At 37.3% G+C, this 72,089-nt stretch overlaps 1 protein-coding gene across 1 annotated transcript; it reads right to left on the bottom strand.

Moving 5' to 3' along the window:
• Positions 1-37,461: 37,461 nt before the first annotated feature.
• LOC141631889 (protein FAR-RED IMPAIRED RESPONSE 1-like) lies at positions 37,462-45,316 on the bottom strand. The gene is made up of 9 exons (XM_074444502.1): positions 45,308-45,316; positions 44,877-44,948; positions 44,469-44,606; positions 44,259-44,367; positions 42,243-42,348; positions 39,385-39,539; positions 38,838-39,265; positions 38,558-38,771; positions 37,462-38,429 (listed from the first exon to the last, which is right to left on the bottom strand). Exons 1-9 carry the CDS (start codon positions 45,314-45,316, stop codon positions 37,462-37,464), a joined length of 2,199 nt encoding a protein of 732 aa, XP_074300603.1.
• Between the last annotated feature and the right edge of the window lie 26,773 nt (positions 45,317-72,089).

The raw sequence follows: 72,089 nt of genomic DNA, 5'->3' as shown, positions 1-72,089 counted from the left end.
TCCGCTACTTCAATCGCTTCAACCAGTATTACTCACCGGAAATCAAAGAGGACTGCAAGAAGGACAAAGAAATGTCGACCCATTGCACCGTCACAACACCATGGGCGACCACTACGAGGGATCCCACATTGAAGACACCACTGCTCTACCGTCGCCGACAATTCGTAGCAGATTCCGCAGCGATAGTGACCAGTGAGTGTGATGAAGTTGGTCGCTCCGGTGCTGTTTGATTGACGGCGAAATCTTCGTTGTGTGTGCTGGTGGTCGCCCTTAACAACTGCTGGTGGTAGGTTTGGAGAATTTTCGGTTTTGTAAAATTAAGATTGACATTCAATTAACAATAGGATATGCGTGGTGTTTAATTTGTGGTGTTGTTCTTGAAAAATCCTTCCTCAATTATTTGGTTATAACTAAGGGTGCATTTTAGTTTTTTACTGTACTGAATTGTCAGCGCACCCCACGACGGCATCTTCGATTATTGTAGTTATGACCTCCTAGGCGGCTATTGAGTTCAATTTGTTAACGTGATGGACAAAATGGGGCATTAGATGCATTAATTATAATATCGGATATATTTAAATTCTTATCAAGTATAGAATTCAGTTAAAAGTGTACGTAGAGTAGAAAAAAGTGTGTCTATATATTCTAAAAGTGTATATAGAATTCCGATAAAAAAATGTACCTAGGATAAAAAAAAAAGTGTATATAAAATTCTGGTAAAAAGTGTACCTACGATAGTCAAAAGTGTATCTGAGATTTGGTAAAAAAAGTGTATCTACATTATTAAAAAGTGTATATAGAATTCTAGTAAAAAGTGTACCTACGATAGTCGAAAGTGTATCTGAGATTTGGTTAAAAAAAAAAAAGTATCTACATTATTAAAAAGTGTATATAGAATTCTGGTAAAAAGTGTACCTACGATAGTCAAAAGTGTATCTGAGATTTGGTAAAAAAAAAAAAAAAAAAAAAAAAAAAAAAAAAAAGTGTACCTTGTATATATATATATATATTCTCATGAATATAGTGCGTTCTCACCGTTCTCACTGAGTGATCGTTCTCACCGGATCCTAAATCTATATATATGTATATAGATTTGGGATCCTATGAGAACCATGAGAACCACTTACAGCCCTTAGATCACTCATAATTGACGGTCAGATAAACAAAACTTTGTAACTAATGTCCCCCCTAAACCCTTCCATCATTTTCATTTTCCAAATTCCCATTTGTCACTCATCTCCCTTTCTCTCTCTTCGACTATCGCGTTCTAGATCCTTCCTCCACTTTCGATCGTCATAAACATTCTGATCTAGTTCATCGACGATCAAAATCTTCGACGCTTTTTCCAGCAACAGATCCTGGTAATTCAACGAGGTAAACTTCCGATATTCATGATTAATTTTTTGCGAAATTAGGGTTTCTGTCTTTCTGTCTTTGTATTTTTTTAATTTGTCGATTATATTAGTTGAATTTAAGCCTTCATTAATGTGTTACAGTCGGAATGATGAATTATGTTTGTCAAATTAGGGTTTTCGTGAATTAGATTGGGGAAACTTGAAAATGAGGGTTGGGGAAGTTAAGAAACTACGTGCATAAGTTGAAATCATGAAATTAGGGACTGAACTTCCAAAATTAGGGTTTCTGTCTTTCTGTCTTTGTAATTTTTATATTTGTCGATTATAGTAGTTGAATTTAAGCCTTCATTAATGTGTTACAGTCGGAATGATGAATTATGTTTGTCAAATTAGGGTTTTCGTGAATTAGATTGGGGAAACTTGGAAATGAGGGTTAGGGAAGTTAAGAAACTACGTACATTAGTTGAAATCATGAAATTAGGGACTGAACTTCCAAAATTTTTGCTAATTAGGCTAATTCATTGTCCTTATATGGCAGATTCGTAGTCTTGTTGTTCACATTTTTGCTAATTAACCTAATTACGCAATAATCAAACCCTGATTCCCCATGTTGTTGTTGATGTTTGTTGTTGATTTTCTACTGAAATTGTTTAAATATCAAGTTCAAACAATGCATACTAAGTAGCATATACTGAGTCAAGTAAAGTTTTACATATTTCCTCCATTTAAAAGTATTCCCTCTTTTCAATTCTGCATATAGAAAAAAATAATGGAAAATTGGTGCAAAGGTTGGGTAGTCAAACGCGAGGAAGTAGAACGAGAACTTTTTATCCAACATTATGTCAAAGAGAAAACAGACTCTCTGAGTTACCTTGGTCAAGTTACCAAAATGGATTTCAATTATCGTCGCAATCAATCAAGATATGATGTCTTAACTGATCCAGATCTTGTGTCAAAAATCTTCAATCAACTTGATAAATGCTCGGATAGGGCAAGCATGGCCAATGTCTGTAAATTGTGGGCTAAACTCTTTCTTTTCTTCCCGTATTCACCTGGTGTTCTGGTACCTTACTTGCAAACTTTACGATTTAATGATATTAATGGCGTGAGGATAGTGCGTAGTCGTGGTAGACTAATTTCCAAAAGATGCAAGTGTTTTATGACGGGTAATATGGCAGCCAAATTCGTCATGCATGTTCACCAAGGAAGAAATGTTTTTCAGAACACCCATCTTAATCCACTTAATGATAGTCAAATTAAACAAGTTGATGAGATGTTGCGTGATATGCCATCTTTGTCACATGAAGAAGCGAAAGCAATAGCAACACCCTTACTAGCTCCTCGAAGGTTCTCTTATGTTGAAGTCGTTGATTTGACGTAGGTCTATCATAAGTTTGTACAACTTTCTGGCCAACATACTGTATTTGTACTTAGGGCACTTAGGGTATTGAATGTTAAGGTTTAAATGTTCCTTTTTGTCAGGCTTTACTAATAATTATGTAATTAGTTTTGGCATTTTGGATTATAGAAGTTGTTATGCAATGTTGGTTTGACACACATACACACACACACACACACACACACACACACACACACACACACACACACACACACACACACACACACACACACACACACACACACACACACACACACACACACACACACACACACACACACACACACACACATATATATATATATATATATATAGAGAGTTGGGATCTTGTGAGTTTGGTTTCTTATGGTGAGTTGTGAGTTTGTGCTTTGATATCTCAGACATTAGATTATATTAGAGATGAATGGCCAAGATCTAATCTTACCTGTCATATAAAATCACTGTCATTTACTTATTTTCTCTTTTTTCTAGTGCTACTCTTTTTTTTACTTTAATTTTTTTTATCGACTTTTTTTTACCTCGTGTTATTATGCTTCTCTTTTTACAACTTTGATTTTTTTCTCTTATATTTTTCTCTAATTTTCTCATTATGTTACCTTTTTTTCTTTTTCTTTTTTTACCAGATTTTTTTACTCTTATTTTTTTACCTCGTGTTATTATGCTGTTATTGTGCTTTTTTTTACTTTGATTTTTTTTACGACTTTGATTTTTTTTCTCTTTTTTTAGCACATGTTATTGTGCTGTTATTGTTATTCCGCTGTTATTGTGATGTTATTCTGCTGTCACTTTGATTTTTTTTTACGACTTTGATTTTTTTTTTCTTTTTTTTACCACGTGTTATTGTGCTGTTATTTTACTGTTATTCTGCTGTTATTCTGATGTTATTCCGATGTCACTTTGATTTTTTTACTATGATTTTTTTACTACTTTGATCTTTTTACTCTTTTTTTTACTGCATGTTATTTGCTGTTATTCTGGTGTTATTGTGATGTTATTCCGGTGCCACTTTGATTTTTTTTTACGACTTTGATTTTTTTCCTTTTTTTTACCACGTGTTATTGTGTTGTTATTCTACTGTTATTCTGCTGTTATTGTGATGTTATTCCGGTGTCACTTTGATTTTTTTACTACTTTGATTTTTTCTGCAACTTTGATTTTTTACTCTTTTTTTACTGCATGTTATTGTGATGTTATTCTGGTGTTATTGTGATGTTATTCCGGTGCCACTTTGATTTGTTTTACGACTTTGATTTTTTTTTCCTTTTTTTTTACCACGTGTTATTGTGCTGTTATTCTACTGTTATTCTGGTGTTATTGTGATGTTATTCCGGTGTTACTTTGATTTTTTTACTACTTTGATTTTTTTGCTACTTTAATTTTTTTATTCTTTTTTTTTACTGCATGTTATTGTGCTGTTATTCTGGTGCCACTTTGATTTTTTTTACTACTTTTGATTTTTTTACTCTTTTTTACCACGTGTTATTGTGCTGTTATTCTGGTGGTATTGTTATTCTGGTGTTATTGTGATGTTATTTCGGTGTCACTTTGATTTTTTTTACTCTTTTTTCCCGTGTTATTGTGATAATATTGTAGTTTTATTGTTATGTTATTCTTCGTGAAGTGATTAGATGGTAGTATAGAAGTACAAATAGGAAAGAGGTTCTTGTCATACTATGTAGGATTCACATCTATACGACTATACTGCATACTTATTTCTTAGACACGACAAGGTCAATAGTTTGTTCCACCGTAGGTACTTCTTTCCACCATTCCTTATCCACTATTGTTTTTTTTTGTGCGCTTATTTTGTTTGTTGTGCAGTAGTTGTCAGTTTTGAATTATCGTTGGCTTTGTTTCACAATTCACATGTTTAATATGAAGTGTTTAGAATGGCATTTCATTGTTTAACCATTCTCTGTCTCGAAGTAGTATACAAAAAATAAAGAACTCACTTCATCACAATTCACAAGTTATGAACTAACAGAAAACTAGTAACGCAATCTAAGAGTGAATGAAATAATAGAGCAAACTAGCATAAAATAGAGCGGCCGAGACTAAAGGGATAGACTCAAGGATTGCCTTTTAAAATCCTGCTATTTTCACGACAATTTCAGCTTTTGTAATGATGATTTTTAGGCAAGACGTGTCTCACATAAACTACTAGCCACTGCATAAGTTAGGTGAGAAGCAGATAGATAACTATCATTCACAAGTTGGTCAAAACTGCACACTACAGGAACTAGTGCAGCTAGTTTTGGTCTCACCAATTCTAATTTACTCGACCCATTGCTCTCTTCTCTTACTTAACAAGCCTAGAAATTAGTTGTAAAAAAAGGTCTTGAGGGAAAATGCAACACAAATTTTGCATTACATTTTAACTTCCTCCAGAACTCAACACAAGAGAACCAAAAAGACAAGTGTACTGATATAAAAACTTCACATCTCGTCATCATCGCACAGCAGCAGCTCTCGTTTTGATAAGCTCACCAATCAGACATCAACCTGCAATCGCCATCATCACCTGCGCCTGCGCCAACCGCCATCAACATCTCGTTAAACTCAGGCGAAACCCGTCATCATCAAGTTCATTTCCAGCAGCCCATAATTGCCCCTTTATGCACCAATTATCAATTATGAATCCGACTCAATTCCACCAACAGTTGTCATCAATTCGACAACCACTTACGCAACTTTGCTCATCCTTGTATAGTGCAAAAATTTCATCTGAGAGTCAAGAGAAACAAGTCCAGAATACCAATTACATGAATATATTCTTTCTTACCTTTCTTACTCCTCTTAACAAGCCTTCAATCAGATGTCAGAACTCACAGTACAGAATACCAAATAGATGAATATATTCTTTCTTGGTATTTAACACAATAATAGAGCAGCATGTTCTACACTAATAAGAAAAGACGTAAAGAAAAAGTGGCAACATTAGGTGAGGCAGACTCTCTAATTGTATTGACTACGTAAAATCAAAGGAGGAACTATTTTACTCTGACTCCACGGCAAGTGTCTAACCCGATGTATTAGTAAAATTGTAATATAGATCCAATAAAGTGAATCATGACAGTACAAGGAACTACTCCGTAGCAAACTACAGAGATGTATAATTATTGAGTTCAGTTAACAAATAAATGATTAAGAGCATTAGTTTAATGAGGATAAAATAATAGCAAAGAATGTCATAATCATAAAAAAAAATTGAAGTTGGAATGTCATGAATAAATAAAGACGGTTCAAATATTCGGCAGATGAGATAAGAAGGATGGGACGTCGTCTTCGACCTCATCTTCAATTTAATAATCATATGTATAATTGTCGCCATCGTATTGAAGACGAATCCTTCTTCTTCATCTCTACCGCTGCCTCCGCCGCCATGAACGATATTGATGACTGCATTGATGGTGGAATTGACAGGTTTATTTTAAGGATATTATAATGTGTGCTCACGACGTCGTTATGTCGAAAACCTCCACCGCAAATGTCGTCATTGACGGAAGCGTCAACGTTGGTGTTATTGTGACGGTGATGCAGGTCGAATCTGGTGAAGGTGAGTAAGTGACAGCCGAAGAATTTTAATTATGAATATTATATTTGTTGACTAGTTCAACGTTATATAATGACGTTGAATAAAATCAGCCGTTGGTTTTCATTGATCTAGTGGCTGAGATTTTTCAAACTCACAACTCACCGTAAGAACCAAACTCACGAGATCCTACCCCTCTCTCTCTCTCTCTCTCTCTCTCTCTCTCTCTCTATATATATATATATATATATATATATATATATATATATATATATATATATATATATATATATATATATATATATATATATATATATATATATATATTTTATATTTTTGGTTTGACTTTCACAGCCAATGTTCTTTCATTTTCCAATTTTACTTAGTTTTGATCTGTATTCATCAACTAGTGTTATGCTCTTCACCATTGTTTTGCAACATAATTTACTGTGAAATGTTGCAATCTGTCTTCATTATAAACATGTGATTTGTACAACAGTTTGTCTTTCAACTGTCTTTACAATATCCTTCAAATCATTGATAGATATGGGGCGAAAGAGTGTTGCAGCTTAGAAAAAAGTTCTACTAAAAGGAGGTCGTTCAGTCAAAGGTTATTTCTCACCAAAATCGAAAGCTACAACAACTGATGTTGTTGACCCAAGCAATTTGAGTAAGAAAATCAGTTTACTCTTGCACATTCATGAAAAAAAAAAATTCCTTATCAGTGCATGAAATAGCGTTGCACATGCATGAAAGAAAAATATATGTACATTAAACAACCCTACACATGCATGAACTAATCAACATTAATTTTCACAGCCTCACAAAATGCAACCTCACCTCAGAATGAGAAATAAGGGAAAGGGTTGAGGGTTGGATTAGGCGGGCCTAATCCAACCCTCAACCCTTTCCCATCCCGTTTTAGGATACCCGGCAACATATGTTTATTAAACAACCGTATACATGCATGACAAAGCAGAGTATGTGCATTAAAGAGTCTTCTACATTTCTGAAAAATAAGGGAAAGAGTTGAGGGTTGGATTAGGCGGATCCGGGGTAGCGGTCCACCTAATCCAACCCTCAACCCTTTCCCGTCCCGTTTTAGGATACCCGGCCCTCTACTTTAAATCCCGTCCCCAAAAAAAGGGGTCACTCATCCTCTCTAGGGTGTCTTTTGGTCTCGTGGCCGATAAAGTGAGAAGGGAAAGGGTTGAGGGTTGGATTAGGCGAATCCGCGGTAGCGGTCCACCTAATCCAACTCTCAACCCTTTGCCGTCCCATTTTAGGATAGCCGGCCCTCTACTTTTAATCCCGTCCCCAAAAAAAGGGTTCACTCAACCCCTCTAGGGTGTCTTTTGGTCTCGCGGCCGATAAAGTGAGAAGGGAAAGGGTTCAGGGTTGGATTAGGCGGATCCGCGGTAGCGGTCCGCCTAATCCAACCCTCAACCCTTTCCCATCCCGTTTTAGGATACCCGGCAACATATGTTTATTAAACAAATGTGTATATGCATGACAAAGCAGAGTATGTGCATTAAACATTCTTCTACATGTATGAAAAGTAAGGGAAAGGGTTGAGGGTTGGATTAGGCGGATCCGCGGTAGCGGTCCGCCTAATCCAACCCTTAACCCTTTCTCGTACCGTTTTAGGATACCCGGCCCTCTAAATTTAATTCCGTCCCCAAAAAAAGGTTCACTCGACCCCTCTAGGGTGTCTTTATTAAAACAACCTTGTACCTGAATGAGAAAGCATAGTATGTGCATTAAATAGTCTTCTACATGTATGAAAAATAAGCGAAAGGGTTGAGGGTTGGATTAGGTGGACCCGCGGTAGCGGTCCGCCTAATCCAATCCTCAGCCCTTTCCCGTACCGTTTTAGGATACCCGGCAACATATGTTTATTAAACAACCTTGTATATGTATGACAAAGCACTATATGTGCATTAAAATTTTACATTAGTTGCTAGGTTATTTGATACAACTTCTGTTGATACATTAATGCTAAAATTTCCCATTTTAGGTGAACTGCTGAAACATTAATGCATTAAAAACTTCTTCATATCACCTAATTGATGTTGTTTAACATTTGACAGATGATGGGGATGTCTTATCAGAAACAGTTGACAACGAAGCTTCTAAACCAGAAACAGCTGACAAGGAAGCTACTAAAACAGAAACAGTTGTTCCGCGTCGAGTGAGTCCTCGTACTAAAAGACCAGTTGATGAGGATGTCTTACCGAAAGATGTTCAACCATCTACCAAAAAAAGGAGAGTGTCCACTGCTACTGATAAGAAAGATGCTAGCAGCAATGCTAGTAGGAAAGGAACTCCACATAGGAAGCGTGGTAAAGATTATTATATGCTGGTAACTAGGATGAGTCCTTCTTTGATAATTAATTTTATCAACTCGAACCCGTCTGAGAAGCAAATTGAAGCTATTCATAGCATGGGTTTTGGAGAGTTGTTAAAACTTCAATCGGAAGAAATCCATGCCCATTTGGCTAGATGGATTGTGGAGTCTTTCAATCCATTCACTTGTTCGTTGATGAATGGGGATTTGACTATCACAGATGAGGATGTCTACCTTGTCACGGGAATTCCTATGGGGCCATTAGATATCAATCCAGTTGGGAGGTACTGTAAAGAAGAGGGTTATTTAGAGGCTGTCCGGAGATTTAAGGAGCAATTTAGTACCACAGGTATTACCAAGAAGGTTTTACTAGAGAAGATGATTGAGCAGCGGGATGCTGGAGATGATTTCAAGAGGAATTTTCTCGTATATATTGTTTCTGTTCTGTTGATGGGGGTAGCTAGTGATTATCCCAGCACTCGTATATTAAGCTGCCTATTCGATCTGTCCAATGTACCTAAATATAATTGGTGCAAGTTTGTACGAGTCAACATAATTAAAAATGTCATTTCCTGGAAAAAGGCAGCAGCTAAAGACCCTGGTACGTCCTTTAAGGGACCAATTCTCATTTTCTGTCTTATCTACTTGGATAGAGTCATTTTCAAGATAAGAACGGTCATTCGATCTTTCCCTTTGCTAGCCAATTGGTCTGACGAACGTATCAGAGAGAGGGTGAAGATGAAAAAACATGAGGCAAATGGTTTTGGAGAGGGGCGTGTAGAAGACAAATTTGTTTATAAAGCACCCGTGTCTGAAACTGACAAACGGGTTGATGATATAGTGACGATAAAGGGAAAGGAAAAGGTTGAGGGTGCTGGAGTGACGACAAAGGGAAAGGGAAAGGGAAAGGTTGAGGATACTAAAGAAGGAGGTCCCGTTGATAAGAAAACAACAGATTGTTTCAAGTTTTTAGCAGGGACTGTTATTACTCTTGAACACAGTTATGGTGCATTCTCAAAGGCAATCATGCAAGCAACTTTTGTGGTTCCTGGTATGGAAGCTGTTACCAAAATGTCGACTTTGGCAGATTCGTTATTTGAAGGGTTTTCACTTTCACAGCTAATTAAAGAAGAATATGAGATAGAAGAAGAGGAGAGAAAGGACAAGGCGAAAGATGACCATGAAATAGAGGAAGAGGAGAGAAATGATGAAGGTAAAGTGGAGGATAAATTTGAGAAGGACAAGGAGAAAGATACCCATGAAATGGAGGAAGAGGAGAGAAAGGATGAGGGTAAAGTGGAGGAGGGGAAGAAGTATGTGGATTATATGGACTCTGATGAGTTTTACAACGATCCCAACATCTTGGCTGATTTAGAGGGGATTCTGGATAGTGCATATAACCGTGTTGGTGAGGCATTTAAAGAACACCAAGTTACGAAGGAAAAAATGGACAAGGAACTCATGGAGGGACCATCTTTCAGTCTCTTTCAGGGTGTGGATGCGTTATATACATCTCAAGAGTTCCGCGAAGCACAGAGGTCTGGTGATATGTGTCATATGGATGTTTCCCATGCGAGCACGTCAACTGCACCTTTCATTCCATCCCCTGCCTGTGCAACCACGTCAGCTACACCTTCAATCCCATCCCCTCCCCTTGGAAGCACTTCCGCTGCACCTTCTATTCATTCCCCTCCCCATGCAAGCACATCAGCTGCACCTTCCAATCTATCCCATGCATCACCAATACTTATCTTGTCACAACTGTCATTGAATGAATCTCCAATTATGCCTTCTTCTCCGCTGGTAGAACTGTCCCCAATCGTCCCCTCCCAGACTCGGAAGTGTAAGAGAAAAGTTGAGTTACCTGACGTTTTTCGTTCACCTTTTTTCATAAGAAATGTGAACGTGATGGATGCCTTAAGTCAGTCTGAAAAATGGATGGGTGACTATGCATTCTGATGTGATCATTATTTGCGCACATTTAGTCCCCTAATTGAGCCTATTTTGCATACTATTATAACATTCTATGGCCATTTTATCTGTCAAAACCTTCCTATTTGCTTTTCTATCGCATTTCATATGATTTGTAGAAAAGGAGATAATAAGGCGGAAATACCCGTCTTTCGTGCATATTTGGAAACTTTTTGATGATATTGGATGGACTTGTATGAAGAGGAGGCAAGAATGATGGCCAAGTATGTAGGAATAAAGAGTTTATAGAAGGCTCATAAGGGTTAAAAGCAAGGATGATGAGAAGGAAGCCATTTATGAAGAAATTGCTCGGAACCTAAACCAAGAGTTGCTCCTTTGTCTCTGAAAGTATTCTACATGAAACGGCGTCGAAAAAACAAGTGATCTAGGCTTTTGAATCACTCCAATAGGAGTCCGGATGAGAAAATGACGTCTGTTTTACAATCCGAGCTCAAACAAAGAAGTTGTTCGCCAATCCGCGCGTCCCGAGACTGAAGACGCTCGTCTTCCCCAGAAGACGCCCGTCTTCACCCCAAGACGCCCGGGCAGCAGCTCCAGAAGACGCCCGTCTTCTCCCAAAGACGCCCGGGCACAGAACACAGAATCCGCCCGTCCCGTGCTAAAGACGCCCGGATTCCAAGGCAGCACAATTTCGTCTTCTTCAAGCCTCAATGAAAGATGCTCATCCTTCAAAAAATACCGGCGTTTCCCTGCTTAAAACTCAAAAGTGTAATTACTATTTTACCCTTACTTAACCTAATGATGCTCTACTATGTATACCCCATTTGTAATAATCAAACCATCAAGTTTTCATTAGGTTAATTCAATCCTTCTTTAGATTAGATTAGGAGTAGATTAGAATAGATTACTCTCTAATCTTTCCACAAATTATACATTAATCTTTCCTTAATCATTGTTCAAGTTTATTATTGAGTAATTCAAGTTTATTATTGGGTAATTAGAAGATCATTTGGGTTTATTGGGAGATTGACAACCTTCCATCAATCATCAAGTTCTTCTATTATTCTTTGCATTATTATTATTGGAATCTCCATAGGTATAATTCTCTTAATCCTTGTTTTAATTATTGTTAATCTTTCTTACTTGTTCATCATGTTTGGCTTTGTTAGTATGATTGACAACCTTATTAACATGTTAAACTTGATCATGAGTGAGTAGTTACTTAGCTAGGATTAATGGGCAATTAGGGAAAACCAACATGGGGAATGATTCATGCTTAAATTAATATGTTTTCATGGCTTATTTGCTTGCTTGTTTTGATCTCAACTCATGCACATGTTATGTTTGATGAAATGCGAGCCTATGAAACCTTGCATTTTTTACCCATCACCTACCTTTTCAATGAGACTTGTAAGATATAAACCAACTCGAGTCTCATTAGACCATGCATGTTGTTGAGTAGGGAAGACTAATTCGACTTGTAGGTGTTGTACAATCTAATCGATTCGGCTCCGGGACCCAAACTTTCCTAGGATTGTAAGATATAACCCAACTCAATCCATCACAACAATAATTGCTTGCTTATAATTTGAGAACATGTTTGTATGATCAATTCCCATGAATCCCTTATGAATCCCTTATGAACCCATGATATCCTAGCATTTTTAATCAATTGTTTACATCTTTCCTTTTGTTGCTTGTTTATTGCATCTATTAGATTAGAATCATCAACCCATTATAATTGTGACAACCTCAACCACAACCATAATTAGATTGAATAATTTGAGTAACCACCGTCCCATGGATCGACCTCGACTTACCACTAACTAGTTGTATGTTGAGTATTATAAATGTGTTTGATTGGATGTGACCCGACGACATCACCCATCAAAATGGCGCCGTTGCCGGGGACGGTGTTGTTTATTTGAATTGTTCTTTTGTCTAGTTTTAGTTGTGCTTCTTTTTCTTGAGTTTTATTGTACTTGTTCTATTTCATATGCTCAACATGTCTACATTCACTTTTTGGCAATATGAAAATGAATCACTTGATAAATATGTTGCAAGATTTGAAGATTATATGACTCATGCTTGGCATCATGGTTTTACTCTTTCAAATTATGAAGCATGTTGTGTTGTTTATAATGGCATGAACCTTGAAACCCGCAACTTGGCATTTCACTTGAGTGGTCGTAGGATATGTGAGATGAGTTGTAAGGAATTTTGGGAATTTGTTGAGTTCATTACCATCCATTGTCTTAAGCAAACTATGCATGATATATTTGAGAGTGCTAAGGAAGGTATGGAAGCAATAAAAGCCACATTTCAAAACTTCATTGAGGAAAACTATGAAAATGAGATTTGTGAGGATGAGAAACCTTCCTATAACCTTGAGTCAACCCACTATGCCCACAAAATTACCCCACCTTGGGAAGATGGAGTGCTAGATGAGGAGAGTGATGATGAGGAGGAGTACATTCTTGATTGTGAAGCTAATGCTTGGATGCCGTTATCCTACTCTTCTTATGTTTCAATGAAATCAACCTCCATGGAATTTGATGTTAATGGGCAAAGTGAGAATGATATGTGATACGTGCATTTTATATAGTCTTTTTAGCCTAATTTATGCACGTATTTCTACGCTTTTATCGTAGTTTATGCTACGAAATGCTCCGAATATGCTACTTTGGTTTGTTTTGTCTTATTTATAGGAATGAACCAGAAAGTAGTGAAATCAAGCCTTTTACCGTCCGTTTAGCATGAATTTGGAGGAAGAGTGAGTTTGGAGCGGGAATGAAGCTATTTTGAGATGCGCAAAGAAGAAAGATAGCTAGGCGAGCAAAGGAAGAACTACAAATTGCTAGTGCCTAATTTTTAGAGCCATATCTTGAGTTTTACAACAGATATACAGGTGATTCAAATTGGAGATGAAAGCTTGTCCTCTTAGCTTTCCAACGACACTGGAATCGCCCTGTTTGCCCAAGTAACGAAGAAATGGCAGCCATTTGAAGTTCAGTGCGCAAAGCAGGAAACTGTTGCTGGAAAGTACTCGATCGAGTCCTTTTTCTACTCGATCGAGTAGATTCAATTTTTGGTTTACTCGATCGAGTAGATTTTCTACTCGATCGAGTGGTTTAAGCTTTAGTTACTCGATCGAGTGGTTTTAAATCACTCGATCGAGTGGATTCGCTATGGGCTTGGGCTTTTTAGCTTATTTCCGTCATTAGGTTAATTAATAATCCTATTTTCTTATAAATAGGAGTTAGGACGTGAGTTTAAGGGGCTTCTCCTATCTTATCATTTTTCATATACACTGTTACTGTTACTACTGTTTTTCCTTATTTTCCGGATCAATAATTCAGTAATTCATTCTTTCTCTTTACTTTTATTTAATGTTTACTTCTCCTTTATTTCTTGTTCTCTATTTCATTATGCGTAGCTAATTCCCTTTAATATGTTAGGATTAGGGAAGCCGTGGTAGCAATATGTTAGGATTGACTTGATTAGATTAGTCTTGCGATAAGAATTGTATTAAGCAATATAATTGTCATTAGGTTGAATGAATGCATGCAGGAGACCAATTTATCTAGTTAACCCCGACCTGGATCGAAAGATTGGAAGGGAAGGCTTGCTTTATTACAATAGGTGATACCTAATTAGGGCAAAAGCTAAGTTAGGAGACCCTAGGGCGGTTCAAGGACCGAAAGGTGACGACCATAGCTCTTCTTATCAATAGTTTAATTGACTCAGTTGACCCGTTAGTGTAGCTGCCACGGTAGACCGACCCCTAGCATATTCCCTTCTCTTACTGTTAATTTCTCGCATTCTTTTCCCTCTCGCTTTAGTCTCTTTAGTTTAATCAAAACATTTCAAACCCCCATTAGTGACATTAGACAGATAAAATAGACAAGTAGATAGTAAACCGCCTCCCTGTGGAGATCGACCCTACTTACCGTTGACTTCTGTTAGTAGTACTTAGGTATTTATTTTTGGTACAAAACGACAGTATCAAATTTTGGCGCCGTTGCCGGGGAGGCAAATAATTATTTACTTGTTTAATTTTTGTCTGTTTTTAGCCTCAGGGGATTTTTCCCTTGAGGTCGTTCTAATCTTTCCTTTAGTCTTTGTTTTGATAGGCCTTACAGTACTACGAGACAGTTCTAGGTGAAAGATCGTCAAAGGAAGGCTTGAGTACCTTTGACCCATCACCAATGTCCTATTATATGGAGCAAGGTGATTTCTGCGGGAGATGTGGTCTTCTTGGGCATAATGCGAGTTTTTTGTTTGGTGAGAATGACGAAGTTTATGCGTTCAATATGTGATCGAGCTAGTCAAGCAGCTGTAGTTGTGCCGCCACATCCACCCTATCAATGGCCACCGCAACAAGATCTTCCTGATATAAAGAAAGAAGAAATTACGGAGCTGAAATCTTTAATGGAGACACTTGCATCTCAAATGCAAGATTATGATAACAGTGTATCGGAATATGATAGACGATTTTTCGCGCGTATTGATAAGCTCGAGTCCGAAATTGCTCAGTTAGTAGCTGAGTCGGATAATTGGCAACCAGAAGAGGTATATTTTGCCGAGAGCGGTTTTTCCCATGAAGAAACCGTGTTGTCCAATACTGAGAATGATTTCTATGACTCGGATGACGAATTTCTATTGTATTTCAAGAGTTCACACGAAGATTTCAGCCCTGTACAGGAGGAATCACTCGATCGAGTGACTAATATTAGTCGATCGAGTGATTTTCCAGGAGAAAGTGTTCGATCGAGTGATATTTCTACTCGATCGAGTGAAAATCAGGAGGAAAGTGGTCGATGGAGTAATAATTTTGATCGATCGACTGAATTGGTCATTGAGAGCTTTGATGCGTTACTTGGGGTCGTTTTAGACGACAATTTTGACGATAATAATGGATACGGTAAGTCTCCCCTATTCAAAGCCGAGCTGGATGCGCTTGAGGCTGAGATTTACGGGATGAAATCCATTGAGGAGGTTGATGAAGAAGCAGCTGAGTCGGTAATTACTCTTAGCACGGAAGAGGTAATAAATTCTTTTATCTATGATTCCGTCATTGAGAGCGATCAACCTGAGGTAGTGAACGATAATTTTATTATTGTTTGTTTTGATAGTATTTTGCCTCATTTGATTCGTACTTCTCCTTTTAAAGCTATACCTCCTCATATGTGGACGCGTAATTTAACGATTTTTCACCACCCTTATCGCTTTAATCTTGTCAAACTAAAACGGGACCCTAATATATTGACAATTGCTCCCGCGCTCCTTTATTTTGTGGATAAATTTAGGAGCTCACATAGGAAATTTGTTAGACATAAATGTTTACATATTTTTATTTCCTATTTCTGTAATCCACTTTGGTGCTACTTATGCTTCTGTGTAGCACATGCGCAGATGTATGATCTCATGCTGCGCGCTTTGAGCTGTTTTGATTGTGATTAATTAGAGAGGCTCGAAGAAAAAGAAGGTCGAGTTGGGACCTATCTGAAGCTAGCGCTACCCGGGAGGCAACCCGGAGATTTATTTTATTTTTCTATTTCTTTTTAGTTGTAATAAATGGTTTTTATACCATAGACTTTATCAGTATGCGTGTTTTTATTGCGTCTTTTGTAGGAATATACTAAGGATCACTCGATCGAATACTTTTTGTACTCGATCGAGAGCTTTTGCGGCTGAAATCACTCGATCGAGTACTTATTCTACTCGATCGAGTACTTTCAAAAAAAAAAAAATTGTACTCGATCGACCAGTATTCCTCTCGATCGAGCTGTTTTGGACGCCCATTGCTTGGATTAGCTTCTTGTGACGATGTTTCGGAGCTATTAGTGACCTCCCACGTTGTTGGCTGGTTTGGGGAGGTCCCTTATTTGCGTACTCTTGTAAGTTTTCCGCATTTACTCTCTTTCTCTTTTAGTTTGCATTTCTTTTCCATGTTTGGGTACAATGGGGGCATTGTACAGTTTGGTTTGGGGAGGTTATGCATCCATATCTGCGTCTCCATATTGTTTTTATTGCATTTCTGTTATCACATTCAATTTATGTATGCATTGTCTTTTATTCTTAAAAATTTAAAAATTCCCTAAAAATTAGAAAAATTCAAAAATTCAAAAAAATCACGTTTATTTTTGCATATAGGTTGAGTCGGAACGGTAGATTTCAATAATGATATTGCACTATAATTGTCTTTTTGCTTAAGCCTTGCATGAACTATTATCTTTTAGCTTTGTCTTTTGCATATCTACGAGTTTATGTTAAAATTTAGCTGAACGAATAGACTCGACCTGAAATTTTGGCAACCTACTTATAATTTCTAAGGATTAGAGCCGTATAAACTGGTGTCATTTATGATCAGTTTCATGTAGGATTGTGAGTAGTTACTCCTTGCATAGCATGTCCATTTATTTGCACGTATATGAAATTCAATTGCTTTTTGCCTTCATACATTCGGGTTAGTGGTTGGTGTCACATGCAGGGAGGTGCTTACAATTTCCCTTTCTTTCATTTTTACCCATTTAACTCTACATTAGCCAAATTTGCATGTTGACCCTTAGCTACATCCCAAATTTAGCCTGCCTTGTCAAGCTAGTTTAGATTGTTCTGCGGTATATTGTCTATTGTATCAAGTTTGGCTTGTATCTATTAATTCGGAGTTGGTAATTTATGAAGAAAAGGAGGATGATGAAAAAAAAAGAAATGGAAAGAAAAAAAAGGACGTGAAAAATGAAAAAAAAAAAAAGAATTCGAAAAAATCAGAGAAAGAAACCGGAAAAGAAAAAGAAAAGAAAATTCGAGAAAAAAAAATGTTGTTTGTTTATGAGTCGGTTTCTGCTCCTATGTTCTATCTTATTTCATTTGAGGAGTTTTTGCAGTTCGGTTTGGTGAGATTTTATGCCAAATAAAGGGCATGTGCTTAATTCATAATTGAGTTGGAATCGGATGTCGATATATGGTTTTGTTTAGGTACTAGCTTGATCACCTATACCTCCACATTCCCATAAATGTTTTGCCTTTTCTTACACATTGCCTCACTTTACCATATTTTTGTAAGCCCTATTTGTGACAGGACCTTGTTTGGTTGGAATGTATGTTTGGTAGCTAGAATTGTCTATCATATTAGTTGCATGCATGTTTATGTGGGTCGTAGTTTAGGTGATCGACTATTTTTTTTTCCTTTCTCTCTTACATATATATGTTCACCCTTTGCTTCATGAGAGAAGAGTGACCCGTGAGAGTCCATTATTAAAGGTCTTGCAAGGTCGACGGTTCAGCTATTTTATGAACATCCTATAACTCGTTTGCATTTGACTGCTTTGCTATAAGTGTTAGTTTGCTTGCATTAAATTTGCTTAAGTGGGCATTTGTAGCTAGCTCTGAGTTATCTTTTCTGTTCCATTAGTTTGCATTTAGTTTACTCGAGGACGAGTAAAGGTTTGGTTTGGGGAGATTTGATACGTGCATTTTAAATAGTCTTTTTAGCCTAATTTATGCACGTATTTCTACGCTTTTATCGTAGTTTATGCTACGAAATGCCCCGAATATGCTACTTTGGTTTGTTTTGTCTTATTTGCAGGAATGAACCAGAAAGTAGTGAAATCGAGCCTTTTACCGTCCGTTTAGCATGCATTTGGAGGAAGAGTGAGTTTGGAGCGGGAATGAAGCTATTTTGAGATGCGCAAAGAAGAAAGATAGCTAGGCGAGCAAAGGAAGAACTTCAAATTGCTAGTGCCTACTTTGAAGAGCCATATCTTGAGTTCTACAACAGATATTCAGTTGATTTTAATTGGAGGTGAAAGCTTTTCCTCTTAGCTTTCCAACACCACCGGAATCACCCTGTTTACCCAAGTAACGAAGAAATGGCAGCCATTTGAAGTTCAGTGCGCAAAGCAGGAAACTGTTGCTGGAAAGTACTCGATCGAGTAGAATTTTGCTCGATCGAGTCCTTTTTCTACTCGATCGAGTAGATTCAATTTATGGTTTACTCGATCGAGCAGATTTTCTACTCGATCGAGTGGTTTAAGCTTTAGTTACTCAATCGAGTGGTTTTAAATCACTCGATCGAGTGGATTCGCTATGGGCTTGGGCTTTTTAGCTTATTTCCGTCATTAGGTTAATTAATAATCCTATTTTTCTTATAAATAGGAGTTAGGACGTGAGTTTAAGGGGCTTCTCCTCTCTTATCATTTTTCATATACACTTTATTCTTTTGTTACTCTTTGTTCTTCCTTATTTTAGGATCAATAATTCAGTAATTCATTCTTTCTCTTTACTTTTATTTAATGTTTACTTCTCCTTTATTTCTTGTTCTCTATTTCATTATGCGTAGCTAATTCCCTTTAATATGTTAGGATTAGGGAAACCGTGGTAGCAATATGTTAGGATTGACTTGATTAGATTAGTCTTGCGATAAGAATTGTATTAAGCAATATAATTATCATTAGGTTGAATGAATGCATGCAGGAGACCAATTTATCTAGTTAACCCCGACCTGGATCGAAAGATTGGAAGGGAAGGCTTGCTTTATTACAATAGGTGATACCTAATTAGGGCGAAAGCTAAGTTAGGAGACCCTAGGGCGGTTCAAGGACCGAAAGGTGACGACCATAGCTCTTCTTATCAATAGTTTAATTAACTCAGTTGACCCGTTAGTGTAGCTGCCACGGTAGACCGACCCCTAGCATATTCCCTTCTCTTACTGTTAATTTCTCGCATTCTTTTCCCTCTCGCTTTAGTCTCTTTAGTTTAATCAAAACATTTCAAACCCCCATTAGTGACATTAGACAGATAAAATAGACAAGTAGATAGTAAACCGCCTCCCTGTGGAGATCGACCCTACTTACCGTTGACTTCTGTTAGTAGTACTTAGGTATTTATTTTTGGTACGAAACGACAGTATCAATATGGATGTGAACTTGAGTGAAAACTCACCCTTTGAGGATGACATATTTGAGGGAGACAATTGTGTTGAGCTTGATGAGCCTTGCCATGACAACCCCTTTGATAATGGACCTTGTTGTGATGAGGAATATGATGAGGACATTTGGGAACCCCAAATAGACACCCTTAAAGTCACCTTGGATGATAATGAGAGTACTTGCATTGAATGTGGTGATTTTGACTATTTGGAGGATGAATTGAGTGAATTGCCAACCAACTACCCATTTCATGTTCCTACCCTCCATTATTTCTCTTATGATTTTTGTTATGATGCTCTTGATATGCTTGTTCGGTCTCTTACTTGGGCATTATTTCATTGCATAATCTTGTGTTGTTATCCATGCCTATTTATTTCTCACTCCCAAGAATTTGACCGACTTCTACGTGCTTTGAGTGCTAGTGATGATTTTCCATGAAATTGTTAATTAATAACCTTTGGTTTAATGGAGTTCCTCAATAACCATTAATTTTTATATATGCATTTAGTATAGTTTGCATTGTGATATATCTCACATGATTAGATTAGTTTGCATTGTATTTATCTCACATGATTCATGTAGTTATTTGCATATAGATTAGAAGTCATGCATAGACACTAATGACCAAACCTATTCATTTCTACACTAGAAATAGTGTTTAAATCGGTTTGGGGAGGTTTGATCATAGGTGACCATAGTTTACTAGAAATCATGCATCATATAATATAATTTAGATTGCATTCATTTGTTATATATGTCATATAGAATTGCATTTAGTAAGAGCATGCATTCATTCATATCATATCATTGCATTTGTACTTTATTTAAAAAAAAAAAAATTCAAACCTTTTTATTCCTACTCCTACATGTACATTGAGGACAATGTCCAAAATAAAGTGGGGGATGGGAATTTATATTCCAAAAATGCATAAAAATTGAAAAATTTCGAAAAATCACAAAAATATGTCTTTTAATTTCATAAAGACAAAACCCATAAAAATTTGAAAAATTCAAAAAAACCAAAAACATGTTCTTTAATTTAGTAGTGTAGAATTGTATATACTTGCGTTTTTGTTCTCTTCTCACATAAATACAACACTACATTTGAGGCATTAGCAAGGGAAAATGAAGACCGCTTGGTATGATCGCTCTAATCTCTATTTTCCTTCCATTTTTTTTTCATTATTCATATGAGGAGGATGGGCTTACATGTCAAGGAGGATGTGGTGTATTTTGTTGTTGCGTTTTGTGTATCTATGTGTTGTTAGGAGTTGCATTTAGTTTATATGGCATATTAGTTGGTAGAATCATTTGCATTAGGATGTTTATATGCTAGTTGCATCATGGCATGTAGTTTGCATGTTAGAAAATTTTGCGAAACCGTCTACTTGGGAAGCTTGACAAGTGTATATAGGCCCTAGTAGATGCTTTTTCTTCTTAAAACTTTGCTTGTTAGAATACTTGTAAAACACCCTAGGATGTGTCATGCTAGTATCCTTTGACCCATGGTTTAAGGCCTAGTCAAGAGTACCTTGTGGTGTGATAACTCCTTGGCTACCGTTTATTCCAAGGTGACCCTTAAGACCATGCATCCATCCATCCATCATCCATGTTCTACCATATTTTTGTCATCAAAGGGAATGGGCACAAAAAGAAATCAATTTGAGTTCAATGAAATGAAAAGTGAAAGAAAGTTTGCAAAAAAATGCATCAAATGAAAAGAGAAGCAAAAATAGAACTCCTAAAGCTTCAAATATAAGCCACCCTCACTACATATGGGGTGACTTTGAAAATGTTCAAAAGAAATGCAAAGAAAAGTTGAAAGTTGTCATGTTTTGAAATGCCAAAAATCAAAAAAAAATGGCAAGAAAGTGTTCTCAAATGTTATATGCCACAAAAAATTGTGGGGAAAAACAAAAATGAAAGCAAACTCCCAAAGTGAAACTCAAATATCTATCGATCCCTTTATCCACCGTATCCATTTTTGTGCATGGTAGAGAGGGGACGACCCTTCTTCTTGTCTAGGCAAGAGGGGGATTCCCCGATCCTCCAGTCTTTCTAACACCATAGGGAGTCTATTCTTGACAAAAGCATTTAACGATTGAGGACAAAGGTACCCAGCGACACAACTTGGAGGTGATTTATTGGTATCCTTCTAGGCTTAGTAGTTTGAAGAAATTGCATCTATGAAGGAGTGTGTACCCTTGAATTGCTTCCCTTGTAGATAATTTCCGCCACTTAGATGAGGAAAGTGGCTATTCTTTTGTAGATGCATCCATTATTTGATTTTGTATGCTTAATGTTTGGATGCGTCGCCATTTTGGCAAGACCCACCTTGCCTTGCAAGAAGGCATCCTACCTCATGGTTGTCTTTTTGTGAGTTGAAGGGGCGGAGTGAGATCCGCTAATTGTCTCATATCGGCTATAGTAGTAGGTTAGTTTAAATAAAGGTCTAGTTTTTGTCACCTGTTTACTCGGGACGAGTAAAGGTTCGGTTTGGGGATATTTGATGTGATCATTATTTGCGCATATTTAGTCCCCTAATTGAGCCTATTTTGCATACTATTATAACATTCTATGGCCATTTTATCCGTCAAAACCTTCTTATTTGCTTTTCTATCGCATTTCATATGATTTGTAGAAAAGGAGATAATAAGGCGGAAATTCCCGTCTTTCGTTCATATTTGGAAGCTTTTTGATGATATTGGGTAGACTAGTATGAAGAGGAGGCAAGAATGATGGCCAAGTATGTAGGAATAAAGAGTTTATAGAAGGCTCATAAGGGTTAAAAGCAAGGATGACGAGAAGGAAGCCATTTATGCAGAAATTGCTCGGAACCCAAACCAAGAGTTGCTCCTTTGGCTCTAAAAGTATGCTAGATGGAACGGCGTCGAAAAAACAAGTGATCTAGGCTTTTGAATCACTCCAATAGCAGTCCGGATGAGAAAATTACGTCCGTTTTACAATCCGAGCTCAAACAAAGAAGCTGTTCGCCAATCTGCGCGTCCCGAGACTGAAGACGCTCGGCTTCCCCAGAAGACGCCCGTCTTCCACAGAAGACGCCCGGGCAGAACCTCCAGAAGACGCCCGTCTTCACCCCAAGACGCCCGGGCAGCAGCTCCAGAAGACGCCCGTCTTCTCCCAAAGACGCCCGGGCACAGAACACAGAATCCGCCCGTCCCGTGCTAAAGATGCCCGGATTCCAAGGCAGCACAATTTCGTCTTCTTCAAGCCTCAATGAAAGATGCCCATCCTTCTAAAAATACCGGCGTTTCCCTGCTTAAAACTCAAAAGTGTAATTACTATTTTACCCTTGCTTAGCCTAATGATGCTCTACTATATATACCCCATTTGTAATAATCAAACCATCAAGTTTTCATTAGGTTAATTCAATCCTTTTTTAGATTAGATTAGGAGTAGATTAGAATAGATTACTCTCTAATCTTTCCACAAATTATACATTAATCTTTCTTTAATCATTGTTCAAGTTTATTATTGAGTAATTCAAGTTTATTATTGGGTAATTAGAAGATCATTTGGGTTTATTGGGAGATTGACAACCTTCCATCAATCATCAAGTTCTTCTATTATTCTTTGCATTATTATTATTGGAATCTCCATAGGTATAATTCTCTTAATCCTTGTTTTAATTATTGTTAATCTTTCTTACTTGTTCATCATGTTTGGCTTTGTTAGTATGATTGACAACCTTATTAACATGTTAAACTTGAGCATGAGTGAGTAGTTACTTAGCTAGGATTAATGGGTAATTAGGGAAAACCAACATGGGGAATGATTCATGCTTAAATTAATATGCTTTCATGGCTTATTTGCTTGCTTGTTTTGATCTCAACTCATGCACATGTTATGTTTGATGAAATGCGAGCCTATGTATCCTTGCATTTTTTACCCATCACCTACCTTTTCAATGAGGCTTGTAAGACAGAAACCAACTCGAGTCTCATTAGACCATGCATGTTGTTGAGTAAGAAAGACTAAGTCGACTTGTAGGTGTTGTACAATCTAATCGATTCGGCTCCGGGACCCAAACTTTCCTAGGATTGTAAGATATAACCCAACTCAATCCATCACAACAATAATTGCTTGCTTATAATTTGAGAAAATGTATGTATGATCAATTCCCATGAATCCTTTATGAACGCATGATATCCTAGCATTTTTAATCAATTGTTTACATCTTTCCTTTTGTTGCTTGTTTATTGCATCTATTAGATTAGAATCATCAACCCATTATAATTTTGACAACCCCAAGCACAACCATAATTAGATTGAATAATTTGAGTAACCACCGTCCCATGGATCAAGCTCGACTTACCACTAACTAGTTGTATGTTGAGTATTATAAATGAGTTTGATTGCATGTGACCCGATGACATCACCCATCACATTTGCTGCTGACTTAGATGAAGGGTATGTATTAGTCTATTAAATTTGCTTTTATTTTTTTCTTATTCGGTATATTTTTTATATTTTCTTTCTATAACACTAAGGTTTTATTTTTGTAGCGAGGTTCTGTTCAGCCGTGGGGGCAAGATTCTTACACGATATGATATGAAGACCGTGCTATTTGGTGGTAATGTTAACATCGACGTGATCAGTGTGTGGTGTGATTATCTGAATAATGGAATCAGGTTAAGAGATCGTAGATCAATTTCCCGTCTCTTTCTCACTGAAACAACCGATGTAAGTTTGATATTTAAATTTTGTTGGTCTAAGTTATCAACTTGTACCTTTTTATTCTCTAATACGGGTCATCTAATTGAAACAACAGATAGCCTCATTGGATATCAACTATAGAGACGTGAAATTGGTAAGTTTTTCAATATTTGAAAAGTTTTCAAAATACATAATTAAATAATATACAAATCCAACTAATCATTGTTTGACAGGTTTTTTCCCTCTTGTTGCACCCAGCCCACTTCTTCATTGTTTTGATATTGATCATAACTTGTATGAAGTTATACACCCGTGTGATCCAGGTTGTGTAGATTTTAATGTCAATGTTCAATATGTGGTATGTTTTCACACCGGTTGGCAATATGTATGTTAAATGGCTGATTTAATTCTTATATAAAGAACTTATTTGCTTGGCATTGTCTTTTGTCTAACAGAAGAAACAGTTAAGTGCAAAGCTTTATTCCATGATTCCAAAGCTGCATGCTACATATTTTGTAGTAGCCAAAGAGTATGTTCCGAATAAAAGTTTCTCTGTCGAGCGTGATACTGGAATTTACATGATGCGACATATGGATACGTACAATGGGAATAAGTGTCGGTATAATTTAAAGCTGCTCAATAACGTAAGTCTCCATTATTTAAGTCAAATTTTTAGTTGGTGTTTCTATATTTCCTGACGCCAGAAGCCATCAACATGCATGTATTAGCTTTGTTCTTTCATGAATCAGCCTTGTATATGTATTAGATATATAGGTTCTGCTGTTGATTTCACTTTATATTATTGTTCAGAGAACTGATGTGAAGCGTTACATTGTGAGGGTTTGCAATAAAATTTTGACTTGGAAAGACAACACTGTGAAAGATCAAGTGACGTCTAAAGCAAAGGCTTACAAGAATGGTGGTGAGATTTGGTAATCAGAAATCTTTTACCAACAATGCTTCTCATTACTATATGATGGCTCCTGGTTTATTAAAAGTGTGCTATGGTTATGTAATTGTTCTGTGTTTTTCCTTTTTCTCCCCAGGAATGAAGTTCCACGAGACTTGCCCTATACAGATGAACACTTGAAGAATTTTATTAGGACAAATGAGGCATTATAAGGAGTAAGTCATCACTGACCATATATCATCTTTTTAAGTTGTTTTTGTCCACGTTGTTGTTCTGCATCTAATAACAATATGTGCATTATTAGTGACATTGTTGTAGACACTCCATGGCTGCAAGTAACCCAAGAAGGAATGTCGACTTTGTTTGAAGGAAAATGGCTCATTGATATGGTAATTAACCTTGTTGGTCTTCGTTTAACAATTGAAAGACCAAATCTTGTGTACTTTCCAACAATAATCAAGGTATTCATATTCATCCTTAGTAACCGCTAATGTTTCTGCTTGTAATTACCAATATTTTTCACAAATTTTCTCAACTTTCAGGATGTTGTCGCTAAAAACAGTTTTCAAAGTCAGTACATTAAGCTTCAGTACTTGCCCAAAAGTCTAATCAAAGCTAAACTGGTAATTATCCTGTCACTTTTTTATTTTATTATATCGACGGAATTTACTACTTGCCCAAGAAAGAACTTAATTAATTATCCTGTCTAACCTGTTTGTATATTATCGGTTTTCATTTCCCTATGTGCGTTTTTGCAGGCTTTCTTCCCTTACTGTGTTGACCGTCAACATTGGTTTGTGTCTGACTTTGTTAAAAAGACCAACTTTATACTTGACTCAAGCTTGCCTAGGCGTCCTGACGGAAGATGTAAATTTTTAGTTGAAACGGTATGATTATATATATATGCCTTAGGGGTTTGTTACCTCAAGTTTGTCTTGGTTTTCCTTCGCTTTTATATTATTGTGTTTTTCTTTTTTTTCGGTTTTTGTTTTTTGTAGTTATTTCATGCGTTGGGGATTATTGCAAGAGACTTTCCAGGATACAAAAAGCTGTTGCAGATAAACAATTTTCCGTTTGTGATTGTGGATGTGCCTCGACAAAAAAATGGGTACCTTACATGTTTAAATTATACTCTACTCGTTTTAATATTTTCGATGGGATACACACCATTTTAAAGCGTTTAACAAATTTCATTATTTTAAAAGGTATTCTTACGGAGTCTATTTGCTGAAGTGGCTAGAAAACTTGAGTTGTCAATCATTATGGTCCGATCAGACTTGTTACGAGGTAATGATGTCTAAACCAAGTTATATTAGTCAAACATTATTCGGCATATTTTATTGCAACACTTTCTATATTGTTGTCAAATATATATGCAGAATTTGGATGAATATGGTGAGAGTTTGATTGTAGATCCTATCAGATGGGAGGAAAACAAGAGAACGGTAATATCAATATCTTTCGAATGCTTTATCTAATTTTGTTTTTATTATTTCCCCATCTTTTAACTGCAAGACTTTCAATATTGATGTCAAGTGACTTTAAACGTAACAATATTTCCCTACCTTTTTTTTGTAGGATTATAACTAGGTGTTATTTTTGGATGAATATGGGGAGAGTTTGTGTGCTTAGCAAACGGGAGTGGCAGAGAACCTTCTCATTGTCTTTTGTTGATTCCTTGATTTGGGCAGGCATTAGTTTGTAGGTGGAGTAAATTTGTAGGTTGCATATCTGTAGGTACTTTGAGTAACTTTTGCGTGTATGAAACACCCTTCTACGTGCATGAGAAGGCGTTGTATGTGTATGAAATACCTTTCTACGTGCATGCAATTTGTCGACTTTTGGGTCCATTTATATGCTAAATTAAAACGTGGGGGCACAATTATGTCACTTGATTATGGCCTTTTTTAATGAGACTTAGCTTGTAATGAAAATTAACCCATTTATCAGGGGGTTGTCGTTTTAAAATCCCAAAGTAACATGCCTAACGCGACTTGATAAACGTTGTAATGTGGGCCAAAATTATATAATTTGCATATTTACATGCATGGGAAGGCGCTATATGTGTATGGAACAACCTTCTACATGCATGAAATTTTTCAAAACACAATTACTTGCGTTATTTAGAGATCGCATAGGCTATGTTCGGTCATGGCCTGTGTCGTGCTCGTGTCGTGCTTGAGCGTCGTGTCGTGCTTGAGCGTGCCTGCCTAATTCTTGAATTTTAAGCCAACTCCTATGTATTTTGAGCGTGTCGTGCTGGGTCGTGCCTAAATTATGGCCTAAAGTGCTGATAGGATTGGCCCGACTTCTTGAACAATCACTCACATTTAAGTTTCGAGACTTGAAATGAGAATTAAAGCCCACATTTAAGTTTTGAGACTTGAAATGAGAATTAAAGCCCAAAGTAACATGACTAAATTAAGCCCAATTTATTTGTTAAATTATGGCCTTTTTAAATGACTTGTAATGAGAATTAACCCATGTCATGGGGAATTAGCCCATTTGGGTTATCTGTGCATAAAATGGCCTTGCATGTGCATGTAACCTTGTATGTGCATGATATTAAACGACTTGTCGTACACGATGATGATTCAACTAATCACATTTTATTGCTGGCCTAATTTGGAGAAACAATGATCAAATTTGTCAAATTTGGAGAAACAATGATCACATGCTTCAGCTTTTTAATTACCAAATTTGGAGAAACAATTATCACATTTTCAGATGTCTTAATACTTGCCTTATGTGCATAAAATGACCTCGTACGTGCATAAAATGAGCTCGTAGGTGCATGCCATAATTGCTCAGGGAAACACATGTTTTCTATTCTTAAATCCAGAATCACAATTCCATCTTCTCAAATATACAATTTAAAAATCCGGCAGACTCCCGTTACATTTATTACAAAACAATTGTAAATGAAGAAAAATAATCCAAAAAACAAGTGTTGTCTTCTCAAATGATGCTCAAAAATTTCGCTGCACAAGTCTAATTCCTCGCCAAAAACTTCAATCTCACACATAAGAAAGCAAATGTCAGCAAAGATAAAAATTAGAGGGAAACAAAAATGGTAAAAATTGAAAACTTATGCTGATAAGAGACATCACTTACTCGACTATTTGTCAGTGATCCTTTGGTCGGTCACAATTCCTGCTGTCGTGGTTCGACTGTGGGATTTATCTGTATGCATCCCCTTAATTTTAAGGATTATAACGAAATTTATAATGATGAAACTAGTCATAAAAAGAATTGTATAAACAAAATCGTAAAGGATTAAGAAATAACCTTCGGTCCTAGCAAAAAACGGCCTAAGAACAATATCAAAGTTGATATTCGCCTATCAGTTGCACCCAAGACGATATGAGATATACCCTTAACTTGTTGCTAGAATCGATCCCCGAATTTTTAGTAAAATTAATTAGGGTTTTCAGTTTTTGTGTTTTTAGATGAGAGGCAAGAGTGAGATCGAAAAATTCGGTTAGGAAAAATCACCTTCTCCCCTTTATAAAACTGGGTATAAGGAGAGAATAGGGTAGATTTTTCTTTTCCTATTTTCGGCCCATTTCCGAAATTATAAGGAGTATAATTTCCTTATTTTCGGTTTTGGCAATTACCAAAAATGAGGATAAAAATCCTTATTTTCGGTTTTTCAAAAATGTATAAAATGTGTTAAATATAAATTGTCATTTAGTGAGGATCGATCCCATAACCTCTTGGTTTGAGTACCCTTACTAGTACCACTATGACACATTCATCTTGTTGATTAAATATAACTGATTACATTTAATTACGAATTAACATATTAATTCGTCCAAGCTTAACATTATATACATTAATTAAATATAACATATTATATTCAATTTACGAATTGACAGTTAATTCGTCTCCGCTAATATTATTTAATCGGCATTAAATAATCGTCTCATCAACACATTGAGTAACTGTTTAGTCATATATGGCATCAATGTGATTACATTTCCATAACCACATCTCTTAAACACATCCTATAGGTGTGACCTTTAGGGACCAGTTGATCACCGCCATCAGTGTGATAATAACGTCAAACTTTCTAGCAAGCCAACCGTTATTAGGTAATCGTTAATCAACTGATAAAATACGAAGTATACCCATGTGAACCTGTAAGAGATTTAGAAATTTTATCACACTAATTTGTGGAGGACACAAGCTCCAACAAACTCCCACTTGTCCTCACAAGTGTATGTGTGATAACCGATTCTCATATCCTAAAATTTCTCCCACTCAATGTAAAACAATTTGCAAAATCTGTATTCACAAAGGTCGTATTTTACAAGCGATCTGTATCAAGAGTGGTTTCCCCGACTAGAGAGTAACTTAACTGATAAACGAATCATCATTCGAGCATGGCCATGCATTTCGCCATTACAACTCCGGAGTGGCCCGAGAAATAACTATACCTGATAAAGGTTGGATATTTTCCTCAACTCGAATCCTGCAGATATAAGCACAGTATGAAATGACCCAGAAAAAATCTACTTAGCCTCGAGTTACGGCAGACCGTGAGAAAGAAACCAAAGTCACCCAAAAACTGCTTTAATCTCAAGAGACAGTCGATAGTCAAAAGAATCGACACTAGGAACACAATGGATGTCCTATCCACGACCTGGCACCGAATGTTTTTAAACATTTAGGACTCCATTTCGTTGTCACAAAAATTTGTCCTACGAGGTATCGTTATAATCTCGCATTTGTGATCGATCTGTCAACAGTTTGACTTATGGCTCGTTGAACCCACCATCAATCGACTGCACAATATAATAGCCAGATTTATAAGCTCATTAAGGCGATTACGGACCAAACAAAATATAATGTAATTTAGTTCTCTTTGTGGGGTTCAATGTTGTCAGTACAATCCACATGAAAAACAAAATATTATAATAAAACGATGAAGTTATAAATAGTATACGAAAAAGATAATGTATCAAATTCATAATCAACTACTACAACTCAGGAACACGTTTAATTCCCATGGAAATAACGTGCCCTTCATGCTTATCAAAATTCAACGGTTTAGTGAGAGGGTCCGCGAAGTTATCATCCGTCGCAATCTTGTCAATCACTATCTCTTCTTCCTCCACATAATCACGGATCGGGTGAGCTTTCTGATGTACATGTCTAGATTTGTTGCTAGACTTTGGCTCCTTAGCCTGGAAGATGGCACCTCTATTGTCACAATAGATGGTGATCGGGTCATTCGAACTAGGAACTATCGTGTGTCCTTGTAAGAATTGACGCATCCATATCGCTTCCTTAGCTGCTTCCGAAGCGGCATAGTACTCGGATTCAGTGGTAGAATCTACTACAACACTCTGTTTAGAACTCTTCCAGCTGTCCGCAGCACCATTAAGAGTGAAGACGAATCCGGACTGAGATTTTGAATCATCTCGATCCGTTTGGAAGCTAGCATCTGCGTAACCGATTGCGCATAGCTTAGTATCGCCTCCATAAGTCAATACCCTATCCTTAGTCCTCCGTAGGTACTTGAGGATATTTTTAACAGCTATCCAGTGTGTCTCACCTGGATTCTTTTGGTACCGACTCGTCATACTCAATGCATATGCCACGTCCGGACGTGTGCATATCATGGCATACATGATTGATCCTATTGCAGATGCATAAGGAACACGACTCATGCGCTCAATCCCTTCAGGCGTCGTGGGTGACTGAGACTTGCTCAACTGCATCCCGGACGTCATTGGAAGGTTCCCCTTCTTGGAGTTGGTCATGGTGAACTTCTCAAGAATCTTATCCAAATAAGACTCCTGACTAAGTGATAACGTCTGTCGTGATCTATCTCGGTAGTTACGGATTCCCAAAATGCGTTGTGCCTCACCCAGATCTTTCATCTGGAAATGGCTCTTCAACCATTCTTTAACCGAAGATAGGAGAGGAATGTCATTCCCAATCAGGAGTATGTCATCGACATACAATATCAAGAATACAATCTTGCTCCCACTCGACTTGATATATAAGCATGGTTCTTCGACCGATCGAGTGAAACCATACTCTTTTATCACCTGGTCGAAACGATGATTCCAACTCCGAGAAGCTTGCTTAAGTCCATAAATGGAACGCTTAAGCTTGCATACTTTCTTAGGATGTTCAGGATCTATGAAACCTTCGGATTGCACCATGTACAACTCTTCCTCCAAATAACCGTTTAAGAATGCGGTTTTCACATCCATTTGCCAAATTTCATAATCATGAAAAGCGGCAATCTCTAAGATTATCCGAATGGAACGTAGCATGACTGCAGGTGCAAAAATCTCATCATAATGCAATCCGTGCACTTGAGTGAAACCTTTTGCCACTAGTCGTGCCTTATAGGTATCTGGTTGCGCGTCTATAGAACGCTTTATTTTGTAAAGCCATTTACACTGTAGAGGTTTTACCTTATTAGGTAAATCAACAAGATCCCATACGTCATTCTCATACATAGAGTCCATCTCGGATTGCATGGCTTCGAGCCATAGCTTTGAGTCGGAACAGGCCATAGCACCTTTATAGGTAGCGGGTTCATTACACTCTAGGAGTAAAACGTCATTCTCCTCGACCATACAATTGTATCTGTTCGGAGGATGAGAGACTATACCCGACCTCCTAGGTTCCTCAGGAATACTAACCGTATCATCAGTTCGAGGAACAACTTCCTCCATCCGTTCCTCGGTTGTTGGTTCTGGAATCTCTGACAGCTCGAAGGTTCTATTACTCATCTTGTTCTCGAGAAATTCTTTCTCTAAGAACGTCGCACTAGCCGCAACAAAAACTCAATGTTCGGTAGGCGAATAGAAGTAATGACCAAATGTTCATTTTGGATAACCTATAAAGTATGCCTTGACCGATCGCAGGCCGAGCTTATCCTCGTGTCTCTACTTGACATAAGCCTCGCAGCCCCAAACCCGAATAAAGGACAAGTTAGGTACCGTTCCCTTCCACATTTCATATGGAGTCTTGTCGACAGCTTTAGTCGGACTTCGGTTAAGTATAAGAGCAGCTGACAAAAGAGAAAAACCCCATAACGAATCAGGCACTACCGTGTGACTCATCATGGATCGAACCATATCAAGTAAGGTTCGATTTCTCCGTTCGGACACACCATTTAATTGAGGTGTTCCAGGTGGAGTTAACTATAGAACGATTCCACAGTCTTTAAGGTGTTGATCAAACTCATTTGAAAGATATTCGCCACCCCGATCTGAACGGAGTGATTTAACCTTTCTACCCAGTTGGTTTTCAACCCTGTTCTGGTATTCCTTGAATTTCTCAAAGGGCTCACTTTTATGCTTAATTAAGTAGACATATCAGTATCTACTCAAATCGTCCGTGAAAGTGATAAAATATCTATAGCCATCTCTAGCGGTAATTGACATAGGTCCACAAACATCAGTATGTATGAGTCTTAATAGGTCACTAGCGCGTATTCCAACACCTTTGAAGGAAATTCGAGTCATTTTGCCAATGAGACATTATTCACACGTGCCATATGTAGAAAATTCGAATGCGGGAATAGTCCCATTATCGACGAGTTTCTTTACGCGTTTCTCATTTATGTGTCCCATTCGACAATGCCATAGATGGGTTTGATCTTTGTCATCAACCTTTAATTTCTTATTATTCATGTGTAATACTTCTGTGATTTGATCTAAGATGTAAATTCCATTCATGGAAACCGCTTTGCCATAAATCATTTCATTGAAAGAGAAAATACAGCTATTATCCTTTATTAAAAATAAAAATCCGTCTTTATCAAGTACGGAAACTGAAATAATGTTCTTAGACAAACTGGGTACATAGTAACAGTTATTTAAAAATAACTCAAAACCACTAGGGAGTTAGATTACATATGTTCCCTTCGTGACAACAGCAACTCTAGCTACATTCCCGACTCGCAGGTCCACATCACCCTTTCCGAGAGGTGTGATGTTTCTTAGGCCCTGCAAATGATTACACAGATGAGAACCACAACCAGAATCAAGTACCCAAGTTCCAAAACTTTCATGGTTAATCTCAATCATATGAATATAAGATGACATACCAATAGGAACGACGCGGCCTGCTTTGATGTCCTCACGGTAGACGGGACGGTTCCTCCTCCAATGTCCAGTCTTGTGACAATGGTGGCACTCAATGTCACCGCCCTTGCTCTTTGCCTTGCCCTGTGAGCCACTAGTCTCACCGGGCCCACTCTTACCGTCTTGAATTTTGGCTTACCTACAGTTAAGTCGCCTGGAGCTTTGCCCTTACCTTTACCCTTGTTGGAAATCATGAGAACATCCTGCTTCATGCTCCCACTCAATTTCATATCCTTCTCGGTCTGTACGAGAAGGGAGTGTAGCTTATGAGGACTCTTTTTCAAGTCATTCATGTAGTAGTTCGTCCTAAAAAGGGCAAAACCATCGTGAAGAGAATGAAGCATTCGGTCAATGACAATGCTCTCACTGATTTTGCAATCAAGTGCCTCCAACTTCTCGACATTCTCAATCATGTTAAGAATGTGTGGGCTAACCGGTTGGCCCTTTTGGAGTTTCGCATCAAAGAAGCGACAGGTATGCTTATAAGTAACGATCCTCGGTGCTTTTGAGAACTCGTTAGTGAGCGTGGTGAAAATCTTGTTCGCACCTTGGGAAATGAAGCGTCTCTGCAAATTGGTTTCCATTGCAAAGATGAGTACGTTCTTTATCGCACCCGCTTGCATAACAAAATCACTATAAGCAAGTGACTCGTTAACTCCCGCATTGGGGCCTGGGTTTACCGGTATTGGCTCAGTTAAGTACTTGAGCTTACCGTCAGCAATGGCAGCATTCCGTAGTGCTGCCTCCCAGTCCGCAAAGTTGGACCCATCATTCTTCAGTCGCGTGTACTGATTTATGTTGTCCATAAAAACTTTCAGCCAGGACTCGCGTCCAAGTGTGGCACTAGGCATTGGGATTTCGTTATTTCCAGCCATTTGTTGTAACAGTAATATAAACGAGTTCTACACTGCGAAAATAAGAATAAATAATAAGCATGTGCATCGATTTTAATTTAAGTCTAATGATCTAATGTCATAACACGAAGACTCAAAACATTTATACAATTGACCTCCCTCAAGAATTATATAAATGATCCCAAGACTCAATTATCTGCAAATTGATAAGCTAACCTTTTAGCTAATTCTACCGTTAGAATTCTTGATCGATAAATTTCTGTAAATTCTATCTTTAGTCCATCATAATCACGATAAACTCTTCGGACTATGATGTTGAGGTAAACTAAGTCAACACAAACTACTTACCCAACGTAGAAGGGGTCATATTATGCCTACCGACGAAGAAGGGATTCATAGTTGTTTGCCCTTATAAAGACTAATCTCAATTTCCGTTTTAGAGGAAGATCACATCAACTTTATTTTAATTCATTTTAAGTGAACTAATATCTAGCATGCGTGAATGAATAAACTAAGATGATTGCTTAATAAACATGTGACATCTGTATGTCTATGAAAACTAACATACAACCTATATGTGTCAATTTTCATGCATTTTAGTAGTAGGTGGTTTGGTTTTAGGCGGAAAATGATGCATAAACTATCATGTGAATGAAAAGCAATAGGAATGAAAACCGTAAAAACCATAAAAAAAAGTCCTAGTGTGGCCTTTCCTATCAAAATAAACATTAAATACAAATTTGGAATCCATCCTTGGACCCGAGAAGCTTGTCTCGATGTTCCATATTGATCCATGTAGCGGGAGTGAGCTCCAATCTCCATCTTTAGTCTTCTTTGAAAATTACAATAAATAAATTTACATAATAAACCTATTTATTACATTCTAATTTCAAAACCCAAAAACTAAAGAAAAATAAAGGAGATTCGAGATTCGAGATCTCATAATTACATAAAAATTATGTTTCCTTCATTACGAAAACATAATTAACTAAGGCCACACTAAGTATTACAAATTACAACCGATTGCAAAAATACGTAAATAAATTCATTCAACGATTCATTCAACAAAAGAAAAGCATCAACTAAAAAAAATAAATATGCAAGACATAATTCTTTAATTATGTTGATTAATTTTATCCAAACCACCTATTTAAATGATCAAATTAAGTGACAATTCCTCAATTAATCACATTAATTTTAATCTTAATTCACATTAAACTTGTAATATGAATTTAATCCATCAATATTTTAAACTTCTTTAAAATAATTAGGTATCTTTAAATTGTGAACCGTTTCACAACAATTAATCATACATTGTAAATGTAATGTATAATTAATATTGGCCAAAACAAACAAAAACAAAATCCTTTTTTTTCCGGTCATAACAGCAAAACGAAAAATAATAGGTTTTTTTTTGTCTCGGCAAACCCTAAAAAACAGCCCCTTTGTTTTCTTCTTTTGCGGCAAAAATGCCCTAAATTGCAAAGACATGTTGATGAACAAGATCGTTTTTAGTTGCTATTAACAAGATTGACGTATTCAACTTATAATTTAAATACATATTCAAACTAGATTATTCATATTTAACCTGTTAAGAGAATATCTAAATCATGATAAAACCGATTATCATAATTGATTTGAATTTTTGTTAAATTAAGTTATATGCCAAAAACAGCAAAAACAATTCATCAATCCGACAAAAACGATTTCCATTTACATCTCGATTTATAAAATCGAAACATCTACAAATTATCATATTATTATCTTAACTGATTAAAAACAACAATATGAAATCAAATGGAAATAAAACAACAACAAAAACGCAACAACACGGCTGCAAAAAAAAAAATTGTTCTCGGCACAAAAAAAATTTTCAGCCGATTTTTTTTTCTTGAAAACCCTAATTATAGTTTACAAACAATTTTATGAGAATCATCAAAATTAAAATTCGTAACCTGGCTCTGATACCACTTGTGGGATTTATCTGTATGCAACCCCTTAATTTTAAGGATTATAACGAAATTTATAATGATGAAACTAGTCATAAAATGAATTGCATAAACAAAATCGTAAAGGATTAGGAAATAACCTTCGGTCCTAGCAAAAACGGCCTAAGAACAATATCAAAGTTGATATTCGCCTATCAGTTGCACCCAAGACGATATGAGATATGCCCTTAACTTGTTGCTAGAATCGATCCCCGAATTTTTAGTAAAATTAATTAGAGTTTTCAGTTTTTGTGTTTTTAGATGAGAGGCAAGAGTGAGATCGAAAAATTCGGTTAGGAAAAATCACCTTCTCCCCTTTATAAAACCGGGTATAAGGAGAGAATAGGGTAGATTTTTCTTTTCCTATTTTCGGCCCATTTCCGAAATTATAAGGAGTATAATTTCCTTATTTTCGGTTTTGGCAATTACCAAAAATGAGGATAAAAATCCTTATTTTCGGTTTTTCAAAAATGTATAAAATGTGTTAAATATAAATTGTCATTTAGTGAGGATCGATCCCATAACCTCTTGGTTTGAGTACCCTTACTATTACCACTATGACACATTCATCTTGTTGATTAAATATAACCGATTACATTTAATTACGAATTAACATATTAATTCGTCCAAGCTTAACATTATATACATTAATTAAATATAACATATTATATTCAATAATTGACAGTTAATTCGTCTCCGCTAATATTATTTAATCGGCATTAAATAATCGTCTCATCAACACATTGAGTAACTGTTTAGTCATATAAGGCATCAATGTGATTACATTTCCATAACCACATCTCTCAAACACATCCTATAGGTGTGACCTTTAGGGACCAGTTGATCACCGCCATCAGTATGATAATAACGTCAAACTTTCTAGCAAGCCAATCGTTATTAGGTAATCGTTAATCAACTGATAAAATACGAAGTATACCCTTGTGAACCTGTAAGAGATTTACAAATGTTATCACACTAACTTGTGGAGGACACAAGCTCCAACATCGCCATCTGCCCACAAGCCTTGCATCTTCTTAGTGGTTTCTTATTGACTTCCCCCGCTCTTTCTCTTAGTGAAATCATTCTTTTTCCCGAGCCTTTGTTTTTGCATTGTCTTGTAGGCAAAATTGTAATTTCGCTAGGCACACTTGTTCCCAAGAGCATTCCAATTTCAGCATTTTTGTCCCTTTTCTTTCCAATACTACTATTACCACCATCATCAGCGACACTACTTGTTGTTTCTGCAAGTACCCTTTCCTTGAACCCGCGTAAAATGGTTAGTAACTCATCACAATTAGCAGGACTCTGTTCAACTAGTGACACACAAGTGAACATTTTTTACCACAATTCAGTCAGTTTGTTCTTCTGTGCATCGATCGATCCGCAGATCGACAAGTTAAATCGCCCATCGAATTGAAGATTAGGCGCGGGTTGCTAGTTTGCTCCACCTATTAAGTAGGTATTCGCTTGGAATTTTCTCAAAACCATAATCTTTAAGGACACAGAGAATATGTCGACAGAGTATTCCATGTCTTTCAAATTTCTTGCAATTGCATGCTAGTTTCACTTCAGCTGTCTTATAACCCACCTTATAGTCTTTCTTTCTCTCACGATCCTTGACGTCTATATAGAGAATTGCATGATTCTTATCTTTTTCTTTGTCTCCAATGGCACATGTAAAGCATGCTGCTTTTATTTCCACTTTGAACTCCTCGAAAATTCTCGGAGTGTAGGTTTCTGCTGCATGCTTTTCTACGTCTAGAGGAGTAGCCAAGTCAGAAAATGAGTACTTAGATTGTGCAATCAGTTTTGATTGAGCCCATCGTTGTGTATCCATTGCACATTCAAAGCGCATCCAAAATTCAATAAGGGTCAAATTTGGATTAGTGAAATTGCTAAAAAAATGATTTTCTGACTCGGACCTCGAGGTTGTTCTCATTAACCCTCCTAAGAACAAGTCACGAAAGTAAGATGGAATCCAAAATTGTCTGAAGCCATACTTTTCCTGAAGCCACTCATTATCCGACAACCCATGAGCTTCCACAATGGCTGTCCATCTTTCCTCAAATTCAGCAGGCTCCACATCTTCGCCCCAAACACATAAGTTTATCTCTTTCAAAAACTCAGTTTCTTTACAAATCACAGGCCCTACCTTCTCTGGCAACTTCTTCAATATGTGCCACATGTAATATCTATGTTGCACTTTATCTTTAAAGACTTTCTTAAGTCCTCCTTCTATCCCCAAATCTTCGTCAGTTATTATACACACAGGATAACGACCCCCCATAGCATCTAGGAATCTCGTAAATAACCAAGCAAATGACTCCTTGCTCTCATTAATAAGAAGCCCAGCCCCAAAGGTCACACATCTCTTATGATGATCCACCCCTGTGAAAGGGGCGAATATCATTCTATACTTATTTTTCCTAAAGTAGTGTCAAAGGATGTCATGTCCCCATATAGCAAATAATTTTTTATACTAATAGGGTCAGCCCAGAAAACATGTGACAATCTACCTTTCTCATCTACCTCAAAGTCAAAGTAAAAGGATGGACACATTCTTTTTATTTTCATAAAATGCTCAATAAGCATTTGAGCATCCCTTTCTGACAAGAACTTTTTGATATCCCTTGAAAAGTTTTTAAAGTTTTCCAATGAAGCACCCACATTCTGATAACCTCTGACATACTCCTTAAACATCCTATAGGTCATAACTGGACCTTTGTTAACCTTTGAGTTGTCAAATATCATTTTTTAATGAACTATATTCAATTCTCTCGTTTGCGTCAGATGTACCATTGTTAATGGTGTAGCTGGCATATGATTATGCCCTTCAATAAAACCATAAATTTGGTATTTACCGTTAGCAATTCGTTTAAAGTTAATCCTAGCAAGGCAACCTACCATAGTCCTTTGTCTACGGTGTTTTTTGCCTTTGGCTTCACATTCTCCAGCCTTATTACACAAACAAGTTTTATGTGTAATGACACCCTGTTTATTCTTTTGTGAGCCTTTTCTAGTCACAAACCCACATTCTTTTCCATATGCTTCATAAAAGGCAATACCGAGTTCAAGTGTATCAAAGACCATACCAATAACAGGCTTAAGATGGGTAGGACAACCAAAAATCCGATTCATGTTGCTTGAACCGGACGTCTCCTCCTCCTCTGTATGCTCTATTACCTCTGCCTCCTCTATTACCTCTGCCTCGTCTACTACGTCATCTGCAAATGTGATGAAATTAAAGTAGAGTTAGGATTTAGATTTACTGGATAACTCAAGTATACAACATCACAGTTATATAGAAAGATTCGATCATTCAACGAGTTCAATGTAATTGTACCTTGTACGATTTCTGAATTCAGATTTTCTGGAACATCAATGTTAAGGGCAGATATTTCTGATATGGATTGAGATGCAATAACTTCAACCATCTGTCCTTCATTTGTAATGACATTAGAAGAACTACGCGACCCCATTGAACTAAGAATGTCATTGCTGCAATAACAACCACTTAAAATTAAATAACTAACAATAAAATCATATCAGGGAATTATTACTAAAATTAAATTTAAAAATTTTGATGCACATAGCAATAACTTGATGCACGTAGCTAATAGTTTGACGATTGTAAAACCTGTCCAATTAAATTTAATCGATTAATTGAAAAATTACAAACAAATCAAAATATAAACCCTAATTTGATGCACATAGCAACAATTTGATGCACGCAGCTAATAATTTGACGATTGTAAAACCTGTCTAATGCATAAAAATGAGCCAACAATATCACAATTTCAACCAATTTAAGCAATTTCTCAAATTACCGAACCCTAATTTCTCAAATTACCGAACCCTAATTTCTCAAATTCAACAAATTTAATCGATTAATTGAAAAATTACAAACAGATCAAAATATAAACCCTTATAATTTAACGCACATAGCAACAATTTGATGCACGTAGCTAATAATTTGACGATTGTAAAACCTGTCTAATTCATAAAACTGGGCCAACAATATCACGATTTCAACCAATTTAAACAATTTCTCAATTTACCGAACCCTAATTTCTCAAATTACCGAACCCTAATTTCTCAAATTCAACAAATTAATCAGCAATTTCAAAATATTACCTTGAATAAAGAGGTTCCATTCATGAAAGACCTGTCGAATAGGTAGATCGTTGAAGAGATTGATGGATCAGTAGTTGAGGATCAATCGTATCGATCGTATAATATTTTGGCGCGCATAAAATAGCGTTGTGGAAGATGGTGATATTCGAGGAGAGAGAACGAATGATGAGGGGGAAACGAAAATTGGTAAATGGCTGAGTTTAGAAGGTTTAGGGGTAGGTGATTGATTTTGGCACGCGTACGGTTATTCTATTAGATTAAGGTGGTTCTCATGGTTCTTATTATATGGATGGCTCTCACTGGATCTCGACCCTATGTACGGTCCGGATCCGGTGAGGCCGCTAATTATGGCGAGGCGGCCGGCCTCACCAAATTCCTTCATTAATCCTTCATTTATGGACTAACTTCCTATTATTCATTGGGCTGAAAATTGAGGGGTCATTCCAAATCTTTTCATTTAGCCCAAAATACTTTCTCTCACTAAAATATTAAATCATACAAGAGCCCAATTACACCCTATCTCTCTAAAATATACTAACAAAACCGTTTTCCTGAAAATTCTTCAACAAGTAAGCTCTCGTTCGTTCAACGGAAATTCTTCAGCAAAGCTCATCAATTTGTTCATCGATTGTTCGTGAATTTCATCAAAACAACATTCAACAACATTGATTCAATTAATTTCAGAAGAAAATCCGATTAATTTTCAGGTAATTTCATAATTTTGATCAAAATTAAGTATATTCATACAATTCTGTCAATTCACTCATAATTTGATGATATCAGGTTCGAATTTTATCAAATTGAACGATTTCGTAAATAGAACGTTCGAATTTGACCAATATTTTGAGCGATTTCCTTTTTCTCGCAATTTCGTACTACTTACTACATTTTTTTTGACGATGTTAGCTATGGAGATTGTAGATATCACAATGATTGATGATAATAATGCTATTGAATCAGGTATATCGTTTTTTGTTTAATTATTGTAAAATCTCATGTTTTCTGAATCAATTTGCATTTGTCAAAATTTCTGCTCGCAATTTGACCAATATTTTAGTTTTTTTGCAAGGTTTAGTTTATGAATTCGGTCGTTTTTGTGAATTTAGAACCTAATTGTGTGACTGTAAGAGTTGGTTGACTGAGTCTTGAAGATGATATTGAGTTGATTTATGAATTGAGTCGATAAAATGTAATACTCCGTATGTGCTACCAAATAAGTATTTCTGTTATTTTCTTGGTGAATCTTAGACTTTGTTTTGGTGAATCTTAGACCTTGTTTTGTGAATCTGAGACCTTGTTTAGTGAATCTCATACCTTACTCGGTGAATCTTAGCAAATAAGTATTTCTGTTACTTTTTTAAGCTCTTTTCCTTTTTTGGTGAATCTCAGACCTTGTTGTGTGAATCTAAGTTTTTGTTTAGTGAATCTTGGAGCTTTTTTTGTGAAACTTGGTCATCATAAGTGGTTAGATTCACCTTTTATGCTCTTTTACTTATTTGATGAATCTTAGACCTTATTTTGTGAATCTCAGACCTTACTCAGTGAATCTTAACAAATGATGATATTGTGATAATTAAAACATAAGTAATATTTAGCAAACTTAAAAATCTTGTAATTTTTCATCACATAAAATTTCGCAGGTTCATGGCTTTCAAATTAACTAAACAACAACATTTAAAAATAAAATAAAATAAAAAGCTGAAAAATTAAGCAAGATATGATATTTGTTTAGTTTATCAAGCACCCCTATTTGTTCGAGGCAATGCACATAGAGTAATATTGATATAGCTATAGGTGCAACATTCATCTGCAGCAGCGAGTGATCTTCCTGCGTGTTTAGATGAATATGGGACGCTTCTACAAACTGGAGTGTAGTTAAAAAATTTTGAATCAAGCCTAGATGCTTCCCATAGAAAGGGCCCCTGAACTCGGGAATAGGTAGCCAGCCATTCATATCTAGTACGCCCAAATTGCTCGAACTTCTCCTGCAACTTAAAAGCCTATTTGCAGCTAGTTTCATTTGGGCCAAATTAAATTAGTACTAATCCCATAAAATGAGAGGTTTGCCTGCACATAACAGGCACCAAAGACTCTATCTCATAACCTTGGCTCGTTAAAAAATCAGCCAATTTAGAGAGGTCGTGACAAACATACTGCCCTTGATCCATATAACCTGGAACATTCGTCAAAACACAAGTATAGGGGAATACAAATAAATGAGACATTGTGTGCAATAGGGTTTTTTGAAATGTTTTACTGAAGAGAGAAGAGAGGTTATTGGGATATAATATTAGGTTTCAGAAATTAGATATTTATAGGCCTGGTATTTGGCACAACTGTCAATAGTGCCTGTTCGCATTACCCATATATTAAATTTTTTGATTGAATGCTTGATTGTTCAATGTCATTTTCTTGGGAATGGAAGTGTTATTAACAAATCATCAAAATATCCTGATACATACAACCTGGCCTTTTTTTAAAAGTGAACTCATAATCTTCACCAAAAATCATTATTAAAAGTGATAATCTGAAACAAAAATCTTTTTAACTATTTGAACTAATAATCCTTATACTTTATTTAGTGAATCTCAGCCTTTATTAAGTGAATCTTGCGCCTTGTCTTGTGAATCTCTGTTGGTAAACATTTGAATTGGTTTTAACCTGTGACTCAATCATTTTGTCCTGGACTAGAAGGTTACTGATGAAATTTATTTATTTCTTTTTCTATGAATCAGAGACCTTAGTTTGTGAAACTAGAAAGGTTATTTTGTGAAACTTGGACACTTAATAACTAATAACTAATATATACAACCTGGGTAAAATTAAAACTGAACTAATAATCTGAACCAAAAAGTGGACTTGTGAATCTCAGTCCTTGTCAAAGTGAACCCTTCTTTAGGAATGACCTATTTTGTTCTTTTTCTTTATTTGTGATTCTCAGACCTTGTTTTGTGAATCTTAAGGCTTAATTTGTGTAACTCGAAGTTAATATTCTGAGACTGTATTTCTGATTCACCTATTCTGCTCTATTCCTTCATTTTGTTATACTTCCTTCATTTGTGAATCACAGACCTTACTTAGTGAATCTTAAGCCTTGTTTTGTGAATGTGAGATGTGACTTTGTGAACATTTTATCTTCTTAGGTGTTGATTCAAATGTCAACAAGAACAACTCAGAAGGTAGTGTGACGCCTCGTGTTGGTTGCGGTGAGGTTCCTTGCTCTAATGTTGGTTCTGGTCAGGCTGGTGAGGGTTCTACTACTGTCTTAACAACCCCTACAATGCCAACTATTTCCACACCTACTACTTTGGTAACTTACACACCGGGTGGCATTGAGCAATGGATAAGTAGGATTGAAGAGAAGTTTACACCCGTGGTTGGCAAAACATTTGTGGACTTAGAGTCAGCGATGTTGTTCTATAAAATTTATGCTATTGCTTGTGGGTTTGAAGCAAGGAAGTCTTCAACCAAGAGGTAATGCTAATGGCAGACGAAAAGCTCAATGATAATGGCGGATAATGGCGAAGACGAAAGTGATATTGGAGCACTGAATATGGAAGTTGAAGAGAGAGACAGTTAGTGAATATGGAAGTTGAAAAGAAAAAGAAGTTTGTATTCCTAATTTTGAAATTGTGGAATTTTGTCATGATAGTGGATCTTTAATAAAGAAGTTTGTATTCCTAATTTTGTGAATCTTGGAACTAATTACGTGAAACTGGAGCATGAACTTGTGAAACTTGGTCTTGAATAATTGATCTTCACTTAAGATGTTTCTTTTACTCAATATTGTGAATCCTGAAACTTATCTTGTCAAACTGGAACATAAAATTATGAAACCTAGACCTGAATCTAGCATTAAGTATTTTTGTGAATTTAGTCTTTACTCTTTTTTATAATGTGGATTTATGCGTAAAAGAAACATCTCAAGTGAAGATCAACTATTCAACCATTCATTTCAGCAACATGGGATTGGGTACTTGGTTTTGGTCAGAGAGGGACCATTCAGGTCTAGTTTCAACCATTCAAACTTGTACGATAAAAACACAAATATAGCCTAAAAAATGAAGATACATGGTTACATACCATGTTGTTTGTTGAAGGACTTTAAGGTTGACAATTCATTCATGTGCATCAACCGCAAAGGTTCAAATGCAGATAAACCACCACAAAGAACAGATGAAACTTGGTACAACTGGAACATGAAAAAGCCAATAGAACATAAAAATATGACAGGGTTATATTTTTAAGAAACTAAAGATAAATACTCCAAAATATTTTGGGAAAAAATCATACAATCTCGTGGGCTGTGTGGTTATCAGGATCCGCATGTAAATCGGTGCTCGAGTCGAGGATAAAATTTACTTTTTGCTTTAAATCGCAAACGCAAGCCCACCAATGATGACACTTATCGTTAAGCATAGGGATAACAACCTGCAATAGACAAACCAATTAACAATACACATGAACGAAAATAAATGAAAAAGAACATAAATAGCAGAAGAGGGATCTTTCACCTTTTGGATATTGCTCCCATCAAATGGAATGTAATCAGACTTCAGGTATTGACCCCAAATAGCTGGGTTGCGCTCGGCATGAACGGTCTGCATGTGACAAAAGTAGGACCATTTTAATAAACCAGAGCGGAGCAACATTAAGAAAGCAAATACTTGAATATCAACATCTAAAGGATTTGAAGCTCACATATACTGTCGTTGGCAAGTAGAGGAGATATGATCTACCGAGTGTGGACTTAACTCCAAACATATCAATCACCTACAAAATCAAATTTAACAAAACATAGGTAAAGGATTCACAAAATAAGTTCCAGCATTCACAAAATAAGGTCCAGGATTCACAAAACAAGTTCCAGGATTCACAAAATAAGTTCACAAAACAAGTTCCAGGATTCACAAAATAAGTTCACAAAATAAGTTCCAAGATTCACAAAACAAGTTCCAGGATTCACAAAATAAGTTCTAGGATTCTCAAAATAAGTTCACAAAATAAATTCCAAGATTCACAAAATAAGTTTCAGGATTCACAAAATAAGTTCCAGGATTCACAAAATAAGTTATAGGATTCACAAAAAAGTAAAATGAAACATGAAAAGAAAAAGGAAAGGAAAATGATACCTGATCCATAACAAAGCCACGTGGTCCAAGGGTCTATAAAGCCTGTCTTGTGACTTCCATCCACGGAGTGGACACCATAGCGTCACTTAAAATATTGAGGAAATGCAATTAGTCAATATCTCTGACAATATAACTTTTATATTGTAAAATCAAAGCAAAATCATATAACTTTTATATTGTAAAATCAAAGCAAAATCATTACAATTTAGTTTGTGCCGATTTTGATCTGCAAACATAATCCAACAATTGCTGGTCTCCGTAAGGAAGTGGTCGAGAGCCACTGCCATAATACGAACATATAAGATTATTTAATCAACTAAAGTACAAAAAAATGTAAAGGTTTTGCAAGAAAAATTTGATAATATTAAAAGAAGAAGGTTCTTATAGCGGTACACGACTCCATTCTAGTGCATCTTTTTTCACTCTATCTCTTAATACGTTCTTATCACATGTAATAATGTGATAGCACACCCTCAATGCAAAACGCTTCACCTGAGCTTCCTATTTATGGAAAAAGGGGAATAATAATGTGTTGCAAACTTATAAAAATTTATATTTATCAATGTATAAATAGAGTTGAAAAAGTAATCTTACAGTATATATGGTTATTGGACAATCACTTTTGTTTCCTTTGTAATTCTCCAATATGTTCAATAAATAGAGGCCATTATCAATTTCAGCAGAATTTAGGTTTGATTTTGGGATAAACACTTCGGGCGTCCACAAAATACTTGTCGTCTTTGCCAACTTTGGTTTAAGAAGCCGGATGAGCCTTTCTTTCTGTATGAACAAAAGAGAAATTAGTCTTTCTTAGCACAGGTATGAACAAAACTTATTTTGTGAGGTACAAGACGTTATCTAGGAATCATGTAAGGTACAAGACTATCAAAACAGACACTAGCTACGAATCATGTGAACCATACATCTTAGTTTGTAAAACTTGGAGTGAAATGGTAAAGGACCACAGGTTCATAAAATAAGATCTAGGATTCACAAAATAAGGACTACTTTCACAAAGTCCCCTATTTTTCCCTTTTCCTTTTTTGGTGAACCTCAGACGTTGTTTTGTGAATCTCAGACCTCGTTCAGTGAATCTTAGGGTTTGTTTTTTAAAACTTGGTCAACATAAGTGGTTAAAGGAACTTATTTTGCCCTTTTCCATACTTGGTGAATCTCATACCTTGTTCAGTGAATCTTAGGGATTGTTTTGTGAAACTTGGTCAACATAAGTGGTTAAAGTGATAAGATTCACAAACCTTAAGTGTAGGCTTCACAAAATAAAGTCCTACATTCACAAAGTCAATTCCTAGTAGAATCACAATAACACACATTTTCCTAAGCAAAATGGAAACAATAGACGTACCACATGTTGTATAAAACAAGAATAATCAACAGATCTGTCTTTCATAGGATGGATAATTTTCATTTTGCTACTTTTAGTTCTGAGGTCGATACAAATCAAGAAAGGTGGGCATGAGGCGGAGACTATTGGAGCGCAAACCTGAAAAAAGGACAAAAAGTCACTTAATTAAAAAGACAAAAATGAACTTAAGTTGAAATATAAGCAGACCAAAATCAAAGACTTACTAGTTGAACTCCAGAAAAATCAACATTGAAGAGACACTGGGAACAAAAAATAAGATCAGTATGAGTAACGATTATAAGTCAACATCTTGTAAAATAGACTTGGAGTATTAGATAAAGTAGAGAGTAATAAGACTAACACTTTTATTTCTATACGACACAAATAAACGAGAAGGGGAAGTACGGGATCTGAATATGTCATTACTTTTTAAGATCTCATAATAAACATCTACGACATGAGAAGATATTCGATCGCCTTCAGCCACACTCTTCAACTGGCTCCTTGTCAAAGTCTGACATTGACTTTTGGAAAAAATCTCCGTTTCATCATATGCTTCGCCAAGTATGAAATCTAATACTTGTTTCTCAGCTTGATTCAATCCCTAATAATATTAAGATTTCTTTGCAAATAGGGCGATCGAGAAACTTCCGCTGGAACTATAACCCTCCTCTTACCACGAACTGGAACATCGTCTTCAATTGGTAATGGAGATAAGGGAAATGGGATTGCAGCAGTAGTTAGGGCTTTGCAAGGAACACTGGCAATCGACTTTGCCAAATGACGTGGCGATCGACGAATATAGACATTACTGACAGATCGTTTGACAGATGCTTTATCGATTATTGAAACAAGTGGAGTATCTGGTAGGGAAATAACATCAAGAGTTATGTTCCGTACCACAGTAGTAGGAAGAGTAGGAGGAGTAGCTGTTATCTCAATAATTGTAGGCTCATTGACGTCCTTACGAAGAACACCATCCAGAGCAGCGTGAGAGGATGTGTTCCCTACCAAATGAGTGGGCTCAGTGAAAGGAGGGATGACATCCACAAGGAGGGATGACACAGCAGGATATGTGTCAGGCTCAGGTTGAGAAGATGTTGCAAGTTCAGGTGGAGACAACAAATGGTCATCAGCTGCTAGGAGCCTAAAGGATGGGTATTCTGCATTTGGTGGTGGTGAATGATGTGGCGCTATTGGTTTCAAAGCTTCACCCATCGCATCCAATGCCGCCAACAAATCAGCCTCAATCCACCCATACAAATTATCCACATTTTCCCCACCTTTCTCCACATTCTCCCCACCTTTCTCCACATTCTCATGAATATCATCAACCACTTTCTCAAAGATATTCTCATCCACAATGTCCGACACCTTTTCCTCATTCTTCACATCCTTCACATTTTCAACATCATCCTCTTGTTGAGATAACTTAAAACCTTCTGCTATACCGTCTACAGCTGCAACTAGTTTCTTCACTATTGTTGTTGAAGGCAGTTTAGAGGGAGCTTGACTAGCAAGTGATTTGTAGTCCGCAAAAGCTTGAGCCATTTCCTTTGTCGAAAGCGCAAATTTATGGACAAACTCACCAGTGTCTTCATTCCCAGGTAGAGGTAATTTTTCAGCTTCAGCTTCAGATGCTTTATCTTGAATTGCTGACTTGGAAGACTGGCCGAGCTCAATCTTTGGAGGAGGAGGACACAACTGTGAAATATGGTGGTTGGTGACCATTGGAGGCTCAATAGAACCCCTGCCGAAAGTTTTCTTGTCCGATTTTTTGGCATTCACTTCCTCCTTAACTCTCTTGGATATAGCTTCTTTAGTCCAAGTTGAGAGCGTTGGAAACTGCCGAGTAACAAGGCGTGATTTGAAGACACATCGGTCAAGATAAATGAAAACCAAGACCATGATAGGTCCACCAAACCAATTTTCTTTCAGCTTTTTGGTCTCCCACTCCTCCTTTTTCCAAGACTCAACTTGGGCAGCCAATTTGCGTTTGATGAAATTGCACCAGTTGAATTTGGAGATCATGTCAGTGTTTACCAAACCTTTAAGAAGTCTCAAACTTGCCCGATTCCCTACAACACCGCCTAAAAGAGCATTGAAGATATAAATGATGAAAGTGCGTTTGAAATCATCTCCACCATCTCTTTGTGTAGAGAGCTTGTGCAATATGTCTTTGACCTCAATAGGACTACTTGTGTAGTGACTTTTGAACTCCTCCAAAAGAGCTTGTGCAATATGTCTTTGACCTCAATAGGACTACTTGTGTAGTGACTTTTGAACTCCTCCAAAACAGACAAATAAGAAGGGCACTTATCTCCAATTTTTGCTTCTTCGACAATGTTTGGACCCATTGGCAATCCCAGGCACAGATGGATATCTTCCTCTAAAACAGGGAGTTTCCCACCACACAACGATCCTTTCAAGGGGTTGTAATTTGAAACTAGCCAATACGCCAAGGTACCCGGAACAACATCTGTTTGAAGAAGCAAGAGAGAACCAAATCCTATTTGTTGTATAGCTTGAATCTGCTTATCTGATGGTGGATTCTCCTTATTGTTGAGCAAGTTGTAAAGCCTAGCAGGAGACATCCGAGTCCTCAACACAGGCAGTCTGTCTTTGTAAATTCTTTTCTTTTTTGTAGCTGGCTCAGAGAGTGGTTCAGTAGCTTCAGTAGAGTGGTTTAGTAGCTTCAGTATATCCTCAACACGTTGCTTGATCCTGGCTTGGCTTGCTTCCTACAACTCAGTAAAGCCTATTATTCCCAAAGCAAGGGAAATAAGTTCACAAAATAAAGAAAACTTCACTATATTTAGTTTGTTTATTATTTAAATTAATACACCAAAATTCATTAATAAGGAAATACAAACTAATCAAAGTATACAACAATTCAGTTACAAGTTTCAGAATGTTATGGTTAAGATTCACAAAATATGTTCCAAGGTTAACAAAATAAGTACCAAGGTTCACAAATTAAATACCAGCATTCACAAAATAAGTTCCAGCAGTCACAAAATAAGTTAGAAGATTCACAAAATAAGTTCACAAAATATGTTCCAAGGTTCACAAAATAAGTACCAAGGTTCACAAATTAAATACCAGCATTCACAAAATATGTTCCAGCAGTCACAAAATAAGTTAGAAGATTCACAAAATAAGTTCACAAAATAAGTTCTAGGATTCACAAAATAACTTCCAGGATTCACATAATAAGTTCCAAGATTCACAAAATAAGTTCCACAATTCACAAAATAAGACCAAAAGACACCTTACAAGGGGGACGGGTGAACCCCTTTTTTGGGACGGGATTTAAAGTAGGGGCCGGGTATCCTACGCGTAGTGGTCCGCCTAATCCAACCCTAAACCCTTTCCCTTGTTCATTGCATGGAACAATATGTAAATAACCAATACAAAATTAAATGGAAAATCAGAAGTAAAGAACATTACATTATACATGGAAAAGTGATCCATGCAAATATTTATAACAAAGTACAAGATTGCATGATAATTTATGTTATCCAAAATGTTAAACTAAGGCGTACATAATTATATAGAAGGTTGACACTACTACAAAATTATACAAAATAACAAAAGGACAAAGTTAAAACCTTAAAGTGTGAAGCCCTAGTTACACAGATAGTACATTACAAACAAGGGACAACTCTAGGCTATATATACATCATCATTAGAGGTAAGTCAAGAAAAGAGATATTTCTACGAGTGACTAGTAACTCAGCAGCAATGCCAATAGCTATATCTCGTTCTTCACTCAGCGTAGCTAAAACATGCAATGACTCATTAACTTGACTCCGTGCAACATCATCAAGAGCATTTAAATGAGTACTCTGAGATGGAATTTTTGCTTGGGGATAATGCAGTAAGAATTGGGCAATCATATCCTCTGTCATAAAACATTTGCATGTTTGAAAGACTATTCTAGGACCCCTATGAATAGTCCGAACACCATTCACATCATTTATGTCTACAGAAAGCCAATATGCCATGGTGACCCCAGGTGCACTTTTGTGGATCAGAAATAGTTGAGCCCAATTTCGACATACGAGAGCCATATGTGCTTTATCTTCGTAATGATCAATTTTAGAGAAGATTTGTTGCATAACATCTTGATTATTAAAAACAGAATGATATGCTTGGTCAGGCACTTTAACTTCTTTTAATGGCGAAAAAGAGAAATCAATAGCTGTTTGTTTTTCAGTGACATAAAGTTCGCGAAATGACACTTGATCTTGGTCAAGAAGATGAACAACACAACCATTGCACCAACTTGTCATACTTGTCTATGAAACAAGTGAAATACAACTATTAGTTAAACAAAAAAAATGTGAAAATATAAAACCCAAATTCCAAGTTAGTTGGACTAACAAGCTGGGAAAATAAACAAAGGTGAAGGAGGGTCACAAAATTAGATCTAGGAATCAAAAAAGCAGGGAAAATAAAAAGGTTTAGATTCTCAGACCTTGTTTTGTGAATCTCAGACCTTGTTCAGTGAATCTAAGGGCTTGTTTTGTGAAACTTGGTCATTATAAGTGGTTAAAATCATCTATTTTGCTCATACCTTTATTTGGTGAATTCACAGACCTTGTTTTGTGAATCTCAGACCTTATTCAGTGAATCTAAGGGCTTATTTTGTGACACTTGGTCATTATAAGTGGTTAAAATCATCTATTTTGCTCATACCTTTATTTGGTGAATTCACAGACCTTGTTTTGTGAATCTCAGACCTTATTCAGTGAATGTAAGGGCTTGTTTTGTGAAACCTGGTCATTATAAGTGGTTAAAATCATCTATTTTGCTCATACCTTTATTTGGTGAATTCACAGACCTTGTTTTGTGAATCTCAGACCTTATTCAGTGAATCTAAGGGCTTGTTTTGTGAAACTTGGTCATTATAAGTGGTTAAATAACATTACATTATAACAATAAGCTATGGTCAATTAATTGAATTTAAGTGATAATAGGTAAGAAAGAGGGAAAACCGTACGGAGAAGCAGGAAAATTGCTTTTCAATTGATGCTAGGCGTTTCGACGGTGCTTGATTATGCTAAGTAAACGATTAAAACCTACATAAAAACAAAAATAATAAGTAATTTATTTGGTGAATTCACAGACCTTGTTTTGTGAATCTCAGACCTTATTCAGTGAATCTAAGGGCTTGCTTTGTGAAACTTGGTCATTATAAGTGGTTAAAGTCATCTGTTTTGCTCTTTTCATCTTAATTTGTTTCTCTGCTTCTTTGTAATCTCAGACCTTATTCAATGAACACTCAAGCAACAACACATTTAAGAAGAGAAAGTAGCAAGTGTAATTTATGCAAACCTCTGAAAATGCAACACACAACCAAAGAATGACAAGCTAATCACAAAATACCGTAGTCAAGCAGGCAAAAACTGGCAAAATAGAGGCAAAACTGCTAAAATTAAAAATGAAGCAACAACAGTAGAAGTCAGATTAAGTTTGAAGATAATATAACAATAAGCTACTGGTTTCACAAATTTACCTCATAGATTCTCAAAATAAGTTCTAGGTTTCACAGAAGCAGGTAAACAAAATCTTAACAAACAGATGACGAACATTAAGTCCAAGTTTGAAGATAATATAACAATAAGCTACTAGTTTCACAAATTTACCTCCTAGATTCACAAAAACATAGGATACATGAAATCGGACATAACTAACAATGAACAATAACAATGAAACTGCATAAAAATCAATGGAAGTTGAGTGAAGGAAAATAGTAAAACAAGAGAAAAACTCCTTAATTAAACTAATTAATGAAGTTTATAACCTAAAATTTAACTAAATAAGCAACAAAATCGAAATCTAGTAGAGAAATAGAAAGGAACATACGAAAAAGCGTAGAAATCGACTGCAATTGATTTTATGCGTTCCTACTGTGTTCGATTATGCTCACAAACCGATTATGGAAGGGCTGTCTTAAAACTGTCATAAGTTGAGTTACGAAAATGATATTGCCGTGATTGCAATTGGAGGTGATAGCTTATCCTCTTACGATTCTAAGATAGGTCACAAGCCCAAAATGACCAAGAAACGAGTGAGATATAATTGCTTTATAAAAACTAGACGTTGCTGAGAACTATGCCGGAACTCGGTCGAGTAGGACCTACTCGGCCGAGTAACTTTCATATTCGTTTAAGTAACCTGTATTTGGCCGAGTAATCTTTTTGTGATAATTTGGGCCAGCTTCTGGAGTCGAAAACTCGGCCGAGTGATATAGTTACTCGATCGAGTGCCCTATACTCGACCGAGTACGTCGTGTACTCGACCGAGTACCTCTTTGGGCGGTTGTTTGAGTCGGTGGCTACGTTCTTACATATGTTTTGAGTCGTAGGTTATGTGCACACGTATGTTTTGGTCTTAAAGCATTCTTTTATATATGTGACGGTCTTGATACGTAAGTTACCAGATACTATGATGTGGAGAATGCCGGATTATGAAGGATATGTGTTGGGTAAGGAGGACATAAGTATATGGGATTGTGATGGATAGTGGGAAGAATAAGCGAAGTTGATGAGTTATTGAGATAAGGAGCACATTCTGTGAGCTATGGTGAGTTAATTAGTCGTTGGCTTAAGTGGTGTAGTGATGATCGTATATGGTCGAGTGATGATGAGAGTGGTAATGTAAATTCGAGGAATATGAGAACAAAAGTTTGAAATGAGGGATGTGAAAATTATTGTAATTTAGGGTATATAGTGATTTCTGGAGAGAAATGATTATGGCGATGTTGGGTGAGGAGATGCATAATGGAAAGTTATAAAATGGAAAAGATTGGTGTCTAGTGAGCTTAAATCGAGGGATGCCGCAATGAGGAATTGTATGTAATAGTCGTTATGGAGATTTGTATTACTCGAAGGTAAGCCTAGTGTATAATCATTTGGGAGGTCCCGGGATGAAGTGAATCTTGGTTTTCTAGAATTATTAAAAGAAGATGTAATAAATTAAGGAGAAATCATTAAGTGGGTGGATTTGTCGGTGGGGAGTATGAGTGAGAAGTATGACGTGAGGGATTGTTGACAAGATATGAATGAAAAATAATGACATAGGCTAATAGAATTTGATTTTTGGAAGTAATGGGAAGAGAAGTATGATGGTAAGCTGATTGAATGTTCACAAGAATTAGGGGACACGAAAGTCAGGAATCATGGAATTGTGTGATACTACCATGAGGGTGTGAGTTAAGGGAGTATATATAAATTATAGGACGACTTGTTAGTCATATGAGTTTTGAGGAATTAAAGGAGTAGGAAGTTGGTAGAGTATTTGCATGGTATGAGACTATGGTGGTGAGCTAGGTGACGATATAATTAAGGATAAAATTTGAATAGTTGTTAAGGTAAATTTTGTTGATGGATTTAATGTTCGTTATTTAAGATGATAACCAAAGTGAGGAAATGAATTGTTATATTTAGAAGTGATGGTAAGAGAGTAGTTACATGAAAGATGGTGGTGTCGTAGTGTTGTCACTAGTGGTTAAGGATGATGTTACATAGGGAAGTTAGCCGTTCTAAAGAGGTTGATTTAGTGGAGGCCTGATTGGTATGTATGGTTGTGAGGAAGTATAAGATGTGGATATAGGAGGTGTTTTCTAGTAGCGGGGTACTTTTGACAATATGGTTACATTTACCGGGTGGTGATAATTGTGCGGATGGGAGGATATGTTATAAAGGGCATCTGAGTTAAGCTCGGGTGAGAGATATCCATTATCAAGTGGTAACTTACGTGATCAGGATTGGCTAGTTAGATTCGATTATGGGTCTATGATGTGTGTAAATATTTGTGTGAGGTTCTGACCTCACGAGTAGTGGTATGGTGTGATAGTTATAAGTCGTTATCTGAGTGTTCCACGTCATATGTTGTGTACGGTAACCTAATAAGATTATATTCAAAAAGTGGTAATTTGGGTAATCTGGAATGGCTAGTTATACTTGTATGTGTATGTATGATATCTGTAAGTGATAGTGTGACGTTTCGGCCTCATGGGTAATAGTATGGATGATATTCTCTTTTGGTGAAAAGGTAAGTAATATTAAGCTCAATCAAACAATACATTATATGTCACCATTCAACCTCTAATTAGGATAGGAAACCCCTAATAAGAGTTGAATGCTTCTCTTTCAAAGCTTCACTTACATTACAATGAATTCTATTACAAACCACATACTTCACATTCTGCAAAATACAACCCGGTCTCTTCATAAGCTGATCATGCAAGCTAACATTACGTGCTTGCCAAATCTGGTAATGAGAACACAAATAGCTGCTCCAACAATATGTTTCTTTAATAAAAGTTTCAATCTGGACTTTATCCACCATTGAATCGTTTGCTGCCAAGGAATATGGGTCTTCAACCAGTCTGACACAAGCTGCAAACAACACCTGATATACCAGCAATCAAAGAAAAGATGAGCATGTGATTCACTGGCATTCTCACACAGCAGACAACTAGTCTCTATATTTAAACCTCTTCTACACAATCTATCCCTGGTCAGTAGTCTTTCTTGAGCAGCCAACCAAGCAATAAAATTGTGTTTACTTATCCCATATCTAGTCCATACCAAAGCTCTCCACTGCACCTTATCATGATCATTCTACAGCCAGAGATACCCATCCTGAATAGAATAGTCAGTACCAGTCCTCCATGAATTATGATTAAACCTCAGTTGCATTCTATCTTTTACCCAACAAGTCTGTTTCTAGACCCAACTAGCAGTAGCAGAAGGTTGATAACTCCACCAATCAGACTGTTTTATATAAAGATTGTTCACCCATTTCACCCACAAGTGATCTTTCTTATTAGCTATCCACCAAACATACTTGCAAATAGCAGCAATGTTCCACAATTCAGAATTGAGAATACCTAGACCACTAAAATCCTTGGATTTGCACACCTTGGACCAAGCCATAGGAGGAGATTTTTCATACTGAATATGCCCTTGCCATAAAAAATTCCTGCAGATATCATCAATTTGTTTAATCACCCCCTTAGGCAGAATAAAGATCCTAGCCCAATAGTTGTGAAGGTGACTAAGAACAGACTGCACAAAAGTCAACCTCCCACCATAAGATAATTTCCTTACACCCAGGGCTCTTATCCTGCTCACCACACTTTCCACAAGCACAGCACAATCAAGCACACTGAGTTTCTTTGTTGCAATTAGAACACCAAGGGACCTGAAAGGCAGACTAGCCAACTATATACCAGTTCTTGCAATGAGCTCAGCCTGAAGAGAAGAATCAACCCCATTCATATAAACGTTTGATTTTCCAATATTCATTTTTAGTCCAGAAGCCTTGGAGAACACTTCAAAACTATTGAGCAAAATATCCACAGAAGTTAAGTTGCCATAACAGAACAACAAGAGATCATCTGCAAAGCACATATGTGAAAGCTTGGACTTTTTGCACAAGGAATGATATTTATAGCCCTTAATCTCCTACGCCACACTCAATATTCTTCTGAGATACTCCATGCACAAAGTAAATAAAAGGGGGGACATGGGGTCCCCCTGCCTCAGCCCTCTCCTCCCTTTAAAAAAACCAAACTGCTCCCCATTAAGAGAGAGAATATGTGGGAGTGCATACACACTCCATCACTCTACTGGTGGATTTCTCAGGAAAACCTAAAGCCTCCATTATGCCCCTAACAAAACGCCATTTAATAGAATCATAGACCTTTTGCAAGTCAATTTTCATCATAATTCTGGGTGAACAGCTTTTCTCTTATACAGTTTAACTAGATCCTGACACACCAAAATGTACTCAACAATGTCTCTATTCTTCACAAATGCACTCTGATTCTCACACACCAAATCAGGTAACACCAGACTTAACCTATTACAAATCACTTTTGTAATACATTTATAGACCACATTGCAACAAGCAATGGGTCTAAATTGAGACACATAAGAGGGCAGTTCAACTTTGGGAATCAAAGTCAGGATAGTGTGGTTAACCTGCTTTAAAAGCTTACCACTCTCAAAAAAATTCTTTCACAACTTCAATAACAGACTCACCAATAGTTCCCCATGCATCCTTGAAAAACTGGCTTGAAAAACCATCAGGTCCAGCAGCTTTCACCCCAGGAATAGATAACATAGCATATTTGACTTCCTTGCTAGTAAAAGGCCTCAGAAGCATAGTGATATGAGATCCCTGAGTCACTTTACCAACTGTCACCATAGAATCATAGACCTTCTCCACCACCTGAGCAGTCCCAAGCAACCCTATATAAAAATGTTCAAAAGCTTTATTAACCCCTGCTGTATCAGATTGCATAACTCCCATCATATCCTGTATCTGAAACACTTTGTTAATGGACCTTCTCTTTTTTATCACAGAGTGAAAATAAGCTGAATTATCCTCCCCTTCCATCACCCACTGAAGATTGGCTTTTTGACTTAAGAACATCTGTTTTGCTTTCAACAATTGTTGCACCTCCTGACTAGCACCCTTTCATTTTCATTCAAAGTAGCATCAGTAGGGTTACCGTTGAGCTCTTCTTGGATACAGAAGAGAGCTTTCTCAGCAACCTGGAAAGTATGTTCAATGTTTTGGAACCTTTCCCTATTAAGCCCCTTCAAAGGCTTCTTTAAATCTTTAAGTTTCATCACCATTTAATACATTAAAGTGCCTGAAACCTTTTGATGCCACACATTCTTAACCACATTATTAAGATCCCCATCCAAAGACCACATATTAAAGTATTTAAAAGCCTTAGGTTTGCTTAAAGATTGCTCCCTTATACTGATGACACAAAGGGAGTGATCATACAACCCCTCAGGCAAAAAATGGGCAACACTACCAGGATACTTAACCAACCAATCATCATTATGCAACACTCTATCAATCCTACTAAAAACTCTTGTCCCAACTTCATGCTTATTATTCCAAGTAAAAAAAGCTCCTACTGTTTTCGTAGTTTGCAAACAGCTTATATTACAAGCTTCCTGAAACTGTCTAATCTCTGCCAAACTAATGTCAGTACCAATCCTCTCATCAGGGTACATAACATTGTTGAAACCATGAACCAGCCAAGGACCAGTACCCCATTGAGCCTAATTAATTATAGATTTCCAGAGATCATTCCTATCAGCCAATTTATTAAAACCATAAACCACAGTCAACTTAAACTTATACCCCCTCATATTATCATTTACCTCACAAAAAATAGTTTGAGGAGTGAAATCAAAACATTAATAGTGAACAGACTAGGATTCCACATCATTCATATCCTCCCACCCTTATGACTAGAATTATTAGTGCATATGGACCAATCACTACAAATATTATTATGTACTTTATTCCACCTACTACATCTTACTCTAGTTTCTAGAAGACTAAATAATCCAACATTATTTTGGTGAGGAAACCATTTAATGTCCTTCTGTTTTGTTAGATTATTAAGCCCTCTTATATTCTAAAACCCCATGTTAACCATGATCAAGGGTTGGTGTCACAGGCCCCCTACCATCCAATTTCCTTATAGACTTTTGCAAAGCAGCATTTAGAGAGTCCATAAATGTCAGGACAGGAATTGTTCTTGAAGAGCTAGGTAAATCAGGACCCTGTCTTGAGAATCTGGAAAAAATTCTAGCAGGAGTAGGCATAGTTGCCTTTGGTCTACCAGGTGGAGGCATAGGTGTAACCATAGAGGGGCTCACCTGCATAACCGCAGGAGTAGTAGGTTTAGGAGAGACAACCTGAACCACATCAACCTTACCAGCTGGCTTCCTAGCAACAGGCCTCCAGGCTTGCTTAGGACGTGGCTTCTGTTGCTGCCACCTACACTGTTCCAAAGAATGGCCAATGCCTTTGCACTTGCCACAGGTAATATGAATGGGAAGCCATTCATATTCTAACCTCACAGGCTGTTCCTTAGCATATTAATCCAAAAACTCAATCACCTTTGGGAATTCCTGGTTCATTTCCACCTCCACAAGGATTCTAGGAAAACTTAAGAAGTTCCTATTTGTTGTGTTATCATCACATTTAAGGAATTTACCCAAAGGTGCAATAATCTTCCTCGGGCAACGTTCCCCCCCAAAACTTAATATCTAAGTTATGAATCTTAACCCAAATTGGGATTTGCTTCACATCATGTTTAACCAGACAAGAATCAGGGAGCCATTCCTTAATTATGACTGGTTTGCTGCCAAACATTAGCCATCCATATTCTAGGGCCTGTTTTTGGTGTTCCGTCGACTTAAAACGAATGAGAAAGATACAATTCGTCATGAATGATATCTTATCAATAGCAAAAGCATACCAAACCCTCTTAAGAAACCTATTAACAATTTTCCAAGGAGGTCGAGCCCCCAAAATGTAACCATAAACAGCCGTAGACCAAAAGTTAATCTCACCTGACACATCTTCAATCGAAATCTGGGGTTTACCGGAGTTGGTTGAACTCTCAGCAGCATCCTTCCTCGTCTGAATGTGATTCCATTTACTACGCACCTCATTCCAGACTCCATCTTCATTCGATTACTCAGCATCCACTAATTGTTGTTCTTCAATCAAATCCTAGGAGATAAGATTATCTAAATCAGTATCAATCACCGTATTTTTGTGTTTTTGTGAATTTTTGGGATTATTATTGTGTTTTTTTGGATGAGCCATTGCGTCGATAAACCCTAAAACACGAGAAATCAGAGGCTTCTCTCTCTATGGATGATATTCATAAGGCTATTATCTGTTTATTCTGTGTAATATGTTGCGTTGCGATCTAGTAAAGCGGTTTTAAGGAAGTTTTCTATTCAAGGAAGTCATATTGAGTCAGCGTTTATGAGATTGTATCAGTTGCGATGACTATCGATGTGGTGGTTGTGCCTCGGGTGGCGACCCGAACACGGTACTTCGTGTTGTGATACGAGTATTTTCGCGCTGCGGTGCGGCTGTTGCTTGGCGTTATTTTGATGCCGTCATCGGTTGTGGTGGAGTAGGCGGGAAACTGATGAGACGAATTTTCGAAAATATATATCAGTTATATAGATTGTTGTTTTGTTTATTAATGTTTCTTACCAGTTTTCGCTTGGAAGTGAGGGTAGAGTATGATATGGAAGAAAGTTGCGTATGTTTTCGTTGTTGTCATGGTATGGCGATATTCTGTTACCGGGACACGGTTGTGAGAGGTTGTTAGACTACTTTCGATCTTGTTTTAGATGAGACATTGGTTGACATAGTTGCAGCAAGAGTTTTGTGGAATGTGTGTGTGCTGAGCTGGAAGCGGCAAGTGGTTCGTGATCTTTATTGGGACAGTGAGTATAGGGTTTTGGGAATTAGTATTATGTTAAGTTATGGATGAATTTACTGTAATAAACAGGAGAACTTGAGGATCTAGTGGGAGTGTGTGCAACAATTTTGGATCGCGAGTTATGATTGTGGAGATAAGTGCATGTATAAAGAAATATGTCATTTTGCGGTAATGTTGAAGAGATGGAGTAGTGGTTAGGATGATGATTTTATGGTATAGGTTAGATGGAGTGAAGAATAATTGGAGGCACGAGAACTGTTAGGGAGAAAGAGCCTTCGGTGTGGGATGGTTGTCGGTGTTGAAGTTATAGTAGGCGATAGGTGATACAAGGTGAGGATAAGGGGGAGAAAACAGCTAAGGATTTATTATTAGTGGGTTACGAGTACGTAACATTTATCTTAAGAGTAGGATGCGACAAAGGGAGTTTTATGGTTGTGCATGTTGTAAGTATATTTGGAAGTTTGAGTCTTGGTGTAGAATAAAGGATGAATTTGTGTTGTGGTTGATTTTATTAAAGGTAAGGGAAGTGCTTGTACTAGTATGAAGATTATAAAAGAGAGTATACTTCGATAGTGTTTGGGTGATGATGTTTAGGAGTATGAGTAAACATCGAGGACGAAGTTCATTTTAAGGGTGGTCGAATGTAACATTCCGTTTTGGTGGTTAATCTTATTTGGTGGATTGTCTTGGTATTGAGTTTGCTAGTGAGCGTTATGGGAGTAAGACAGAGTTGGCAACACTTATGTTGTTGGTATTCGATAGTATTATGGAGTTAGGTGAGTTATTCTATGGTTGATGTTATGTTGTGAGTTGCATTGTTGAGATAGGCGTTGTTGATTGAGTTAGCGTAGAGGATGTAGGATGAGAGTTGTGTGATGTTGGTTAGCTGAGTGGCATGTGTGTATGATATGTAAGTATGGGTTTGAACTTCGAGGACAAAGTTCGTTTTAACGAGGAAAGACTGTAATACTACGGTTTTATGGGTTCTGTTACTCGGCCGAATAGGGCTAACTCGGCCGAGAACAGCGTCGTGTGTTTTCTGGTCAGACTGCTGTCTAGGAACAGTCAGTCGAGTAGTGTAATACTCGGTCGAGTAGGGGGTACTCGGCCGAGTACTCTGAGTACTCGACCGAGTAACTGGTCTGACAGGTTATTTCCGCGGTTTGATTAAGGTGATTAGAGATTATATATAAACTTCGTTTAACAGTTACTATTCATTCTATCAAAACCTAAATTACGTTCTTCACTCCTCTAATCACCCTAATCACTCTCATGGCTAATTGATCGATCGCAAGTCTACACTTTCGTCTTTTATCCCGATTTCGTTGGTAAGTCTCTAGTGCTTTGTAATCAGTTAATAGGTTGTCTTTTAGGGTTTTGCCCTAATTATTGATTTGGGTAATTTTGGGGGAATGGTTTATTGTGATGGTTTGTGATTATTTGTGTGTAGGTTACAGTGTCATGGAGAATTGTTATTGATTGCTTGTGTATTCTTGGATTGCAAAAAGGTAGGGTTTCCCTACTCAGTTGATTGCATAATTAATTAAATATGTAATGATTGTGATTTAATTGGTATGATAAGTATTATGGTTGATTTGTATTCTTGATTATTAGAGTTGTGGTGGATTGACTATGTTGGTGAGGTGTGTCCTCGGCTAAGTGGAGTCATTTGCGGGAGTGGCTTCACTCCCTTGATTCGCCCCTTGTGGAACCCGCCACAAGAGGGGATATGCACATTAAGGAACATGGGTTGTTTGCTCGTTACGATGACCGGGGCATAGTTGGACAAGGCTGCGGTCCCCCACTGGCGGTGTGGATTATCTGTCGTGGCAGTAATCTGGCAGGACTACATACTTAAGTGTGTAGTCAGTATTGAGCCATGATAGGAAATGGAGAATGATTGTGGAGTTGTTGTCATTGCTATTATTGTAATTTGCTTATCTTGATTATTTAGATAATTGACCCCGTTGTTGTTTTACAAAACTGTGTTAATCCATTCGGGGATGGTGAGCAGTTGATTAGCAGGTACTTCTGTTGATAGCTCGCGGGATCTAGCTGGGATTGAGTCATCACTTGTTGAGTCTTTAGTTTTCCGCTGACAGTTTATACATCAGTACCTTTGATAGTTTTGGTTGTAAACAGTTTTGGTTAACTTCAGTTCTATCTTTTAATAAACGTTCTTCGATGGTCTATTTGATATACTTTACCTCGGGCAACCAAGATGGTAGCATCTACATATGCTACGGTGGTCTTGGTAAGACACCTTGGTATGTGGGGGTGTTACAACGTTAGCCAACTAATCTCTCCCGTTTCCCTTGCTAAGGCTCTTCTTTGGTGAATAGGTCAGTCAAGGGTTCCTAATAGGGTAGGTATTAGAGTCTTCCCCCCTTTAAAAGGAATTTTGTCCCCGAAGTTCGTCCCACACTTCCCAAAGTAATACAACAAACCAACCTAAGGGATCACATAGTACTCATACGACAAGGGAAAACCATGTAAACTTATGCAATACCAAATAATGCCAACGTATACATGACAAGGTTATTATCATTACACATCTAACACTACCATTTTTTTTGACATTATTTTAACGACCATGAAGCCACTATGTTGTTACTATATGCAAACCATTAAACCGTTTAGGAAAATGACTGTTGTCAAACCGTTTAGAAACGAAAACTCATGTCATAAAATAGTTAAGTCTTAAGTTATGAAGCGACAGTTAAAAGACTAAAAGCAACGATGTTAAAGAAGTTTCGCCAGCTTTGCAATATCTTTATATCTTTTGCCGAGATGTTATTTACCTCTCTTAAAAGGAACTTCGTCCCCAAATTTCAGTCCAACCATAAAAACGAGGTATACATGTATGTATAAACACAACAATTACGAAAGCATGTATTAATTGTCTCACGATTATAAGCATGTACGGGACGTAAGTAAGGCAACCATGTTCATATAAATCAGAAATAAATTAACTTGCAATTATCAAAGCTAGGAAAGGCGTTTACAACACACAACACCAACAATTACGATTTGATTATCATGCTATTATCCACATTAATTCTCATACCACTTCCGTCACAATTCCAAGCCCAACAAATGCACCGTCACCACATAGATCATACTCATGCCATATCAAACCCACACGGACACCTAGATGTTCATAAATATGTATAAAAATAAAAGTAAACAACTTAATTTTATCAAGTGTAAGCTTAAAGCGGCCACGTGTACCATCACCAGGCTACTCGGTCGAGTACCAGCGAATACTCGGTACTCGGCCTAGTATCAGGTGCTCAATCAAGTTTTCGAGGCCAGAATTCGATATTTCACAACCCATACTCATGACAAGAAAACGTTCACCCACAAAACACATATCACGCCAGCTACCAAAGCAAGAATCCTGATCTTAACGACCCAAACAATACGGAAAAGAGAAAACCAGTATTGGCCTTATGGTCGGTTACAATTATCCAAAGTAAAATCAAAAGTCAAGTGAGATATGAAATCCAACAAAATATCTAATCAATCAAAATAAAATAAACCAGACGAAGCTCAGATGTCCGCATCCTCATCCATATCCTCGCCTTCGCCGGTGCTATATGTCCTCTCTCCCTAGAATGCTCCCGCTGCGTAGCCACCACAACCGATCCAGCTCCCTGCCTCATCTAACTGGCTACCATAGTTGGCTCCCCACGATTCCGTGAGACAACCGTACTCGCAGCTCTCTGGTGACCTCCATGGGTTGCGGTCCACCCCGTAGCTATGAAACACTCTGGTGTCATTCCCCGGCCCCCTCCACCATACTGGTTGCGCCAACTCCGTCCCTATACCCTGGTTATAGGCCATCTCATACATATTCCACAACACCAGCGTAGTAGAAATCCGATTGGTCAGCTCACTGATTTGCATCCTAGGGTCGTGGACCTTAGGGTATGGCAAGTACTAGGTCGGGTAAAAGCTAGGTGTGGTATATGAAGGCCCGATATCGACCTCTCTGGTCACCCTCCCTCTACGGTGCTCGCGAGGATTAAGTGATGTGACCATTATTTGCGCACATTTAGTCCCCTAATTGAGCCTATTTTGCATACTATTATAGCATTTCATGGCCATTTTATCCGTCAAAACCTTCCTATTTGCTTTTCTATCGCATTTCATATGTTTTGTAGAAAAGGAGATAATAAGGCGGAAATTCCCGTCTTTCATGCATATTTGGAAGCTTATTGATGATATTAGATGGACTAGTATGAAGAGGAGGCAAGAATGATGACCAAAGATGTAGGAATAAAGTGTATGTAGAAGGATCAAAGGGTTAAAAGTAAGAATGACGAGAGGGAAGGCACTTCATGAAGAAAATGGCTCGGAACGCAAACCAAGAGTTGCTCCTTTGGCTCTGAAAATATGTTAGATGGAACGGCGTCGAAAAAACAAGCGATCTAGGCTTTTGAATCACTCCAATAGGAGTCCGGATGAGAAAATGACGTCCGTTTTACAATCCGAGGTCAAACAAAGAAGGCATTCAGAATCCGCCCGTCTTCGCAGGGAATCCGCCCGTCTTCCCCTAATCCGCCCGGATTGTCCCCAATCCGCCCGTCTTCCCCTAATCCGCCCGGATTGTCCCCAATCCGCCCGTCTTCTGGCTGGGAAAAACAAGAAATTTCACTGGAAGAGAATCCGCCCGGATTCCCTACAATCCGCTCCTGATTCCCTCGCCAATCCGAGCGTCTTGCCCAAGGATCCGCTCGGATTCCTTAGCCAGATCCCGCCGTCCCGACTCCCATCCGCACGGATTTCAGCACAGCACGTTTTCATTCTTCTAGCAACGATAAGAGAAGCCCTTCTCTCGGAGAATCCCGGAGTCTCCTTGCCCAACTTAAAAAGTGTAATTACTAGTTTAGCCCTTAGTTAACCTAATGCATCCCACCTAATTTCTACTATAAATACCCCATTTGTAAATAATCAAAGGGGCATCCTTTTATGTTGTTTTAGAGTAGAAAATCCTTCTTTAGATTAGATTAGGAGTAGATTAGAATAGATTACTCTTTAATCTTTCCACAAATTACACATTAATCTCTCTTTAATTATTGTTCAAGCTTATTATTCAAGTTTATTATTGGGTAATTGAAGATTATTGGGTTATTATTGGGAGATTGACAACCTTCCATCAATCAATCAAGTTTCTTCTATTATTCTTGCTTTATTATTTGGATCATCTTAAGTTGGTATAATTCCTTTACTCTTTAATCTTTATTGTTCATTTCTTCATTCTATTATCATGTTTATACTTGTTGTGATGATTGACACCATTAATGACATGTTTCCCATGATAATGAGTGAGTAGTTACTTAGCTAGGATTAGTGGGTAATTAGGGGAAACCAACATGGGATTGATTCATGCTTAATCTAATATGTTCACATGATTAAATTGCTTGCTTGTTGTGATGTCAACTTTATGCACATGTTATGTTTGATGAAATGCTAAGCCTATGAATCCTTGCATTTTTACCATCTCTTATCTACTCAACTTGACTTGTAAGACATAAACCAACTCGAGTCTTGTTAGACCATGCATTGAAGTTGATTAGGAGGAAAGTAAGTCGACTTGTAGGTGTTGTACAATCTAATCGATTCGGCTCCGGGACCCAACCCTTCCTAAGAACCGTAAGACATAACCCAACTCGGTTCCCCCACAACATTAATTGCTTGCAACCTTGTAAACATGTTTGTATGATCAACACCATGAATCCCCTATGACCCCATGATATCCTAGCACTTTTAACCATTTGTTTACATCCTTTATTTCGTTGCTTGTTATACTTTATTGCTTGCATTAGTCTAGACACAACTACAAAACCAAACAAATTGTGACACTAGCATAAATTGAGATAGATAGACTTAGAACCCAAAGCACACCGTCCCATGGATCGACCTCGACTTACCGCTAACTAGTTGTTTGTTGAGTATTATAAATTGTGTTTGATTGAGAGCCCCGACGACACTCTTCATCAAAATGGCGCCGTTGCCGGGGATGGTGCTATGTGATTAAGTTCTTACTTGTTTGTCTATTTTAATTGTGCTTTCACCTTGAGGAACTTGTTCCTCAAGGATTGTTCTTACCATTTTTGTGTAGTTTCCATTGTTTGTAGTTATCTCTTTGTCTTAAGTAATGATGACTCAAGACTTTACATATGGAGTATGTGGTGGATCTTTTGAGTATGACTATGGGTATGGGGAGTTTGAGGAGCAAGTCAACACAAACCTACCTTATTATTTGTACAATGAAAATCCTAACCACTACCCCAATTTTTCCCACCAAAATTACCACACCCAATATCAACAACAACCACCCACCCAATACCCATTTCACAATGAACTTCGATTACCACAATACAACCACTTTCACACCTACCCACAACAAGAAGATGAACCCATTGAAAATGTGATTCTCCAAATGATGGGAGATCAACAAAACTTCTTCAAACAAATGCTAGAGGAGAGCCAAAAGTGGGACAATATTTTTCAAGGCATTGTTGCCCAATGTGAGGAGTTGGAGATTCAATTTGCCCAAGTGAAAGAATCCCAAGAAACCACCCCCCACCACTCCTTAGACATTGACCATGAGTGTGAGTTTGAAGGAGTTACCTTTGATGAGAAGTGGGAAGAGCCAACCTCTTTGGGCTCTTGTGAGTATGAAAGTGTGGTGTTTGATGAAGAAGACATGAGGTTGAGTAAGCCAAATACTCTTAGCCTTTGTGAGTATGAGAGTGTATCATTTGAAGTGGATGTTGAGGTGTTGGTGAAGAGGAGTGAAGCCCCCATTTACGATTCTTATGGAGATAGCGATGATGACGTACCTATGGATGAAGCTTATGCGGGATATGTGTCTTGCAATGAAGAAGAGGAATGGAGTTGTGAGATTGCCTTACTTGAGGAGCCCATCCTTGAGAAGTTTGAGGTATGCTTCCATGAAGAAGATGAATTCCTTTTCCCCATTTCTCATGAAGACTACTTGGCCCCTACCATGGAGCCAATGATTATTGGAGAGGATATGGTGGACCTTCTTCAAAAGGTCAAGGCATCATACAAAAGCTACTTGGTGGCAAAGCTCAAAGAGAAACTTGCACGTGAAGCTACTTGTGGGAATTTGGCATCCACAATGTCAACTTCTAAGGAACTTGATCATCAAAGCCATGACAATTCTCCTTCCACCTTGGAAGGATTGAAAAATCAAAATGCTATCACCGTCACCGAAATTGAAAAAGAAGGTGGTGAGTTGAAGTCTCCGGACAAATATGAACCATACTTCATATCTAGTGTTGACGAGAATCATGGGCTTATTGGTTTGAAGCATCGGGAAAGCTCTAGTGCCAAGGACAAGGTGAAAAAAAGGATATATGACAAACTTCCTTGGCTAAATTTCATGTTCAAGTGGAGCAACCCATACATATGCTTATTTGGAGCTTGTTCACAAGCTTTTGATCTTCTACTAAGAGCCTTGAGCTCTATGGACAAGAACCTTTACAAATTGAACTAGTTTGGTGGAGTCCTATCTCAAACCACCATTTGTAAGATATGCTTTCCTTTCACTTTGCATTACATTTCCACTTGCATTTAGTTATATACATATACATTTAGCTTGCATTTTTATTATATTTCATATTGCATTTACATTAGTTAGTTCATAGTATAGTTGCATTGTAATATAATTCATGTAGATAGTTGCATATAGACTAGAATTCATGCATTGTCACTAATGGCCAAACCTATTCATTTCTACACTAGAAATAGTGTTTAAATCGGTTTGGGGAGGTTTGATCATAGGTGACCATAATTTACTAGAAATCATGCAGTATAGTTTAGATTGCATTCATTTGTTATATATGTCATATAGAATTGCATTTAGTTAGAGCATGCATTCATTCATACCATATCATTGCATTTGTACTTTATTTCATCAAAAAAAAAAATGTATTTCTTTTTTATTCCTACTCCTACATGTACATTGAGGACAATGTCCAAAATAAAGTGGGGGATGGGAATTTATATTCCAAAATGCATAAAAATTGAAAAATTTCGAAAAATCCCAAAAATATGTCTTTTAATTTCATAAAAACAAAAGCCATAAAAATTTGAAAAATTGAAAAATCCAAAAACAAGTTCATTTCCTTTGTAGTGTAGACTTGTATATATTGTTTTGTATATATTGTGTTTGTTCATCCTTTTTCACATTGATTGACTACGCCACATCCGAGACATGAGGATATTGAAGACCGCATGGTATGATCTTTCCAATCTCCTTTTTCCTCTTTATGTTAATGACTATGTGGCTTTATTTTGATTGATGCGGTATAACAATGTGAACTTAGGATTGCATTTAGTATATATATCATATTAGTTGGTAGAATCATTTGCATTAGGATGTATATATGTTAGTTGCATCATGGCATGTAGTTGCATGTTAGAAAAATTTTGTGAAACCGTCTACTTGGGAAGCTTGACAAGTGTATATAGGCCCTAGTAGATGCTTTTTGTTCTTAAGACTTTGCTTGTAGAAAACTTGTAAAACACCCTAGGATGTGTCATGCTAGTATCCTTTGACCCATGGTTTAAGGCCGAGTCAAGAGTACCTTGTGGTGTGATAACTCCTTGGCTACCGTTTATTCCAAGGTGACCCTTGAAACCATGCATACTTCCATCAATCATCCATGTTCTACCACATTTTTGTCATCAAAGGGAATGGGCACAAAAAGAAATCAATTTGAGTTCAAAGAAATGAAAAATGAAAGAAAGTTTGCAAAATTGCATCAAATGAAAAGAGGAGCAAAAATAGAACTCCTAAGCTTCAAATACAAGGCACCCTCGTTACTAATTGGGGTGACTTTGAAAATGTTCAAAAAGAAATGCAAAAAGTTGTCAAGTGTTGAAATTGCCAAGAATCAAAAAGAAATGGCAAAGAAAGTGTTCTCGAATGTTATATGCCACAAGAAATTGGGGGGAAAAAGAACAAAAACAAAAGCAAACTCCCAAAATGAAACTCAAATTCTATCGATCCCTTTATCCATTGTATCCATTTTTGTGCATGGTAGAGAGGGGACGACCCTTCTTCTTGTCTAGGCAAGAGGGGGAATTCGCGATCCTACAGTGTTTCTAACACCATAGGGAGTCTACTCTTGACAAAAGCATTTAACGATTGAGGACAAAGGTACCCTAGCTTGACACAACTTGGAGGTGATTTATTGGTATCCTTCTAGGCTTAGTAGTTTGAACAAATTGCATCTATGAAGGATTGTGTACCCTTGAATTGCTTCCCTTGTAGATAATTTCCGCCACTTAGATGAGGAAAGTGGCTATATCCTTTTGTAGATGCATCCATTACTTGATTTTGTTGTGCTTTAATGCTTGGATGTGTCGCCATTTTGGCAAGACCCACCTTGCCTTGCAAGAAGGCATCCTACCTCATGGTTGTCTTGTTGTGAGTTGAAGGGGCGGAGTGAGACCCGCTAATTGTCTCATATTGGCTATGTTATTAGGTTAGTTTAAATAAAGGTCTAGTTTTAGTCACCTCTTTACTCGGGACGAGTAAAGGTTCGATTTGGGGATATTTGATGTGACCATTATTTGCGCACATTTAGTCCCCTAATTGAGCCTATTTTGCATACTATTATAGCATTTCATGGCCATTTTATCCGTCAAAACCTTCCTATTTGCTTTTCTATCGCATTTCATATGTTTTGTAGAAAAGGAGATAATAAGGCGGAAATTCCGTCTTTCATGCATATTTGGAAGCTTATTGATGATATTAGATGGACTAGTATGAAGAGGAGGCAAGAATGATGACCAAAGATGTAGGAATAAAGTGTATGTAGAAGGATCAAAGGGTTAAAAGTAAGAATGACGAGAGGGAAGGCACTTCATGAAGAAAATGGCTCGGAACGCAAACCAAGAGTTGCTCCTTTGGCTCTGAAAATATGTTAGATGGAACGGCGTCGAAAAAACAAGCGATCTAGGCTTTTGAATCACTCCAATAGGAGTCCGGATGAGAAAATGACGTCCGTTTTACAATCCGAGGTCAAACAAAGAAGTCGCATTCAGAATCCGCCCGTCTTCGCAGAATCCGCCCGTCTTCCCTAATCCGCCCGGATTGTCCCCAATCCGCCCGTCTTCCCCAATCCGCCCGGATTGTCCCCAATCCGCCCGTCTTCTGACTGGGAAAAACAAGAAATTTCTTTGGAAGAGAATCGCCGGATTCCCTACAATCCGCTCGGATTCCCCCTCGCCAATCCGAGCGTCTTGCCCAAGGATCCGCTCGGATTCCTTAGCCCAGATCCGGCCGTCCCGACTCCCATCCGCACGGATTTCAGCACAGCACGTTTTCATTCTTCTAGCAACGATAAGAGAAGCCCTTCTCTCGGAGAATCCCGGAGTCTCCTTGCCCAACTTAAAAAGTGTAATTACTAGTTTAGCCCTTAGTTAACCTAATGCATCCCACCTAATTTCTACTATAAATACCCCATTTGTAAATAATCAAAGGGGCATCCTTTTATGTTGTTTTAGAGTAGAAAATCCTTCTTTAGATTAGATTAGGAGTAGATTAGAATAGATTACTCTTTAATCTTTCCACAAATTACACATTAATCTCTCTTTAATTATTGTTCAAGCTTATTATTCAAGTTTATTATTGGGTAATTGAAGATTATTGGGTTATTATTGGGAGATTGACAACCTTCCATCAATCAATCAAGTTTCTTCTATTATTCTTGCTTTATTATTTGGATCATCTTAAGTTGGTATAATTCCTTTACTCTTTAATCTTTATTGTTCATTTCTTCATTCTATTATCATGTTTATACTTGTTGTGATGATTGACACCATTAATGACATGTTTCCCATGATAATGAGTGAGTAGTTACTTAGCTAGGATTAGTGGGTAATTAGGGGAAACCAACATGGGATTGATTCATGCTTAATCTAATATGTTCACATGATTAAATTGCTTGCTTGTTGTGATGTCAACTTTATGCACATGTTATGTTTGATGAAATGCTAAGCCTATGAATCCTTGCATTTTTACCATCTCTTATCTACTCAACTTGACTTGTAAGACATAAACCAACTCGAGTCTTGTTAGACCATGCATTGAAGTTGATTAGGAGGAAAGTAAGTCGACTTGTAGGTGTTGTACAATCTAATCGATTCGGCTCCGGGACCCAACCCTTCCTAAGAACCGTAAGACATAACCCAACTCGGTTCCCCCACAACATTAATTGCTTGCAACCTTGTAAACATGTTTGTATGATCAACACCATGAATCCCCTATGACCCCATGATATCCTAGCACTTTTAACCATTTGTTTACATCCTTTATTTCGTTGCTTGTTATACTTTATTGCTTGCATTAGTCTAGACACAACTACAAAACCAAACAAATTGTGACACTAGCATAAATTGAGATAGATAGACTTAGAACCCAAAGCACACCGTCCCATGGATCGACCTCGACTTACCGCTAACTAGTTGTTTGTTGAGTATTATAAATTGTGTTTGATTGAGAGCCCCGACGACACTCTTCATCATTAAGAACGGTCGCTTGATTCCCCGAAGTAGTGATTGGCTCAGGCAAGTCTAGAAGGATAGCGGGATCGATCAGATAGTACTGGGGCTGAGGTCGAGGTTCTCCACTACCCGAGTCATACTCCTCTATGTGGTTGACCACGGGTAGGTTCTCCGGATCAAGAAGTCTCATCCACTTGGCCCCCTTTACCATCCAATCTAGGGTCACGTCATATAGCCTCCTAAGCCACTTAATGTGGAACCAGTACTGTTCATCCATGATGGGAGCGGTCTCAAACAACCCAGTTCCCGAAGCTAGTGGGGCCTCAAAATCAGTCAATCTCTGAGCTAGGTGGGTCACTATGGCCCCACAACTCAGATAACAACTTTTGGAACGAGCAATAAGTGCCAAGCTGGAGCACACAACCCCGGGAGGACTGTAGTAAAAGCGCTTCTCATGTCGAGGGTTAAGATAAGACACTAGGAGCATCACCTCGTGGTGTTCAACTTACTCACATCATCCCGACCAAACAGTAAGCAGGTCATCATCCTCAGAAACAGACACATGTTGAACA

Source organism: Silene latifolia, chromosome Y (assembly GCF_048544455.1).
Source record: "Silene latifolia isolate original U9 population chromosome Y, ASM4854445v1, whole genome shotgun sequence".
NCBI lineage: Eukaryota > Viridiplantae > Streptophyta > Magnoliopsida > Caryophyllales > Caryophyllaceae > Silene > Silene latifolia.
The sequence above is the reverse complement of the archived record's forward strand: the minus strand, read 5'-3'. Positions and strand labels throughout refer to the sequence as shown.

Coding starts and splice junctions, on each gene's coding strand:
- LOC141631889 (XM_074444502.1), bottom strand. Junction 44,368..44,468: donor ACCACACAGCCCACGAGATT/GTATGATTTTTT, acceptor TTCATGTTCCAG/TTGTACCAAGTTTCATCTGT. Junction 38,772..38,837: donor CAGCTACACCATTAACAATG/GTACATCTGACG, acceptor GACAACTCAAAG/GTTAACAAAGGTCCAGTTAT.